We start from the raw sequence: 62,112 nt of genomic DNA on the forward strand, positions 1-62,112 counted from the left end.
GGACAATAAACTATCAATCAATCAATCAGGAGGACAATAAACTATCAATAAATCAATCAGGAGGACAATAAACTATCAATCAATCAATCAGGAGGACAATAAACTATCAATCATTCAGGAGGACAATAAACTATCAATAAATCATTCAGGAGGACAATAAACTATCAATCAATTAATCAGGACAATAAACTATCAATCAATCAGGAGGACAATAAACTATCAATCAATTAATCAGGACAATAAACTATCAATCAATCAGGAGGACAATAAACTATCAATCAATCAGGAGGACAATAAACTATCAATCAATCAATCAGGAGGACAATAAACTATCAATCAATTAATCAGGAGGACAATAAACTATCAATCAATTAATCAGGAGGACAATAAACCATCAATCAATTAATCAGGAGGACAATAAACTATCAATCAATTAATCAGGAGGACAATAAACTATCAATCAATTAATCAGGAGGACAATAAACTATCAATCAATCAATCAGGAGGACAATAAACTATCAATAAATCAATCAGGAGGACAATAAACAATCAATCAATCAGGAGGACAATAAACTATCAATCAATCAATCAGGAGGACAATAAACTATCAATAAATCAATCAGGAGGACAATAAACAATCAATCAATCAGGAGGACAATAAACTATCAATCAATCAATCAGGAGGACAATAAACTATCAATCAATCAATCAGGAGGACAATAAACAATCAATCAATCAGGAGGACAATAAACTATCAATCAATCAATCAGGAGGACAATAAACTATCAATCAATCAATCAGGAGGACAATAAACAATCAATCAATCAGGAGGACAATAAGCAATCAACCAATCAATCAGGAGGACAATAAACAATCAACCAATCAGGAGGACAATAAACTATCAATCAATCAATCAGGAGGACAATAAACAATCAACCAATCAATCAGGAGGACAATAAACTATCTATCAATCAATCAGGAGGACAATAAACTATCAATCAATTAATCAGGAGGACAATAAACTATCAATCAATCAATCAGGAGGACAATAAACTATCAATCAATCAATCAGGAGGACAATAAACTATCAATCATTTAATCAGGAGGACAATAAACTATCAATCAATCAATCAGGAGGACAATAAACTATCAATCAATCAATCAGGAGAACAATAAACTATCAATGAATCAGGAGGACAATAAACTATCAATCAATCAGGAGGACAATAAACTATCAATGAATCAATCAGGAGGACAATAAACAATCAATCAATCAGGAGGACAATAAACTATCAATGAATCAGGAGGACAATAAACTATCAATCAATCAGGAGGACAATAAACTATCAATGAATCAATCAGGAGGACAATAAACAATCAATCAATCAGGAGGACAATAAACTATCAATCAATCAATCAGGAGAACAATAAACTATCAATGAATCAGGAGGACAATAAACTATCAATCAATCAGGAGGACAATAAACTATCAATGAATCAATCAGGAGGACAATAAACAATCAATCAATCAGGAGGACAATAAACTATCAATGAATCAATCAGGAGGACAATAAACAATCAATCAATCAGGAGGACAATAAACTATCAATGAATCAATCAGGAGGACAATAAACAATCAATCAATCAGGAGGACAATAAACTATCAATGAATCAATCAGGAGGACAATAAACTATCAATGAATCAATCAGGAGGACAATAAACAATCAATCAATCAGGAGGACAATAAACTATCAATGAATCAATCAGGAGGACAATAAACTATCAATCAATCAATCAGGAGGACAATAAACTATCAATCAATTAATCAGGAGGACAATAAACTATCAATCAATCAATCAGGAGGACAATAAACTATCAATAAATCAATCAGGAGGACAATAAACTATCAATCAATCAATCAGGAGGACAATAAACTATCAATCAATTAATCAGGAGGACAATAAACTATCAATCAATCAATCAGGAGGACAATAAACTATCAATCAATCAATCAGGAGGACAATAAACTATCAATCAATCAATCAGGAGGACAATAAACTATCAATCAATCAATCAGGAGGACAATAAACTATCAATCAATCAATCAGGAGGACAATAAACTATCAATCAATCAATCAGGAGGACAATAAACTATCAATCAATCAATCAGGAGGGCAATAAACTATCAATCAATCAATCAGGAGGGCAATAAGCTATCAGTCAATCAATCAGGAGGACAATAAACAATCAATCAATCAATCAGGAGGACAATAAACAATCAATCAGGAGGACAATAAACTATCAATCAATCAATCAGGAGGACAATAAACAATCAATCAGGAGGACAATAAACTATCAATGAATCAATCAGGAGGACAATAAACTATCAATCAATCAGTCAGGAGGACAATAAACTATCAATCAGGAGGACAATAAACTATCAATCAATCAATCAGGAGGACAATAAACTATCAATCAATCAATCAGGAGGACAATAAACTATCAATCAATCAATCAGGAGGGGTGCCGTTGCAAAGGCGATACCCCAAAACGTCATGGCGTGCACTCTATCACATAGCTCTGGGATCAGCTGACTGCGGCCGCACGTGACGCCGCCCACCTGCCTGATTTGATTCGGTAAAGTACAAATATATAGTTGTGTACAGTTTACCGAGTGTAACACATGAAAGCACATTCTGTTTTTCAGTGTGAGTCTCTTATCATATTAAGAAAGCGTGTACATAAATTGAATTCCAGGTAATATATTAGAATAATCGTGAAACAGCTATATTTGTCCAAGGTAAATATCTATGAATATGACCCAAAAAATAACGTTAAAACATCCGTCTCTATCAAGTTCTCGCTGTCGGACACAGAACCACCCTCAACCATCATCATAAGGTCACAAGCAGCATACATGATGTTAAAGATGGGTATTATTGTAGGAGTACACCAGTCTAGAGATGGCTTTTCTTACCCTGACCATTAGAAAGAGCTCCGCATTCTGAGTAAATTCATCCCCATAAACACCCCTCGGAAATCATTTATAACGGAGGGAGGGAGGCCGTTAGGTTAGGTTAGTTTTAGGTTAGGTTAGTGTTAGGTTAGGTTAGTTTTAGGTTAGGTTAGGTTAGGTTAGGTTAGGTTAGTTTTAGGTTAGGTTAGGTTAGGTTAGTTTTAGGTTAGGTTAGGTTAGGTTAGGTTAGGTTAGGTTAGGTTAGTGTTAGGTTAGGTTAGTTTTAGGTTAGGTTATGTTTAGTTTAAATGCACCTGTGTGGACGAAACTAGTTTTTTCTGGTAGATTTCGGTCTGTTTTGAATGAATGTGCTCTAAATTTTTTATCGCAAATCATTAGTCTCTTGGTTGGAAGGGGGGGGGGGGGTAAAAAAAACCACGTGATTTGCGATAGAAATGACACGCATATTTATTCAAAACAGGCCGAAAACTACCGAAAAAAACTAGTTTCGTTCGGAAATGCGAGACTGGTGAAGTGCTACAAATTTACCTAAAGATGATTATATATGGAGTAAAGTTTTTGCTTAGGATATCTTGGGGAGGAGTTTTGCCCAGCCCTGATTACTTAAGTAGATTTAGGCATTTATCCAGAATAACACCCAACTCATGATTGACAACCTCTTCATTCATAAGTTTCTTGTTTCTGAAATCTGATTGACTAAATTGTGACGGATATTTTGCTAGTTATTAATAACAATTTTAGCAGTAATAGAATGCTGCCCTTAGTGGTAATAGGTTGTTCTTTCAGCAGCGATGAGTTTGTTTTACCATGATAGGCTACTGACTTTCGTGGCGATGGGATACTGTTTTACGAAATTACGGTGATAGGTTACTATCATTGGTAACTATAGTATTTATTTCTTAAAGAACAAGTGGTAAATTTGCAGTTTAGGACAATATACTGTACTTTTTTTTCTCTTCCCCAATGCCCAACAAACTTGGGGACCTGTGGGAATATGTTTTTTTTGGGGTGGGGGAAGTGAAACTGAGTGACATATGATTCTCCTAAGATGTAGGGAATTCCCTATAATCAAAGAAAATTCCCCCTATCCCTAAATTTGACCAACTTAACGACCGCACATTACTTTAATCTAACCCAGGGGTGAGCAACCTTCTGCTTGTGGGCGATATCCAGCCCATGAAGGGGCCTAGCGTCCAGCTCGCCACCCTGCTAGTCATTGACATCGCAATCCAGCATGTGAAACCCCAGAAAAAAATATGCCAAACAGCATCTGCTGGCAAATACTGTTTGGCAATCTTGTGCTCCTCACCTCACTCTGTGAGAGTTGCCAGGTCTGTCCTTTTAAAGACAGTGTCCTTTTTGAGATCTGGTTGTCCTATTTAATTTAAACTAAATAGGACAGGCAGAAACTGTCTCATCATGGGGCCAGGCTGTTCTGTATGTGTGACTTGCAGCAGGAGATCGCCACTTTCCTCTGTCAGAAGAATCTTCACCACGCTCATCACTTTGAGCCGCAATGGCTCGCTTGCCTGTTCCTACTCACAAACATCACTGCACATCTGAACACCCCCAATGTGAAACAAGCTACAAGGCAAAGACATTCCCTCACAGACATGCATGCACACATCAATGCCTTCAAGGTTGAGGATTAGATGTACATTCATACCTCGGTTTACGAATTTAATTCGTTCCGGAATTTTGCTCGCAAACCAAAACACTCATAAACCAAAACAAAATTCCCCATTCAAATTAATGGAAATCCCATTAATGCCTCCCATATCCCCCAAAAATATTAACAAAAATCATTTTACAAGTTTTTTTATACAGATAAAAGTAAGTTTACTAACAAATAGCAATGATAAGTAATATATATATATAATAAATATATATATATATATATATATATAGATATATATATATATATATATATATATATATATATATATATATATATATATATATATATAATAAAGTATAATAATATAAATTTAAATAATAAAAATAATATAGTATATATAATAAATAAATAATATAGTGTTAGTATAGTGCTGAAAACGTAAAGATCATACACTAGAGCACAAATGTAAGCGGACATGAGTGCACGGGTACTACCTTTGCGAGTGTACAACGCAAACTGAAGGCCGTGTCACACTGGGCGTTTTCCTTCAACCGTTGAAGTAAACACTCCTGTCCTCCTGTCTTTGAAGCCATTATTGTACCCACAACTGCTTCTTCATTCCATATAACTGTAGCAATAAGTCCATACTTCGAATAACAGTGGCACAAGCCACAACAGCCTTTACTTTTGCAAACGACATCATGTAGATACAGGGCGACTGGTTTGTTTATGTTCTTGATATGGGCAACTGACCTTGGTCGTGTGACGCACATCCAGAAAAGTTGAAGTTGCCGCTTACGCCTACCACCAATGTGGTTGGAGAAAAAAGGCCCAGTGTGACACCAGTTCAAGACCCCATTCCCATTATTTTTTGCTCTGAGCGTCTTGCGGCAAACAAAGGGAAACCCATGCTCGCATCTTCGACTTGTACAAACAGGATGCTTATACACCAAGGCACTGCTCGTAAACCAAGACATTTTTGTAATTTTTTTTGTTCGTAAATCAAAACACTCAAAGTAAGGCACTCGTAAACCGAGATATTACTGCATTCAGTTAGTTGACTGATGATAAGTTTGCATATTTTCCTTGCTCTGCTGTATCTACTGTTGTGAGCTGCTCTTCTCCAAAATGAAAGACATGAAGTCTCGACTGCTCCCAACTCTCGGACCTCTACCTCAATGACATTATTCTGTTGAATACCTCACCCATCGAGTCAGACATTGAAACACTTCTTCATGGTAAACAACATTGTCTCGCTAATCTGTATGTTTTTAACTTTTTCACTTTTTTTTTATTTTGGGTTTCTGAAAGTCTCATCTGGCCCTCTCTCTGAAAAGGTTGCCCGCCCCTGATCAAAGTGAATCTAATGGGGAGTGGGGCTTTGCCCCCCTTTGCCCCCTCATTATTATAACCTAACTTTACGTAAGCATATCTAACAGGGCCAGCCGTACTCCCCTCAACCCCCCCCCCCCCCCTTTTATTGTAACCTAACCTAACCTTACATGCGTGTAGCTAACGGAGGGACTTTGTCCCACCCTCAACCCCCCTATCACTGTAATCTAACCTTATGTGAGCGTAGCTAATGGGTGGGGGGGCTTTCCTCCCCCTTGATGCATTCACTATTGTAATATAACCTAACCCTACCTAACCTTGCCTTACGTCAGTGTAGGTAATGGGAGACTTCACTCCCCTTCCCTATTTTTAGGGATATATGCATTTTTCTACTTTAATATCAAATATAGTGAATGTCCTATGGACAACCAAAAAGTCATCATGGACCACCAGAGGTCTGTGGGCGACCATGCAGTTGAGAACCTCTGCTTTACATGTTGTGTTCTATTATTGATTTTATGATTTTATCCATATTGCAGAAATTCAGTGTTGAAACAAGTCCATCACACTATAAGGAGAGCAAGAACAAAAGGAAAGAAAAGATTGGGTAAATTCTCACCTCTGTTCCACAAAACTGCCAAAAATGTCTGTAGAACCAGACCTAAGTGACCTGCCCTTACCAAAGGTGAGTTGTTATGTTTAGATCAGGGTTGCTGATCTTTTCTTTTTTTAATATATATATTTTTTTACTTAGATCAGATTTTTTATTTAAATCAGATTTATTTTTATTTTTATTTTTTTATTAAAGAAGGCGTTCGACAAAGTTCCACATACAAGACTGCTATGGAAACTAGAAAAATAAAGGAGGATTGAAAGGGAAAATGAAGAATTGGATGGAAAGCTACCTAAGGGGAAGGGAGATGAGAACAGTGGTTAAAAACATAAAATCGGAATGGAGAACTGTAGAAAGCGGAGTGCCCCAGGGATCAGTATTGGCACCAATATTTTTCCTAGTATATATTAATGATATGCCAGAGGGAGTTAACAGTTATATGAGCCTGTTTGCAAACGATGCAAAACTGCTAAGACATAATTATAAGAAACAGTAAAGACTGTGAAATTCTGAAAGAAGACCTAAACAAGATTTGGAAATGGAGTATGGAATGGGAGATGAAATTCAATGTGAAGAAAGGTCATGTTTTGGAAATGGGAAAAAGTGAAGCAAGACCAAAATGGACATATAAAATGGGAGATGGTGAAATATTAAAGAAAGTACTCAAAGAAAGAGATCTGGGAGTAATAATGCAAGATAATAACCAGCCAGAGAGTTATATAAATCGGATATTCGGTGATACGTATAACATAGTGAGAAATATAGGAATAGCATTCCACTACATGGATAAGGATATGATGAAAAAATTACTTACCACTATGATAGTCCAAAATTGGAATATGCAGAGGCAGTGTGGTCTCCCCATAAGAAGAAACACATAAAGAAACTATAAAGAATACAAAGGATGGCAACAAAAATGGTTCCAGAGCTGGAGGGATTAACATATGAGGAAAGACTTATGGAAATGGACTTACTAACACTAGAGCAAAGAAGAGAAAGGGGAGACCCAATTCAAATATATAAATTCTTGAACAAAATAAATGAAGTAGACAACAGGGAGTTACTACTAAAAGAAGGAATTACCACCAGGAACACAAGAGGACATAGTAAAAAATTGAGAAAGGGAAGATGCTTGAGAGACATAAAGAAATATAGCTTCCCGCAAATAAATATAGAGGTTTGGAACAGACTAAGTGAGAATGTAGTATCGGCGAGGAGTGTGCAAAGCTTTAAAGAAAAGTTGGATAAATGCAGATACGGAGACGGGACCACACGACCATAAAGCCCAGGGCCTGAAAAACGACAACTAGGTAAACACACACACACACACACACACACACACACACACACACACAAGGAAGATGCTTGAGAGACATAAAGAAATATAGAGGTTTGGAACAGACTAAGTGAGGATGTAGTATCGGCGAAGAGTGTGCAAAGCTTTAAGGAAAAATTAGACAAATACAGATACGGAGACGGGATCACACGAGCGTAAGCACAGGGCCTGTAAAACTACAATTAGGTAAATACGACTAGGTAAGCTAGGTAAATACACAGAAGGGGAAATGGGAAGGGTGTGGGGAGGGAGGGGCAGAAGTGAGAGTCTGGTCGTGTCCTGACCGAAGCCCTGACCTGACGTAACAGACATAAGTACCTATATGTCTGGAAAGAATTAGTTTTCAACTCCTATTGGTTATTTTTTAATGAATTAATAAAAAAAATGACAAGTGTTGCATCGCGTCCCCCCTCATCATGGCAACATTTCATTGTGGTGAAGCAAGTGTCACCAAAGTCGATGAGCATCGAGACATAAGTGTTAGACAGTTGGATTATTTTGTATCATTTAGAAAATAAATTGAGTGATGCCTTTTAAACACTGTAATGTGGATTTTGTGGGTATGGTGTTTGATGCTGATGATAGTCCCTTTGAATATTTGATATCATCATCATAACGGAGGATTTTTTTTTCATGTGTTGCCTCTAGCACCAATAGACTTTCTTGAGGGATCTAGTGGATGGCCCCAGCCTGTTTGTGTCGCAGGTAAATTTATTTTGAGTGGCTGCCATGATGTGTGATGCTTGCATGTTAGTTTTGACCTGATTATGGACTTCCTGGGAATGTGAGTGACATACAATGGATCAAACATCAGAGATGCCCCATTAATGTATTTTTCTCACTTATTACAAGCACACTGTCCATGTTTACCAGGGCAAGCCTTTGTGGTGAAGCACACAGCTTTTAATTACACAATTTGTTTTGAAGAGAATGGATCATCTATCTACATCTTCGACTTCTGTTCCCTCAGAGGAGCATCCCTCCTGGGGGTGGCTGTGGCAAAAGTGTTTCCATCTCCCTGTTCTGGCACTCCCTCTCAGCACACTCAATCCTCCTACTTTCAACTCTCTTGCTCCAATACTCCCTCACCCTATTGATCCACTTCACAGGTGGTCTTCCCCTGACACCCCTCCCTCAATCCTTTCCTCATGTCATTTTTATGATTTTCTTGTGAATCAACATCACTTCTACATTACCAATCACCCTTTCATGTCCTCCTCCTTCCCTCTGTCGTCCCTTCTTGTCACTATCTTCTGGTACACTGAGTCAAAGGTGGCACACACACTTGGAACTTTCAATCCAGCTCACAGCATAAGGAATATAAAGAGTGTATTTCTAGAGAAGATTTTCTACTGTGATGTTCTTCATGTTTGACAATACATTACACACCTCATGTTACACCCTCCATACAATAAAGAGGGAATGTTTAACACAGGCAAGTCTGGATGGTCTGAACAACATGTGCATTGCCAGCTGCATAATCCACCTGTCAGCTGTGGTTTGCTCTCCCTGTCCCTCACATCCTCTATTTCATTTCAGCTTCTTCCTCCTGTCTCAACTTTATCATTAAAATCCATTGACACAAGAGGTGGGAATAAGACTCAGCTGACATCTGCTCTCCAGCTAGTGGCAAAACAACATTCCTCCTCCCTCTCCTTTCTTGTCACGCAGACAGATTCATCAGTACATAAGATAGGAGTGATAGGAAGCCCAGGAAGCTCAGGAACAACACTACATACATATTTTATTTTGATATTTGCTATATAGGCAGAGGGAACTATAAAAAATTAAAGGTCACACCATTTTACTATTCTTACATGTCCTACCATCCAATAGTAAAGCATCTCTGTTAATCTGTCACAAGGCCGGTCACCTGCAAACCACATTAATGAAATTTTAATGGACATATTCTATGGAGAGCATGCACTTTCAAAGCCCTTTATTTATATTTGTACTTTGGGGGAGGCTACACTTTGATACAGCTTTTAAAAAAGTTTTCTTTGTAAAATTTATGGTAGAATAAATTCAGTGTTACCATATTTTTAAACATGTGAATATGAACTCTTTTTCCCTAGAACAGATTAATTTATTTTTCCTAAGTTTTAAAGTTTCAAGGAAATTTTGACTTCAACTTTTCACTTATTTTCATAAATTTAATTTTTTTTCAATATTTCATAGACTGATAGCCTTTTATCACAGATCCCAGCTTGTCTGCAGCTTCGCTCAGTCACAAAAGGACTAATGCAATATTCTGAAGCAATGAAGTTTGAAAACTACAGACATGCTGCACATGTGTGTCTGTGGGCACCGCAGGAAGGTAGTTCAAGATTTGGACAACTGCGGGCAGCTGTCATGGTGAGTTCCACTATAATTATGGTTATTCATCTCCTGCTGTTGCTGCTACTAATTAAATATATTTCAGAATACATGACGGCTTCGCCACAGGAAACCGCGTCATAGGAATAACTAAACCTATGGAGAAAATTCAATTTGGTTCTGGCCTTTGCCATTTTGCCCAACCCACACCTTTTTTTTTTTTTTTTTTTTTCTGTTTGTTCTAGCCCGTGCACCGGTAGGCATTATCTTCCTTTTGATGTTGTTCAGTCCGACCCTATGCTCACCACCTTATCCACTCGGCCACCGCCAACACCCACATTTTCACTCAGTACGTTTGGGGAAAATACAATTTGGTACTGGCTAGCCACCATTTTATCCTACATACGTGGGCGAATCTTGTCCCTGGGTTTCCCAGCAGGCTTGCTGGGACCGCCCAGGGTGCTCTCAAACGGGTGACGCTGCAGCACGAGTTGCCAACTCGGAGTGCCCGCTCCAGCCCAGTTTGGAGAGGTGGAGTGCCTCCGTGCTGTGATGACGTCATCAGCAAATATGGCTGCCCAAACAAACACATATAAGTGCTTCCATTGCATTTCACCTCTCTGTGCCACCATGACCACTGCAGCTTCCTTTTCATCCTCTGTTGCAAGGAGCTTGTCGGCCAGAACAGCTAGTGATGCATGTTTAAACGTCGTCAGGAAGATCAGCGAAAGCCATTTTGCTGCCAGAACAGTTGGTAAACATTGTCAGGAAGATCAGTGGATGCAATTTTGCTGCCAATGAGATGCCGTTACCATAGCAATGAAGAGGCTTAACTGAGGGGTGCACAAAAGCATTTGATAAAGGGTTCCAGAAGGGCTGGGTGCCCGGGGCGGCCTGAGTTGCTCTTTCAAACGCACCCCAGGGGAGACCACGAACCGCGTCATAGATGGTTTTACCCGCGTGATCTGAACATACGGATCTGAAACCATACCGCATCATAGGAAATTGTGCCTTATGAATCCGCGTCATACACGACTTGAGTGTATGTATATATATATATATATATATATATATATATATATATATATATATATATATATATATATATATATATATATATATATATATATATATATATATATATATCCAGATCCACAGGGGAAGATGGAGAGAGGTGAGATAGAGGAAGCAATGAAGTTAAAAATAAGAAAGGCCCGTGGAGCTGATGGCATAACAGCAGAAATGCTAAAGTATGGAGGAGGTGTATTTGTTGAGTGGATGTTATGGATATGTAACCTAGCATGGGAACAGGGTGAGGTACCAGAGGACTGGAGAAGGGCTATTGTTGTGCTGTTGTACAAGGGGAAAGGAAGCAGAGGTGATTGTAATAGTTACAAGGGAATAAGTCTACTCAGTGTGGCAGGACAAGAGAATGGAAGGGTTTTAAATGAGAGAATGAAGAAATAACTGAGAAAAGTGTAGGTGATGAACAAGAGGGTTTTAGGAAAGGGAGGGATTGTGTAGACCAAATATTTGCACTGAAAATGTTAGTTGAAAAATATCTAGAGAAGGATAGGAAGCTGTTTGCTGCTTTCAATGTCCTAGAGATTTTCTACATCAGTCATAGTGAAGTTCAAGGTAAGCTGAATATAATGAGACCAATATAAACCTGATCAGAGTGATGATAACGGAGTAATTGAACTAAAAAATAAACAAGCTAGTGTTTAGCACCTGATGTAACATGTATGGCATGGGAGTCATGGGAAGAAAGACCTGCAGCCCAGGGGTTAAAGCCATATATTTACAATGTAACCTTACATATAAAAAAATCCCTTAAAAATGGCTTTTTAAGGCACCATCAAACAGGTGATGCCAAAATTTCCCAGGCTGCTTTCAGAGCCAAAATCCTATCTCCATCATGTTTATCGTGAGCGTTTACATTATCTGACCAAGTTTCATTACTGTTGGGTTATAAATAGTATTTTTTTTATGGTGTCATATGAAAATCTACTTGAAATTGAAAAATTCTTTGTTTGATGAGATATTTAGCTTAGGGTATTCTGTAAATTCAACAATAAAGTTACACAGGAAAAATTCTCCTATCACTCCGAAAAAGGTTGAAAATGCCACTCTGAAAATAATGTAACAATCCATCTAGATTCTAGAATAAGAAAAATTCCAGAAATTCCGCCAAAAGAACAATTTTAGCACAAAAATGAAAAATGTCAAAATTGAGCAATTCTGGTCACTCAGATGTGTGGTGGCCCTTTAAAGCCAGGATTTATGTAGCATATTCAGCCTTATGTTTACAAAGTATATCAATGAGACGGTAAAGAATTACTTGTTAAAAGTGAAACTTGATTGTCTCATTGCCATAGCCTTAAACATGATTTAGGCTTATTCAGGTAGTTGCTTGCTGGGTATACACTCATAACTCGGATTACAAGCTTGATTCGTTCTATAATTTTGATCACAAACAAAAAAAACTCATAAACCAAAACAAACTTCCCCCTCAAAACGACAGCAAAAATATGGGGCTCGAATTTACGAAAAATCCTTTTATTTTATTTATTTTTTATTATTTACTTATTTTTCTTACTTGCTGCCTGTAGGTCATTCCTGTCAGGCACGTTTCATACGAATAGTTCTCATGCAGTGGATCAGTAAATTTACTGAGTACTGAGCTGTCAGTGAGTTGAGCAGACTCGGCACAGCCAGTTGATACGTGTCTAACACACATACCGTCCACACACTGTGTAACCTCACCCTGTAACTTGGGGGAAGGAGGTGGCTGAGTGGATAGCGTGATGGTGCTGCGTCCAGGATGACGCTGGTTCATGCCCTGCCAGGTGACACAAGCTGGGATTTTTCAGTCGCCGCCAAATGGCCTAAGAATACCCACATGCTGTCCTGAAGACCACCTATCAGCCCTGACTCTAGATTCTAGGATCAAAGATGAGTTCCAGGGGGTAGCATGAGCCAATGCAAGATGGCACCACTATGTATGAACAGTTGCCTGTGCCACAGTGGGCTTGGGCTGACCATCTGGCCCCATCAAGAGAGCCTACTGGCACCACAGGCTGTAACGGAGTTGCCAGCTGTGCCTACCGCCAACATGGTTGGATGAAAAAGATTCACTGTGACACCAGCTTCATGAACCCCATTCCCATTGTTTTCTGCTCTGATCGCTCGTCTTGCGGTGAATGAAGGGAACCAACGCTCGCGTCTGCAACTTGAACAAACAGGATGCTTTACACCAAGTCACCATTTGTAAACCAAGGCATTTTTAGTGAATTTCTTTTGCTCATAAATCAAAATATTTGTGAAGTAAGGCACCCGTAAACTGAGGTATTACTGTACTGTGGTTTACAGGTTACAGTCTTTTCTAAATACTAGCCATTTCTTCTTAATTTACCATAGTTGAGCTACATAGCATTTCACTGGGCACTTAGTAGTAAGCACATGTATCACATTTATTCCACATTCACTCCCACATAGCAAGTATTTACCTCAGGTATATTTCATTGCAGATGCAGTTAAGGTTTGATGGAACATTTGGGTTTCCTGGTGGCTTGATGAACAAAGGAGAGGATGTAGTAACAGGTCTCAACCGAGAGGTGAGTGAAGAGATTGGATGGGACTCGACTGCCCACCCCATCACCTTGAAGGACTACTTCAGTACTCAGGTAAAGATAACTATATACTGCAGCACTTGGGGCTTCTCCTTGTGGAACCATTATTGCAACTGGAACATTTACCTTAACAGATTTAATATTTAAATGGACTTGCAAACATGAGTGAAAGGGTCTCTTAACGTATCTTTCCTTTCCCATTCATATTTTTTCCAGTAATCATGTCTGGAAATACATCTCAATTTCACTCGTGCTATATCTATATGCTTTAGCTGTGCATGGCCTAGGTGCTCATATCTGTCACTTTGGCCCTTGAGCCTGTGGTGGGTTGGAACTCATTACCACGGGACACAATGCCGTGTTTGCAGTGCAGTGATAGCAAGATGCTGAGCCAAGGAATTGATCTATACTCTCAGGAGCAGGAGGCTAAGATGATTGGAAAATGTAAAGAGAAGAAAAGTGATGGGTGAAGAAATTGAGTTTTTGAGGCATCGAAGGACACCTTGTTCATGTTCCTTCTGCCCCGTTCAGAAATTATAGCAATCTGAGGATCAGCATTATGTAGTGTCCAGTCTTGAGTCCTGTAATTCCTGTTGGGGGGATCATGTGTTAAAAGATGTTGAGTAATGCAGAATAATGCATGTGCACATGTTATTTATCTTCTGTTGTTTTACAGGTAATTGATGGGCGAAACCTAGTGCTGCACTTCTTCATCAAGCAACTGACACTTGAACAGTTCTCAGCTGTAGAGAAAGGCTGTCCTCTGAGTAAAGACTATGGTGATGAGGTTAGTGGCTTTACCTTTACCTGTTTGCTTTTTCTTGCCTGCAGCTTTGGTATATGCAACTGGGTACATCCTCACACGTATTCTCTCCATTTCATCTAAAACAATAAAGAGATAATATCTTTTTCTCATGATATCCTTCAGTGCTTTGCTGATAAACGGGAAATCGCAGTATTATTTTTTCATTCTACCTCTAACTCTAACACTTCCCAGTGGTTACTTCTTCTTAACTGACAGCTAACAGTTTCCAGTCTTTTACATATTTGTATGACATGATAGCTCATCCGTAAAGGATATCGTTCTTCCAATTTTTCATTCATATGCATCCCTGTGCTTGCAGCATTTTTGGAAATAATAATATTAATGATGATAATTATAATAATGATAATAATAATTATTATACAGAAAGATCTCCCATCTATCGAGTTCACATTGAATGACTTTGCATCTACCAACACTACTGTACCCGCTTCCCATATTATTATCTAACAAGAAAGTTTTGAACCTTATGAAAAAAATCCTGGGCATGGTTCAAATTAGCCACCACCTTGGTCGAGTGCATGATGTCATTGTTGTCCACCTTCCCCTCACCCTGCCTCTCCCCAGTTCCTTAACTCAGTCTTTGCCTCAAACCTTGCCATACATATGTATTGTGGTGTTGTATAGGTGTCTCTTTCTGCCTCAAGGAGACACTCATTCAGAAAAAATTACCAACAACTCTCCAATCATTCCTTCATACCCTGTGAAAGTGTCAGGTGTCCACGACAAAATCTTCCCTGTCAAAAAAAAAAACAAAAAAAAAAAAAAAAAAAAACATCATGGGGTATCTTTGAATAATCCTCTCTTTGCATACCCTAGTTTTCTATTTTACAGCATTGTTTATACCATTTCACACTATAGAAGCTCGTTTTTGGCTTAGTTTTTGTGATATTTCCGTAAAAATATATCACTACTGATATGGCATCAGCCCTTGATGAGAGCTCTTGGCTTGTGTGCTGCTCCCCCCGAGGGCTGTGTCTGAGCAAAACAGAAGTTTTCCCAGAACGTAAGTTTTGGGTACTTGAAGCGACACTCCTCCCTTATATATATATTTTTTTGTTTAACACATTTTCGATATCTCCTTTAGCCATGATTTGACTGGCGGTGCTACTGTCACAATCAAGAGGAGATTGCGTTTTTCCCAAAGAGAGAGCCAGTCTTGATCCTCTCCTCAAACTGGGGGGCATGCACTGAGTGTTTCCTCTTGACATGTGACTTCAAGTTGTAAAGGCTCGCCGTCCATCCGTCAGTGATGGTCTCCTTGGGGTGGCACATGATACACCAGAAGTGCAAGACATTGGCATTCGTCATATCTCTTGATTTAAGGACAAAGTACTTCTCCAGGTTAGGCCACGGGTTCTGGAACTTCTGGCACTCCTGGCTGTCAGCTTGAGTGTCCTCCACCTAACCTACAGCTGCTGCCGGCTCTCTAACAGGGTCAGCATCCAAAAATGGAAACCATGGAATTATTGCACCATGCAGCTCAACTGGTGCTGTCTGCTCACAACGGACAAAAACAAACCTGTATGAATTTTTTAGTGGACTTAAAGTTAGCGGAGGAGGAACTACATTTAGTAGAAGCTAATTGGTCTGCTAACTGTTTCCAAAGTTAGCGAAAATGCTAATCAGCTGACGAAAAAGTTAGCTTCGATAATTAGCGGTTAGTGGATTAGCGGAAATGTGCCCACCAGCGATGGATCAAATACTGATTTTTTATAAGTCAAATACAAATACATTTGTTAGGGATTCCAAAAATACAAATACAAATACAAATAATTTTATTCCTGAATCTAAAAATACAAATACAAGTACAGGTAATTTTGAGTAGCATGGCAGCGTATTGTTGTTCAAGTGGCGCGCAGGAAGAACTGAGCTCAGCTGTGTGGCCGCAGCGCTGTGTGAGTCCAGTTGCATGAGACATCTGGTGGCCACTCCATAAAATATTGCATATAAGTGAAAAAAACGTGTAAATTAAACATTTATTTGGATTTTGGACCCCGCGTTATTTAAAAAACGCATAAACCAAACTTGCAGAAATCGAGAGTTACCTGTACTGGTTCAAAAAATACAAACAAAAATACAAATACTCTTATTCCAGATTCCAAAGATATAAATAAAAATACCTGAAATTATGCAAAAAATATAAACATACTTTTTTCACACGTTTACACTTTACATATCATAATTGCATTTTATTATCATTAATGCCCGGAAGGTTTCTGGGCCGAGTCTTGCTCACTCAGGAGTGTAAAAACTGGCAGCCTTGCTAAACACCCTTTCAGATGGTGCTGATGTTGCACGGCACCCTAGAATATTCTTGGCAAAGTGCTTAAAAATTTTGAAGCTTTTTGTACCACACCAGTACCTCAGTGGGTTGACATCAAAAGGCAGAACACCTTCTTCTAGGTATGTTTCAAGTTCTGCCTTCACCACTGTAGAGTCGTTTGTTGATGCACTTGCCATCATTTGCCCAGCTGGAGGCATGTAGGCAAAAAGACGTGGTCATTGTCTCTGTCTCTCTCTCTGTCTCTCTGTCTCTGTCTCTCTGTCTCTGTCTCTGACCTGTTTTATATTTTCAGTACCAAAATTTATTGAAAAAAAACATCCATTAATATGCAAATTGCAATAGTGTGATATGTTTAAGAACTCGGATAATGAAAAACAAAAATGGTACACCCTTCTCAATGCTGCCCATGCCTCAAATACTTTGTTTACATTCACAAGCTGATCAGCTGCCTGTAGTCATGTTCAGTACCTGTTTTATATTTGCATTATTAGTATTTATTGAAAAGAAACATGCATCAGTAAATAATTTGCAGTAGTGTGATACATTTAACCTGTAAGAGGTCAACCACGTATAGATACATGAAGCCGATGTTTAAAGTTTAAAGTTTAAAGTGTGGGGCAGATTTGAAGCTGGTGCTAAGAAAAGGGCAGCACTTACCGGTCCCTATGTTATTTCATCTATCTGCTTCCACAGAAAGGCAATAACTTCTTGAAAGACTAGCCTTCTTGTCATTCCTGAAAACTTCCATATTCACAAGAAACATCAGGAAGGGGAATGACCTTGTCCTCGCTTGGATGCTTCCCTGCATGTCCCCTTACTCACTCACTGAAATTACTACTACATTCTGCAGCACTGTGTTTATAATAGTTGATGCAGCACTGTGTTCATAATAGTTGATGCAGCACTGTGTTCATAATAGTTGATGCAGCACCGTGTTCATAATAGTTGATGCAGCACCGTGTTCATAATAGATGATGCAGCACTGTGTTCATAATAGTTGATGCAACACCGTGTTCATAATAGTTGATGCAGCACTGTGTTCATAATAGTTGATGCAGCACTGTGTTCATAATAGATGATGCAGCACCGTGTTCATAATAGTTGATGCAGCACTGTGTTCATAGTAGTTGATGCAGCACTGTGTTCATAATAGTTGATGCAGCACTGTGTTCATAATAGTTGATGCAGCACCGTGTTCATAATAGTTGATGCAGCACCGTGTTCATAATAGTTGATGCAGCACTGTGTTCATAATAGTTGATGCAGCACTGTGTTCATAATAGTTGATGCAGCACTGTGTTCATAATAGATGATGCAGCACCGTGTTCATAATAGTTGATGCAGCACTGTGTTCATAGTAGTTGATGCAGCACTGTGTTCATAATAGTTGATGCAGCACTGTGTTCATAATAGTTGATGCAGCACCGTGTTCATAATAGTTGATGCAGCACCGTGTTCATAATAGTTGATGCAGCACTGTGTTCATAATAGTTGATGCAGCACCGTGTTCATAATAGTTGATGCAGCACTGTGTTCATAATAGTTGATGCAGCACTGTGTTCATAATAGTTGATGCAGCACTGTGTTCATAATAGTTGATGCAGCACTGTGTTCATAATAGTTGATGCAGCACCGTGTTTATAATAGTTGATGCAGCACCGTGTTCATAATAGTTGATGCAGCACTGTGTTCATAATAGTTGATGCAGCACTGTGTTCATAATAGTTGATGCAGCACCGTGTTCATAATAGTTGATGCAGCACCGTGTTCATAATAGTTGATGCAGCACCGTGTTCATAATAGTTGATGCAGCACCGTGTTCATAATAGTTGATGCAGCACCGTGTTCATAATAGTTGATGCAGCACCGTGTTCATAATAGTTGATGCAGCACCGTGTTCATAATAGTTGATGCAGCACCGTGTTCATAATAGTTGATGCAGCACCGTGTTCATAATAGTTGATGCAGCACCGTGTTTATAATAGTTGATGCAGCACCGTGTTCATAATAGTTGATGTGTATTCTCTGTACAGCATGATGTTCACTTATGTCACAAATAAGTAAATTTATATTGTTTAACAATATAGTTTAGACATTACAGCCTATGGTTCATTGTTACAGGTGATGGGCAGTGTACGGGTGCCTCTCTATACTATGGCCAACATGTATAATGGGCTGCCAGCTTTCATAAATAACAAGTTTGTTGGTTCAGCCAAGCAACAGCTACTACTTGCACTCCACCATGTTAAGTTATTCACTGAGGAAGAAATCAATGAAGTGATTCTTAAAAGCCAGAATCTAAAACTGAGTTCCAAACAGTTTTAAAGTGTTGAATGTACTGTTTTTTTTTAAATTTATTTATGCAACAAGGTATGATATATGGGCATGACCGCCCATATGTATTTTTCCCCATAGGTTATTAAGTTCGCCATTTGCGCATTCGCCAATTGCGCACCTTCAGACCGCCCATATGTGCGCAAATGGTGAGGTTATACTGACAATGCAAGAACAATCTATATATCTATCTGTATCGCCGACACCCTGTTCCCTCAGGAACTTCCCTCCATGGGCAGCCATGGCAGAAGTTTCTCCATCTCTCCCTGTACTGGCACTCTCTCAGCAAACTCAGTCTTGTTACTTCCAACTCTCACTCCAATATTTACTCACCCTATTGATCCACTTCACAGGTGGTCTTTTCCTGACACACCCTTCCTCAATCCTTTCCTCACACACTCTTCACAAATTAATTTTCATACATTCTCATCACGTGTCCAAATCATCTCAGTGTACCACGCTTCACCCATTCGACCACTCCACAATTCACTCCCTTTGCTGTCATACCCATACCAAACCTCTCATAGAAGCTCTCATTACTTTCTCCATCCCATCCTGAAACACCACATTCACCTCTTATATAACTCATTTCCACTGCACATATTCTTGATTGAAGTGCTGCATTCCATGTCCTCAGCTTTGATGCACATGACAGAGTTGGCAGGATAATATTATTCCCTAAGCCCCTCTTTACCTTCATGCTCACACTTCCTCCACTCAACTTTTTCCAATTCACTTACTACCACGGCCTGATCACATGTTGGACTTGTAATTGCCAGCAGGTACCCTCCCGACATGAGCAAGTGCAGTTTATCGTCAATCTATGGGTACTGCCAGGACCTCACACACCACACACCCCATCCCCCTCAGTCAGTGGAAAAAATCCAGCCTGAGCGGGCTTGAACCGCCGCCCCGTCAGGCCGTGAAGCCTGGCAGTGCAGCGCTCTAACCATCTGCGCTCTTTCCTCTTTCCTTCACCTCACCTTCCATACTTCCATGCTTACACAAAACCACCCCCAAATATTTAAACTCAGTCACCTCCTCCATTCTCTCTTCCCCCACCCATATCCTTCACTTCATTGTGCTCTTTGCTCTAATTCTATTCAGCTTTGCAAAATCAATGGTCTACTTTCTTGTCCTCTAAATACCATAACCTTACTCTTTCCAATATTCACTTTAAGTTTTCTTCTCTTACTCACCCTGTCAAACTCATCCACTATCCTCTGTAGCATTCTCTCATTCTCTGCAAACAAGACTATTGTCTGCAAACAGGACTGACATCAATGACTCCCCTGTACCTTTCACTTTCAGTCTTGGACCTAGCTCCCCCACTCTGTCCTTCATTTTTCTCAACAACCAACAAGCCTTCAGCTTCGTTCCTCTGGTTTGTTATCTTACTATCAAGTGTGCTTCTTAGTTGTTGGGGTTAAGCATCACAAAGGTTAAATTATGAAATATATTATCTTAGTGATTGGTGTTAAGCAGCACAAAGGTTAAATTATCATGAAGTTTATTCACATTCACTTTAGTAATTCTGTTGGTAATGGTAGCGAGCTTTACTGAAGTTAATTAACAACATTATTTACAACTCATCGTTCTGTTGGTAGCATGTAACCGAGCTTAACTGGAGTTAGTTAACAATACTAATTACAACTCACCATTTTGTTTACCATGTAAGGGCATACTCATCACAGATCATGTCATTATAAAAATATATATATAGTGCACTGGCCATAGCTATGTTATTTTATTTGTGGTCATGTGTTAGTGTTTGTAGTCATGTAAGTGCAATTTAGTTGAGCTGGTAAAGCCTTCACACAAATTTCAAATGTCGCTATTGAATATAACATGTTTTCATCAACTCAACATAATCATCACATATTATATGGCCGGGTGAAAACAGCACCCTGCGCCGTATCCGAGATTGCTGCGCGCGCCAAATTTCAAATGTCGCTATTGAATATAACAAGTTTTCAGCCATAAACTCAACATAATCATCATGTATTATATATGAAAACATGCATAATTAAATGATGCACATAAAGAAGCATAAATTAATTCATAATTTTGAGATGTAAGTATAAATATAGAGATGAAATAACTCGTATATTGGCTAAAGCGAGCCAGGACGCAGTATGCGCGTCCTCGGATATGGTACGGGGCATGCAAGGACGCAGTATACGCATTCTCGTGTTGAAGGGGTTAAAGAAGTTTTACTGTAATTTGATAAGATAATGTAAAAAATGTGGGGCAGATTTGAAGCTGGTGCTAAGAAAAGGGCAGCACTTACCGGTCCCTATGTTATTTCATCTATCTGCTTCCACAGAAAGGCAATAACTTCTTGAAAGACTAGCCTTCTTGTCATTCCTGAAAACCTCCATATTCACAAGAAACATCAGGAAGGGGAATGACCTTCTCCTCGCTTGGATGCTTCCCTGCATGTCCCCTTACTCACTCACTGAAATTACTACTACATTCTGCAGTTGATGTGTATTCTCTGTACAGCATGATGTTCACTAATGTCACAAATAAGTAAATTTATATTGTTTAACAATATAGTTTAGACATTACAGCCTATGGTTCATTGTTACAGGTGATGGGCAGTGTACGGGTGCCTCTCTATACTATGGCCAACATGTATAATGGGCTGCCAGCTTTCATAAATAACAAGTTTGCTGGCTCAGCCAAGCAGCAGCTACTACTTGCACTCCACCATGTTAAGTTATTCACTGAGGAAGAAATCAGTGAAGTGATTCTTAAAAGCCAGAATCTAAAACTGAGTTCCAAACAATTTTAAGGTGTTGAATGTACTGTTTTTTTTTATATTTATTTATACAACAACGTATGATGTTTTATATATATATATATATATATATATATATATATATATATATATATATATATATATATATATATATATATATATATATATATATATATATATATATATATATACATACAACTTTGATGATTAATTGGTACTGTAAAAAGTATCTATAAAAATTAAATTACTGAAATGGTGACATTACAGGTAAAAAGGTCTCAGTTGGTTCTGATCCAACAACATTTGTCCTTGTTTAGGGGCATATGTAACTGTTTTAGAGATCATATTTAATTTATATTCTTTACTTCAGTTCTTTTATTGCAAGTTATTAAATGTGAATTGTGTGTGTGTGTGTGTGCATGTGTGTGTATTTATCTAGTTGTATTTACCTAGTAGTGACATACGGGAAAAGAGCTACGCTCGCGCTGTCCCGTCTCCATATCCACTCTTGTCCAACTTTTCCCTAAAATCATGAATGTTTCTTGCACAAACCACCTCTTCCTCTAGCCTATTCCTTAGCTCAATGCTTCTGTTTGGGAAGCTAAACTTTTTCACATCTCGCCTACACGTGGTCGCCCTCAATTTCTTTCCATGTCCTCTCATCTCTCTCTCGTTCCACACACACAGGTCCTCTCTGTCCAAATGCTCCACTCCGCTCGCCACCCTGTATACCGCTATTTGGTCTCCTCTTTCTCTTCTTCTCTCCAGGGTTGTGAGCCCCATGCTATTGAGTCTCTCCTCATAAGTCCGATCTCTAAGTTCTGGTACCATCTTAGTTGCCACTCTCTGTACTCTTTCCAGCTTTCTTATATTCTTCTTTTTGTGAGGAGACCAGACCGCTGCTGCATACTCCAACCTTGGCCTTATCATTGTAACTTATTTTCTTCATCATCTCCTTGTCCAAATACACAAATGCCGTCCTTATGTTCCTCAGCAAATTCATAGTTTGTCCCGTTATCCTGTTGATGTGTTTGTCTGGTTACATGTTCTCTGAGACAGTCACTCTCAAATCTTTTTCTTCCACTACTCTGCATATTATCTCACTTCCCATCTTATAATCATATTCACGTCTACTTCCTCTCCTACCACACTCTATTTTTTTTACATTTCCCAAGGTTGAACTCCATCTGCCATGTACCACTCCACTCCCATATTTTATCCAGGTCCCTTTGCAATGCCTCACAGTCCTTCACATCTTTCACTCGTCTCAATAGCTTTGCATCATCTGCAAACAAACTCACATAGCTGGTCACTCCGTCCACCATATCATTTATATAAACAGCAAACATTATTGGCGCCAACACCGAACCTTGTGGGACCCCACTCATCACAGGGCACCAGTTGAAAACCTTGTCCCTGATTATCGTCCTCATTTCCCTTTTAGTTAGGAAGTCCTCCAGCCACTTAATCAGTCCATCACCCACTCCACCCCTATTTTTAATTTTCCAAATTAGTCTTCCGTGTGGCACTTTGTCGAATGCCTTTTTCAAATCCAGGCAACTCTACCCCCCCAGCCTTCTCTCTCTTGTATTAAATGTCACCCTTGAGTAATAACACAACAAGTTGGTGACACAAGATCTCCCTCTCCTAAATCCAAACTGGCAATCCGAGATCATTTTCTCACTTTCTAAGAAATCCGACCACCTGTTTTTAACCAGCCTCTTGCATATCTTCGCAACCACACTAGTGAGTGATACCGGTCTGTAATTTAATGGGTCCTCTCTCTTTCCTCCCTTAAAAATTGGTACTATGTTCGCTCTCTTCCAATCTTGTGGTAACTTTTCTTCACTCAGGGAGGCACTCATTATGGAGTGCAGTTTCTCTGCAAGTTGCTCACTACATTCTTTCAAGATCTACCTTGATACTCCATCCTGCCCCGTCGCCTTTCTAACATCCAGCTTGTTCAAGCTTTCCTTGACCTCCTGCATAACCCTTCCTCTTTCCTGGCCCGGTGGTTGTACAGATTCTTCTTTTGTGAAAACTCTATGGAAGCTGTTGTTCATCACTTCTGCCATCACTGCTGGGTCCTCAGATGTAGTTCCATCCATTTTCAGTTTATCGATTGTTTCTCTATTCTTTAATTTGCCGTTCACATGTCTATAGAATAGTTTGGGTTGGTCTTTGCACTTGTCGATTATATCTTTTTCATATTTCCATTTTTCTTCTCTTCTAATCTTTGTATATTCATTCCTTGCTTGTTTGTAATTGTTCCACGAGTTGATTCTTCTTCGTCTCCTCCATCCCTTCCAAGCTTCCTCCTTTCTCTTTCTAGCTGCCTCTCATCAACCACTCCTTTTTACCAACATCCTTTTTGGTTACCTTAGGGTGTGTGTGTGTGTGTGTGTGTGTGTGTGTGTGTGTGTGTGTGTGTGTGTATTTACCTATTTGTATATACCTATTTGTAGTCTACAGGGCCCGAGCTAAACTCTAATAGTCCCGTCTTCATATCTACTTTCATCCAGCCTTTCCTTCATTTGATCGACACTGCTCGCCTTCACCACCTCTTCCTGCAAGCTGTTCAAGGTGTTAATATTTCTTCAGTAAAACCTCACCGTTTATGCCCATATGGGCGGTCTGAAGGTGCGTAAATGGCGAAGGCGCAAATGGCGAACTTAATAACTTATGGGGAAAAATACATATGGTCACGGCCCCAAAACCCCCCTACCAGCAAAAAAAAAAAAAAAAATAAATAAATAAAAAAAAAGCCATGATGGTGGTGGGAAGGTGAGGCAGAAAACATCGAGTAATCGCAGTCACCACGAGACCAGGAGAGGCGATCGGGCAATGGCGGGAAACGACATGTTGTGTACGTTGGCAGTGTTCTTCACTAGCGGCTAGCCAGCTGGTTTCAAGGTCGGTAGTGGTGATGAAGGTGGTGCTGATGGTGGTGGTGAGGAAAGAGGTGGTGGTGGTGATGATGAAGGCGAGGTGGTGATGAATGTTGTGTAGTGATGAAAGTTGTGATGGTGATGGAAGAAGTGGTGGTGATGAATGTTGTGTAGTGATGAAAGTTGTGATGGTGATGAAAGAAGTGGTGGTGATGAATGTGGGGTAGTGATGAAAGAAGTGGTGGTGATGAATGTGGGGTAGTGATGAAAGAAGTGATGGTGATGAATGTGGGGTAGTGATGAAAGAAGTGGTGGTGATGAATGTGGGGTAGTGATGAAAGTTGTGATGGTGATGAAAGAAGTGGTGGTGATGAATGTGGGGTAGTGATGAAAGTTGTGATGGTGATGAAAGAAGTGGTGGTGATGAATGTGGAGTTGTGATGAATGTGGGGTAGTGATGAAAGTTGTGGTGGTGAGGGAAGAAGTGGTGGTGATGAATGTGGGGTAGTGATGAAAGTTGTGGTGGTGAGGGAAGAAGTGGTGGTGATGAATGTGGGGTAGTGATGAAAGTTGTGGTGGTGATGAATGTGGGGTTGTGATGAATGTGGGGTAGTGATGAAAGTTGTGGTGGTGATGAAAGAAGTGGTGGTGATGAATGTGGGGTAGTGATGAAAGTTGTGGTGGTGATGAAAGAAGTGGTGGTGATGAATGTGGGGTAGTGATGAAAGTTGTGGTGATGAAAGAAGTGGTGGTGATGAATGTGGGGTAGTGATGAAAGTTGTGATGGTGATGAAAGAAGTGGTGGTGATGAATGTTGTGTAGTGATGAAAGTTGTGGTGGTGATGAAAGAAGTGGTGGTGATGAATGTTGTGTAGTGATGAAAGTTGTGGTGGTGATGAAAGAAGTGGTGGTGATGAATGTGGGGTAGTGATGAAAGTTGTGTGATGAAAGAAGTGGTGGTGATGAATGTGGGGTTGTGATGAAAGTTGTGGTGGTGATGAATGTGGGGTAGTGATGAAAGTTGTGGTGGTGATGAAAGAAGTGGTGGTGATGAATGTGGGGTAGTGATGAAAGTTGTGATGGTGATGAAAGAAGTGGTGGTGATGAATGTGGGGTAGTGATGAAAGTTGTGGTGGTGATGAAAGAAGTGGTGGTGATGAATGTGGGGTAGTGATGAAAGTTGTGATGGTGATGAAAGAAGTGGTGGTGATGAATGTGGGGTAGTGATGAAAGTTGTGGTGGTGATGGAAGAAGTGATGGTGATGAATGTGGGGTAGTGATGAAAGTTGTGATGGTGATGGAAGAAGTGGTGGTGATGAATGTGGGGTAGTGATGAAAGTTGTGATGGTGATGGAAGAAGTGATGGTGATGAATGTGGGGTAGTGATGAAAGTTGTGGTGGTGATGGAAGAAGTGGTGGTGATGAATGTTGTGTAGTGATGAAAGTTGTGATGGTGATGGAAGAAGTGATGGTGATGAATGTGGGGTAGTGATGAAAGTTGTGGTGGTGATGGAAGAAGTGGTGGTGATGAATGTTGTGTAGTGATGGAAGAAGTGATGGTGATGAATGTGGGGTAGTGATGAAAGTTGTGATGGTGATGGAAGAAGTGGTGGTGATGAATGTGGGGTAGTGATGAAAGTTGTGATGGTGATGGAAGAAGTGATGGTGATGAATGTGGGGTAGTGATGAAAGTTGTGATGGTGATGGAAGAAGTGGTGGTGATGAATGTTGTGTAGTGATGAAAGTTGTGATGGTGATGAAAGAAGTGGTGGTGATGAATGTGGGGTAGTGATGAAAGTTGTGGTGATGATAGTGGTAGTGGTGATGAAAATGCATGGTGGTGGTGGTAGTGAAAGTAGAGGGGATGGTGACTTCATCACCGTATACCACCACCTTCGTCACAACTACCACTGTCACCACCACCACCACCACCTGCATCACCACCATCGCCACCTTCATCACCACAACCACCTTAACCACCACCACTGTCTTCATCATCACTACCACTATTATCACCACCACCATCACCTTCATCACTGCCACCACCTTCATCACCACCACCACCACCTTCACCACCAACACTTCTTGCATCACCACCACAACCTTGATCACCACCACCACATTCATAACCCCCAACACCTTTATCACCGCCACCACCTTCATCTCCACTACCACCACCTTTATCACCTTCGTCACCACCACCACCTTCATCACCACCGCCAACTTCATCACCACCATGGACATGTTTACCAATACTACGTAGAAATCTAAATTTACGCGGGAGACGGCACTAAGTGGTGGGGGGGGCGAGGTGCGCAATTGGCAAGACCACCTGCGCAAATTGGTGGGACGATGGCCGCAAATCAAGGCTGCGCAAATGGTGATATATATATATATATATATATATATATATATATATATATATATATATATATATATATATATATATATATATATATATATTACTCATTTCTTATCATTTTCATATGAATAATCACAAGAAAAGTAATTGAATTTCAATTGTGCTGTTGTATCTGAGAGTGTCTGCTGAAAACCGATTAGATCTTCGTACACTTGAGGTAATGTCACCACTTTTTACAGTAGCTATTAATCATTAAAATCAGCATCCCACTGCACTGTTATTATTGTGATCCTTCTGTACATATCTCCATTATATATATATATATATATATATATATATATATATATATATATATATATATATATATATATATATATATATATATATATATATATATATATATATATATATATATATATATATATATATATATATATATATATATATATATATATATATATATATATATATATATATATATATATATATATATATATATATATTTGTTATTTATATTGAGTTTATGATTCCTGTGTTTTGGGCTGGTCAATAAAATGTTGAAAATACAGCTATGAATATCAATATCATTTAACTTTAGTTAAACCTACAGCTATGAATATCAGTATCACTTAAGTTTAGTAAAATGGTTCTGATATAATTGCCAATGCATTATTCCATTCAAAATATGACTAGCTCAGAATTTTCCACCAATTGGCTTAGACTTAATTACCATTCTATTGCTAAATATGTCTGTGCTGTTTATCTCTCACCTAACTCTTACCAACTATGTAAAATTCTTTGACTAGTTGAATTCTAGAGTGGAACACATCTTGACTCAGTCTCTCCTGGGAGAAATCTCCATTTTAGGAGATTTCAGAACTCGCCACCAACTTTTCTTTCATCCTCTCACAGACCAGCTTGGTGAATATGCTCACAACTTTACTCTCCTCAGTGATCTAGAGCAGCTGGTACAGCCTCCTACGTTTATCCTCAACTGCCCTGGAGACACACTCAATACTGTAGACCTCTTCCTAACCTCTAATCGTTCAGCTTATTCTATTAAACTTTTGTCTTCATTGGCCTTCTCCAATTACGTATAATCTTATTACCACATTCAGTCCTATCACTCCTGTATAGCTTCTGGACCCACCAAAAAGGCAGTGATCCTGGCATTATGTTTCAGCTCGGTCAGATGACCTAAGGATGTACTTTTCTGATTTCCCATGGAATAATTGCTGCTCCCAAATCAGAGACCCTTCTCTGTATGCCCAGTGCATCACTGAGGTGACTCTCTTTGGGATGGAGGCACACATTCCACATACTTTCTCTACTCCTCATACTAAAACATGCTGGTTCAATCATGCTTTTTCTCATGCTATAAAAGACAGAGAGGTAGCTCACAAATAGTACCTGAACCTTCAATCTCCTGCTAATCATGGTCTTAAAATTTCTGCTCAGAATCACTCCAAATATATTCTTTGACTTACCAAAAACTCCTCCATCAATAGAAAATGACAACACATTTTCAAATTCCACCAGAGACTTATGGCACATATCCAGACATATCAAACAATTTTACCTCTTCATCTTTTCCACCTCTCCTTAGTTCTGATGGCAACACTGCCGTCACATCTGTCTTCCTGTTGAAAGTATGCCTATATATATATAGCCTCTGCCTAAGAGGGGTGACCCTCTGATCCTTCAAACTACCATCCTATAGCTTTACTTTCTTGTCTCTACAGCTGTTGAAACAATCCTTAACAGGAAAGTTCTTAACCCTCTCGCACACCGTAAGTTTCCAATAAGTTCTGTTCCACTCATCATGCATTTCTCAGGTCCGACCGGCCTTTTTTTGCCGCCGCGATACTCCACATTCCCGGACGTATCTTACCCTCACAGATATATCGTACCCCAATAAATTTGGTATCAATGGCTTCATAAAGACATATAGAGGAAAATATATATATATATATATATATATATATATATATATATATATATGTTATATATATATATATATATATATATATATATATAAACAATACAAACTTGTTTCAAGTCTCCGTATAGAGTATTGTAGACAATAAATCCTAAGTACCAACTCTTCCCCACTCGCTAGCTCGAAATTTTGTGGGCCAATTTTTTAGCCGAATATATGTTTCGAAGCGAAATTTAGTGAGGATTCTTATGGTATCCTCAAAATCCTCATACGCCTATTAGTTTCCGAGTTACACCGAGAAAACTTCATTTTTTTCCTCTCCCGTCAGAGTAGGCTAACAACTAAAAATCGCTCAAAGCTCCTCATCTACGCTCCTTAGAAAGGTTGCCATATGTTACCATTAAGAAACTTATCCCAACAAATGACGCTCCCAGATTTGACGCACTCACCGAAAACTTAATTTTTAATATTTTTATTACTTCTATGGAGCGTTTCGCGTCATCTTGCGCCAGGACCTCTTCCCCTTTGATGACGCTAAACACGTCATCGTGCGCGAGAAGGTTAACTGTCTATCAACTTAAGACCTGTGATCACCAGTATGGGTTCCACTAGTGATCTTACTTTTCTAACTGACTCCTGATCATTCTCTTCCAGCTGTTGAAGTGAAACTTTTGCTGTTTCCTTAAGTATCTTGAAAGCTTTTGACAATCTAGCACAAATATTAGCTTTCCTAACTACCCTCCTACGGGTTCTATCCGTCTCTCTGTACTTTTATCTCCAGTTTCCTTTCCGGCCTATCTATCTCTGCTGTGGTTGACAGTCACTGTTCTTCCCCTAAACCTATCAAGAGTGGCGTCCCCCCAGGACTCTGTCCTGTCTCTCACTCTCTGTATAGTTCATTTATGATCTTCCCAAAACAAATTGTCCTATTCACATATCTGCCACATCTCTGCATTATTCAATATATTTTCATTGAAGATCCTTGCCTCAGGATTTACAAGATTCATGTCTGTACACTGCAGAACCATTAACCTCAGAGAGAGAGAGAGAGAGAGAGAGAGAGAGAGAGAGAGAGAGAGAGAGAGAGAGAGAGAGAGAGAGAGAGAGAGAGAGAGAGAGAGAGAGAGAGAGAGATTATTTCAACTATTATTCAAGGACTCAGTAAAACACAAAGTCATGTACACATACATATATTAATTACATGACGAAATTTGACGCTTGGCCTCATGTTCGCAGGTCATGTATATATATTTTGTAGATTAATGTGCATGTATCACATTACTGGGGAGTAAAGTAAGAAAAGGGATGAAGACTGCATATAGCAGTAAACAGTGGTGGTCCCATATTTGATTTTATGCTAGGAACTGTATGTTGCCGGTGGGACACACCTTGCCGGACGGCCCGCTCACACAGCCCGCGGCATCCACGCCATAAGCCGCCTGCACGGCGGGTGCCGCCTAGGAATAGAGCAGTAGGTAGCATATTTAGCATATAGTTATAATAATAATAATAATAATAATAATAATAATAATAATAATAATAATATAACAACAATAATAATGATAATATTAATACATAATAATAATAATAATAATAATAATATAATAATAATAATAATAATAATAATAATAATAATAATAATATATTTATAATAATATATTAATAATAATAATAGTTAGTGGAAGCTTTAATTGATATATGTAAAGATGTGTGTGTGTGTGTGTGTGTGTGTGTGTGTGTGTGCGTGTGTGCGTGCGCACACACACACACACACACACACACTAAAAAAATGTGGGTAGGTGGGTGTGGGCGCACGTTCTAATAATGCATTCCTACCTGGTAAATGAGGGGGCGGGCGGCGGCGGGGGCGCGTACGGCATTGAGGGCGGCGAGGTGGGCGTGGGCAGCGTTTCCGAAGAAGGCCCAGGCGGGAGTGTTAAACTGGACGGGGCCGGAAGGACCAACCAAGCCTGACGGTCCAATGGAGCCTGAGGGTCCGACTATCCCAGAAGTGGGCATGGCCGAGCAAGCCGCCGCCAGACACAGCACCGCCTGTGGGAGTCATTACGCAGGTCAAGTTTGACCGCATATGGAAGAACGCTGCCTCACCTCAGTGGTGGACGGACCCTTGAAAGTCACAAAGATATTGTAGATTGATAACTGATCATTTTTAGATACTTTCAATTGATAAATAAGGCTAACACAGCGTCGTGAGTGCTAACTGAAAATCGCTCCTAAGTTGGATTTAAGACTTACCAGAACCTTCATGTTGTCTGTTGGAGTTGAGATTATCTCTGTGCGTGCGTGTGGTTGTCCTCTTATATACGCCTAGTTGTGACGTCACTAGGGATTATAGCCAATCAAGACCCACCATATATATACTTTTTTCTATATTCTGAGGGTCACCAAGTCTGGCTGACGCTCAGGGCAAGGGGCGGGGAAGGACACTACCGCCTTGTAAGCAAACGCTGCTTATATGCGCAGGTGGTAGACTGCGGAACAACTAATACCTTTATTTTAGTGAGTATCTCTGTCTAAATTTACTCACAAAAATGCGTGATAGAAAAAGAGGGCATTCCTGATTCATCTTCTACGTATGTGCATGCATCATAGGTTTCGAAAAGAGAGCGCGGACAAAATAACGGGGTGATTGGCAAACTGGTGTGTGTTGAATAACGCAAAAAAGTCTTGGTGTTAGAGAGAGAGAGAGAGAGAGAGAGAGAGAGAGAGAGAGAGAGAGCAGAGGTATGACAAGTGGGGCAGTCCCGTTGCTAGTCTGTCCTTGTGCAGGGAAAAAAAAGTGTTGTCCTTTGATATTTAGTCGGTGTAGGTGGCAACAGCTGAATTCTACCGGGTAATGCAACCTCAAGCAAACTTCAAATAAGCAAGTAAGTCAATGAATACGTAGAGAAATACAGATACAGACAAATACGTTGGCAGATTTAACACAAGCGGATGTAGATGAATAGATAAATAGGTATATTGAAGTAAATTGAATTTTCTGTTTGGCCACTCTATTTAGGAGCAGTAAGTAGCGGGCTTTTTTTTTTTTTTTCATTGTTTTCTTTTTTTTACGCCCATGTACTGTCTCCTCTGCTGCAAAAAATAAATAAATAAGTAAATAAATGGAGGCGACAGAATGTATTGATTAAAGCGATTACCCAATCCCAGTGGGCAAAACTCGGATAAATCTGATCAGATTCACGTGAATATGACACGTGAATATCACGAGAACAACTGATCTAAAACGCAAAATGGAATTCACGTGTTTTTGACACGTGAAATTTACGAGAAATTTTCACGCGAGTTTTACGTGTCGCGAACACGAGTGTTTCACGTGACCAAAACACTTGAATTACTCGTGTAATTTCCAAGGTAATTTCTGTATTAATACGATAATTTCCTAGCTTATCGGCAATGCATGTCCTGTATTATTTAAATATATAAGTTCCAAGGTAGGATTTGTATATCTGGATTTTTAAAATCTCGTATTGAATAGAAATATATACATCCACGTACTGCAGGATATTTGTATGTATTCCTTATAAGTACTACAACGCATAATATAGTATGGCACTATACTATGATGGTAGTACAAGGAATACATACATGAATATCTTGAAGTGAATGTATATATCTCTATACAATGCACAGAATTTTAGGAATACAAACACACACATCCTACAATGACATTTACATCTTTAAACAATATAGGATATGCATTGCTGATAAACAAGGAAATAATCAATACAGAAAATTCACATAAGTCACTACAGCATTGCAGTATGTATTGCAATGAGACATAATATGTGTGCGATTTTCCTTGGCATCTTGTTTCAGCAAATTTGCTTCCACAGTCTCCAACCCACAAAACCTCCTTTCCAACCCCATCAGTCTCCTCTCCTTGACATTCAGAACCTACTCTGTGACCTTCAAGACCTCCTTGGCTTCCACAACCTCTACATTGATCTTGCATGGCTGAACTGTGGGTGCGAATGTGTGTGTGTGTGTGTGTGTGTGTGTGTGTGTGTGTATCATCAGCCATAATATCACTTCACTGCAGGACTCCATCTCTCCCAAGCGTTTTCATTCGTTTCTGTTCTGTACCTCGATCTAGTTTCCAAAGTCGGTGTTAACGTTCCGTAACCTTTTTTTTTTTTTTTCAGTCTACTGAATGGCCTCCCCTTGTTTCTTGTTTTTATATCAGTTATTCCCTAGTCTATCACCTCTCTTGTCGATTTGCAGCTTTTTTTTTTTATCTATTATAGTGAGACCCAGCATGGATTAGACACTTCTCAGTTTCCATTCCAGAGACTTGGCCAGTGTCCATGCCTCTGACCCATGTCATGACAGGGAGGAATGAAAACCCTTCGCTGCAGCAGGAGAGTCCTTCGATATGTTATTTTGTTCTCCAAAAGCACTCAAGCCCAGTCTTATCCGTTTTTCTATTTCCGGTTTTAGTGAGGGATTTCTTTGTATATCTCCAAATTATTATGTTTTCTCGAAAATTGTCGTGTTTTATGTAAGATATGGGTAACTAAAGATTTTGTTGTTGTTATTGAACAATGTGATATATGTTTTCAAGTATGTTTAGTTTTCGTTTGAAAGGACACACACACACACACACACACACACACACACACACACACACACACACACACACACACACACACACACACCACTGATAGCTCAGTCGGTTAAAGCACTGCGCTGCCAGGCTTCGCGGCCTGACAGATGGAGGCTCGAGCCCTGCTCAGGCCGGGATTATTCCGCGGACTAGAAGTGGTTTCTGTCCCCCCTCGTGCAGGGGGATGGAGTGTGGGGTGTGCGAGATCCCAGCAGTACCCAGAGATCGACTATAATGAGTTTTTTTCTAATCGGGTGGGTACTTGCTGGCAATGACGAGTCCAGCTTGTGATCAGGCTGGTGTGAATTACACACACACACACACACACACACACACACACACACACACACACACACACACACACGTGTGCTCCGGTGCCTCAATCGGTAGAGCGCTGCGCTGCGAGGCATAACGGCCAAACAGGCGGTGGTTCGAGCCCCGCTCAGGCCGGATTCTTTCGGTTGACTAGGAATGGTTACTGTCCCTCCTGAGCAAGGGGGAAGGGGTGTGTGGTGTGTGAGGTCCTGGCAGTACCCAGAGATCGACGATAATGAGCACTTGCTCTCGTCGGGAGGGTACCTGCTGGCGAAAGCGAGTCCAACTCGTGATCAGGCCGTGGTGAATTACACACACACACACACACACACACACACACACACACACACACACACACACACACACACACACACACACACATCAGTCTATAGGATCCTGCCACTCTATTATAATTCCAGCTCACTTTTTGTCGCCCATCCTTCGCCCACCTTCCCACCAGGTTCAGTCAGCCTTGCCTACCTCGCCCCGCCCCACACCTACCTACCTACCTTTTCTTTTTACTCTACACTTATTCTTCTCTCCCGGTTTCTTCGTGTGCTGTCTCTGGATCCTCTGGTGGAGATTTTTCCTAAAGTTTCCATAAAGTTTTCCTCTTTATGGTCATTGTTCGGTAATGCAGTTTTGGATCATCTTGCATGATCATATACAATGTTCCAAGTCACACTTACACGAGACAGAAGACCCCTGATGAAAGCTGTTGCTGGCACAATCTCAGAATTTTTCGTATTTTGGCTGTAGTGGCTCCTGCGATTAATAAGATTAAGATTAATATTTTGTCTAACTCCTAACGTAATGGATATGTTAATATGTACTCGCAGAAGACCCACAATATTTATGCACAAGAGAACAATACCTTCTCACGTGTAATTCAGTACTATTGACATATAAAGATGAGGTGAAGATGATGTAGGGAGAAGCAAAGCACATAAAGCTTCTCGAAAGTACCGGAGGTGAATCTGGAGGGCGTGGGCACAGCACGATCGCTAAATGTCAAAGGTTAGCCGGCGGAGTATGGTTGTGGCCTTCACTAAAGAAAGAAAAAACCCGTATAGATGGACAGTCCTGGATGAAGGGCGCCAACATTATGTAAGAATGGAACACGCGTCGCGGGTGCCGGTTTGGGTTCGTGGAGTGGCGAACTAGAGCAGAATGCATGAGCTTCACCATTGATTATTTTTTAGTATCATTAAAAAATGTACACATGGTTAAGCAGGTGCCAGTTCAAGAACCTCAAACTTTTATTAAAAGAGAATCATTACTAGAAAAGAAGATAAAGAAGAAAAAGATGCTGCTGCTGATGATGATGATGATAAAGATGATGATGATGATGATGATGATAAAAATGGCAATGATGATGATGATGATGATGAAGATAATAGTGAAGTTTTTGATGATGATGATAACAGTGAAGAAGAAGTAGAAGCTGCTGATGACGATAATGATGATAAAGATGATGATGATGATGATAATAATAGAGACGACGATAATGAAGAAGTAGATGATGATGATGATGATGAAAAAGAAGGTAGAAAAGGAGATAAGAATAATGATGGAAAAAAGCGAAATAAAAAGAAATCAATGATAATAAAATGATAATGCATCATATTAGAAAGCACATTTGGTAGGGCTGAAGTATTTGTTAACTAATTTTTTTTTTAAATTCTCAAAAAATGAGTGGGTTTAAAGGTTGGAAACTCAAAAATAGTTTTTTCAGAGCCGTTTTTGGCGAATTTATTCGATTTTTTACCCCTTCGAGTCGGTTTTTGAGCCCGGTCGCTTATTAAAGTTTTGGCGATTCGCACCAAAGCGGTTGATTTTCCAAAATTCGAGGCTTAATGACCGAGCTGGGGCAAGTTTCCGGTCCATAGTGGAGGGTTCACTGTATATATATATATATATATATATATATATATATATATATATATATATATATATATATATATATATATATATATATATAGATAGATAGATAGATAGATAGATAGATAGATAGATAGATAGATAGATAGATAGATAGATAGATAGATAGATAGATAGATAGATATAAGTATATACACACACACACACACACACACACATACACACACACACACACACACACATATATATATATATATATATATATATATATATATATATATATATATATATATATATATATATATATATATATATATATATATATTATTTTACGGTAATGCGAAAAAGCCGCTGCAGTATCTAATAATCAGGCTGCAGTGCTGCAGCCTGATCAGTATTAATGCTGAGCTCTTCCTTCGTTGACCGGATTCAGTGGTGATTTTTTCCGTATATTTTCGATGCTCTAGGATTAATTCCTTCTTAATGAACTCCTCGATTTTTTATATTGCACAGTGAGTTATATTTATGCGTTCTTTCCATTTTTTTTTTTTTTTGCATTAACCCAGATTTAGGAAATGGTAATTTCACAACACATTTATATGTTTCTTGACAGCGATGAGAGCTGTGTACCCCGTCATTTGTTAGTTATCTATTTGCGAAGAGATGGCGACCCAAATAGGCTGTCTCAAGCCAGCACTGAGGCGTGATCCATACTCTCATGAGACTTTTTTTTTCCCCTCCGCAGGTCGATGCCTCGTCCACATCAGCTTTGATAACATGACATCCCCAGAGGCACACGTTTGCAGCTTGGAGGCGCTAATGCTGAGAACGTGGATGGCCAGGTATGTTGGTATATAGGTTAGCGACGCCAGTATCTTTTTTTTTATCAGTCTCGCCACAACTCGATATATGTGTATCCTAAGGAAGATATAAATTGAAAGATTTTTTTCTAAATAGCTGTTCCCTGATGAGAGTGCTTTACAAGGGTGGACGATTCATCAGCACCCACATTTTACGCAGACCTTTCATTCATTATTCCGCTGTATGTATCACGTTTAGCTAACACTAGACCTGTTTCCGGTTATCTTTCTTTGTATGATTCTTCAGACAGATATTCAGGGGACGACACAAGAATTTAAAGTCGGTGTATTCTGGTTTTTGCTCCAAGCCACACCCTGAGTGTTTTTTAGCTGAAGACCTTACTTTGGTGGCCGGGGCCGCCTCTCCTGCTGAGCCCCGCCCCGAGCACGCCCATGTGAAACCCGCGTGGAGGGTGTGGTCTGACGGGCTCGCAGGGCAGGGTAGCAACCAGCTGCTGGAGTATGGTGTATAGTGTGACAGCATCGGCCTAGCAACTATAGTAATTTGTAAAGTTGGACATTCATACCTGCGTTGTTTAGTGAATCAGAGGGCGTAGGAGAGACAGCGGTGTTCAAGAGAGCATGGCGGCGAGTGAGGTGTTGGGTATGGAGGTAGAATCTTAGTATTGGAAGTTAAGTGATTCTATGGAGGCAAGGGGGCGGGGTTCCCTAAGACGTAGAGGTGTTGCACTGTGTAGTGAGGTGTGTGTATGATGAGTGTATGGCGGGGGAAGGTTACAAGTAGGCGGGTCCCCTGAATCGTAGAGATGTTTAGTGAGCTGTGTGTGTGGTGGATGCTCTGTATGGTGGGAGAGGGTAATTCTGGGGAAGGTTACAGTAAATGCCCCCAGGCCTATGATGCGCCAAGGTCAACACCGGGTGAATCCACTCACACACAAAAAAAGATGTCTGAACGAACGAAGATGCTGCCAAGGTCAGGGTTTCCGTTGTTGTGTAGGCTAGCAACCTGAACTCATCCTCTTCTTTTTCTTCCCTAACCCTCTTACCCTGCTTGATACATTGACAAAGTTAACATGCCAGACTGCATGGGACTCATCACCAGACTGACATTGATGGTTGTCCGGTGATTGCTCTTTGTCTGTTCCTTGTATGGGCAGTTTTCTATAGTGATATTTCTCAAGAACTGTATTTCCTCCTGCCTACGACTTTAACTCATTCAAGAGGAAGGTATCAGGACACCTCTTCTCACGTAATTGACTGCTCTTTCGGCCACCTCTTCGGATTCTTTACAGGAGCAGCGAGTAGTGGGCTTTTTTTTTTATTGTTTCCTTTTTTTGTGTGCCCTTGTGCTGTCTCCTTTGCTGTAAAAAAAAAAGTATAACAAAAAGTAGAGAGGTAGAAGATGCATATTATTGGGAGTATGAAGACGAATGGGAGAAAGTACTTAAAATGGAATTGAAAGGCAAACGGAAAAGAGGGAGCTCAAAATGGATATGACGAGACTGCACTGAAAAGGCAGAGAAAATAGGCCTCACGGAAGGGTAAGCAAAGGACCCAGCGATATAGAAAACTTAGAGATGACAGGTTGACAACCTCACTTGCAAATGGGGAAGAGTTTGAATTAAAGTTGCTCTTCCTCTTCTTCCCGGTGCTCCAGATATCCAAAACAGTATTTGAATGTACAGTTGATGGGCAGCGTTCTCCACCTCACCACAACAATAAAAACTAGTCAATTAACAAGATTCAGGAGTTAGAATGGACCATAATTAACCAATCAATAGGATTTTATTTTTGTTTTTTACGTCGTGGCCTATTGCGCCGGTAGGCTTCTTCCCGGTGGATCCTGATGGTCGGCCCAAGGCTTCCTCCCGGTGGGGCCTGATGGTCGGCCCAGCCCGTCCTGGCGCAGGCGAGTGTTTAAAGTGGCGCCATCTTGCATTGGCTCATGCTGCCCTCCCGGAGCTCATCTTTAATCCCAGAATCTAGAGTCCGGGTTGATAGGTGGTGGGAGCGTCGCCTAGCCCACCCTACGACGCCAACACTGGAGGTCCTTCCCAGGAAGTCTCCCCATCATTCTAAGCACCCCATGGCAAAATTCCGTCGACTTCCTCAAATCACGAACACCGTTGTTTTGCACTACGCCACCAAGGCTTGTGAAATTTTCCAAGATGTCAGGGTCGTGTTCTTAAACATTTCGGCGCCCAAGCTCACACATTTGACAAGGCTTTCGTAGGAGTTGTGAGCACTTGCAGGGGTAGTCTTATGACCTTGGTGGTAGTTTGACCATTCCTCTGTCCCATAAACCTAACACAACACTCGAGAGAACCCGATTGATCTCCTTTTCGCCCTTTGGAAATAGTTGATGTGGGAGGCGGAAGCGTTTGAGAATACCGCCCTCGGTGTCCTCGCCACACCAAAACGGCGCCATTCTGAGGACCGCTTGGCAGGATCCACCGTTGTTCTGTACTACGCTACCAAGTCCTGTGAAACTTTCCAAGATATCAATGTCCTCACCTCACCATAACTAAGCGTAAATAAAAACTGCATGATTCGTCGCCTCTTAGCGGTAAGCAGGCAATGTTGTGGTCGAATACATTAATTCATTAGTATATTTACGATGGTTTCATCTCACATAATGCAGATGTTGCTGTCATAACTCATTTTTCATGTATTTTTAATGTACTTTTAAGGCGTATTTTTAAGCAAGGAGTCAGGCGTTCTTAATTTTTTTTAACTGTTCTACTTTTCATGTTGGATTTTATATATTTACTTATGTTTAAGTGGCATCGTAAATCCTGTCTTTGGTGTTTTACTGAAATAATAATAATTATTATTATTATTATTATTATTATTATTATTATTATAAATTAAGCTGCATACCAGAAATAACGACCCTGCCCTTTTCCTCCTTGCCAGCAACGCGGCACGAGCCACGAATCGCTGCAGTTATCAGTGGGCCCATATACGCATTTTTGTTTAGTCTCATTCTCGCTTTCTCCTTTCTGGGAGGTGAATATTATGAAAAGAAACAAAAACAGTGTCAGTTGTTCATCTTCCCTTTCGGATTGGTCGATTAATTGATACCGAGGGAAACCTGGAGAAGGTATGTAGATGTTACCCTTGCCGTGTCCCGATGTGTCCCGGGCTCAAGGGCTAAGTCAGTGGTATTCACTAATTTTAGCAAGAGAACCAATTTAGTAGACTACATTCACTTTGAGAGCCACACCCAAGAAAACCCATAATTTTCCTACATGATGTTACATAATTACTTACCTCCCTACCGGTACTTTAATGGTGTGATGAGCGGAAATGTGCCAATCCCATTTTTACTTTTTTCATGGTTTTTCATTTTGTTGGTAGGCTGGCCACTCGTTTCCCCGCCATCCGTACTTTTCGCTTAATTATGTAACGATCCATCATGCCAGACCACCACCGCGCACACAGGCAGAGACGCTACTGTTTACACGCGATCTATTCCTGTACGGAGGAACGGTAGCAGCTGATATTTATTCCAATGTCATTACTAACTATTTAAAATATCTTTCGAGACAAAAGGCTTGGAAGTTTTATATTATCATTTTTTTTCTTCAGAATTTATATATAAAAATTTTTCGAGATTAGGATTTTGGTATTAAGTGATTTGTATATTTCCTGGATGGAGAGCCGCCAGTCAAACTCATGAGCCGCGCAATGAATACCAGTGGGCTAAGTGAACACCCAGGCCACGCGTAGCCTAGCCTGAGCGTATACTCCCAACTTTACATTTACATAATAGATAAATTGCACTCAGCTGATGCAGTTCGTTAACCAAGCTATGGAAACAGAGTGTAGGGAGTTTTAGAATGAAATTTTGTACTCTATAGAATGATCGGCAGACAAGTATGCCATTTTTTCCAACGACTATTAGGCCATTTTCCTGTGCCATTTTTTAATTTTTTTTATGTACCGTTGTTTCCATCGTAATTTTTCTCTTTTTCTTGTGTTCTTTTCCTGTGTAATTATTTCCGTGTCATTTCTTCTTTTTTCCTATGGCAGTTTTTTATAGGCCATTCTTTACACATCAGTTCCCATTTTCGTATGTAATTTCTTTACAGTGCTGTATTATTCCTGGGCAGCACTTTTATTTAATTTCGAAGGAGAGCTTGTACAACAGGCTAAAACTTACATGCATTGATTTCGCTGGACTGGACTGGATCTGACGTGGTTGATATTATAGTTGCTTACTACTATCGTTGTGTAGATAAAAAAAGAGATGTTGCTCGTGTTTCAAGGTGACAAGTGCGCGATGAGCAGACTAAGGCAATCAACGACCTTCACTCCGTCGCAAAAGTTTATAAGTTATTCTGCTGCTTTATGACGCAAAACGCGCTCTATTTGTGTCTTGCTGCACCGCCACCGCTGAGAATGTCTTGCAGAACACAGTATTGCTTCGCTCATCGACAACACAACTATAATGAAACAAAACGGGAAGAATGTGAACTTGAATGGAAGGAAGATGCCCTTAGGAAGCGTAGGGACGGGACAGGGCGGCCCAACCAGCACCGACTCATCTGCCGGTCATCACTCTCACAGATCCTGCCGTTGCCTGCACCACTAAAGACGAAGACATGAAGCTCCTGGTGAGTAGTGACGATGATTCAAACACTGCCATCACCTAAAGTTCAACCAACTAAACCTCATGTAGCTTGTCCACATCATCCCCAATTTCTCCATCCTTATTTTCTCTCCCATTTATTTCATCTTTTTCCATCTTTTCTCCACTCATATCTTCATCCGTTTATTTCATCTCTCATCTCTTGTCTAACAGTCTCACCTGAAAGCACCAGTTCCCTACCACCACCACCACCACCACTAACAGTCTAACATTTACCTCAAGCACCAATGCCCACCACCAGCACTACCAAAAACACTGCCCACCGCCACCAGTCTAGTCGCCCCCAATATATATATATATATATATATATATATATATATATATATATATATATATATATATATATAGATATATATATATATATATATATTCATTTTTTCTTTTTTTTCATTATTTGAACTGTGTGTAAATGTTATATACAAAATTGGGGTGCAAATATTCATGTCAATCTCGTCAGCAAACTGAGAGCCTGTGTTGGTATGAAAAAGTGTGTGTGTGTGTGTGTGTGTGTGTGTGTGTGTGTGTGTGTAAAGTGGAGGTTTGATAAAACAATTGATTCGTGGGCGAATCCTTGCAGGTTCTATTTGCCGTGGCGTCCGTCTGTGCGCGGCTCTCTTTATGTTGCAGCCGCTGCCCGTATATCCCCAGCAGCAGCAGCCTACAGCAGCTCCTCCCCACGCGGGCGGTCTCAGACAGGCCTCAGACAGGCCTTCCCCTTCCCTTCCCAGCAACTGGTCCAGCGGCTGGCCCAGCACCCAGCGATCCTCCAGGTAGCCCAGCCCGTCTCCAGCCCCTGTTGCAGTTGCCTCCCCAGTGGTGATAGCGGCTGCCCCTGAGCCCCTGGAAGCTCCGGAGCCTCCTATGCCCTCCCTCGCCACACCCTACGTAGGCGGCCAGTTCCATGCTCAGGATGAGCTGAAGCAGTACTCCTTTTCCCACTGGGGTGGTCCTAACACACGTGTGGAGACCAAGGATGCCCTGGGCCGCACCCGTGGCAGCTTCGCCTATGTAGACCCTGTCGGAGATGTGCAGGTGAGAAAGTACGCCGCCGCTCCCCTCACGGGCTTCAAGGTGGCTGCCTCAGACCTGCCCGTCGACACACCAGAGGTTGCCATCCTCAAGGCCGCGCACGAAAAGAATTACCGAGCCATCAAGGAAGTGATCCTGGGCACATCTGCGTAAACATTACATCGTCTTTTGGTTATGCCACAAGGGAACCACGCGTGAGAACAATAAGTGGGGGTGTTGACACATGGATCGCTAATATGAAGCATTTCAACACTGGATCAATCAATGACACAGGCTACAAAATACCTGTAGCGTACACGATTTGCACGAGTAACAAATGTTCACATCAATGGCTTATGAAAGTCAGGTAAAATGGTGAGCAAATTTACCAAATATTGAATAAAACCTTTTATATATTCAAGATTTCTTATTATCTTTAGTCCTGTTTGGCATACTGTTCAGGGAAACAATTCTACCAGATTTGTCCAACGAGATATCAGAGTCCTCGTGACCACCGAGGTGCTGGAGAACCGCCGCCGAGTGCGGCATTATGGGAGCTCTTGAGTGTAACTGCAGGGCAGACAGCCGAGGGACGCAGTGACTGAATACTTTGCACTGTATTGTTATGTCTATGGTATCTTGTTTCTTTGAATGTTTTTTTCGTTGCCTAATTTATATCATGGACAAGATTTTTTGTCCAATGTAGTTTTTTTGTTGCATTTTTCTCGATTTTCATTGTAATGTACATAAGGATACACCATGATATTAGGAGACTACAAGAGGGCAGACAACATACACATAGCGACTCCTTAGAGTGGGCTGTTCACCAACCTTCCTCCCCGCCTATAAATTTATCTAATCTCCAATTAAAACTCTCAATCTTGTTTGCATTAACTGTACATATCTGTTCAGTTCGTTTCTTTCATCTACTACCCTGTTCATGAACCAGTTCTTGGCCATTCCCTTCCTGAACCCGAAGTTCTCCACTTCATGCCCGTTACTGCGTGTTCCTACGTCTGTTGTTAATGTTAGTTCGTCATCTGAAGTGACTTACTTAATTTCCCTAACTTTTTAAAATCTTCAGTTAAATCACCTCGCAATCAATTTTTTTTCTGAAGAAATAATATTGAATGTTTTATTTTTGTCTTTCTCTGTACTGCAAGATTATAAGTCTTGGATTGTTTTAGTAATTCTTCTTCTTGGTGCTGATTGAAGGGAAGGTATATATTTTCTGTACTAGGGATACCAAAGCTAAGTAGCACAATCTTGCTGAGGCCTAACCAGTGCCAGATACATATTAAGGATAACTTCTGCGCTCTGGTTATTAATGTATATGTAAATAAACCCGAAGGCTGTTTGCGCGGTTTCTGGCGGTAATTCAGTGATTTCTGCGTCGAAGATCTGAGTTCACGCGCACATCCATATCCCTTTCGCAGCAAACGTGACCAAGAACTGTGTTGTTTAACGGGTAATTTCTCAAGGGGGTATTTTTCACTCAGGACGCTGGATTTATCGATGCTGAATTGCATGATCCACTTACTGGAGCACTCGTTCAGGCCATTTAGTTACTCGTGTAATACCACAGGCAGAGTCGTTGTCATAAGAAATCATGTATTCGCTTAGAGATTCACTTACTACATAAAACAATTCTTTGAGCCCCGTTACGGGAGCCATGATCGGGTCAGCACAGACAGCACGAGCGCAGCGTTTATATCTCCAGGCGGAGCTTTCGTAGCCATGCCGTTTTGGCGTGTAAATTATACGATATTAGGGGAGCTTATAGTATAGGGTAAGCAAAGAAAGATTGTGCATATAAAGATAATGTTAGGTTGAGCAAATATGTAGCAAATATTGTTGTGTATGAAGAAACAAAAGCAATGTACAGATTAGGAAATTAGAAGCAAACTGTGTGACGAAGGAAACTAGAGTCAAACAAAGATTATAATGTCACTAGTCCTCTGTATTATATACACATAACTGGCATTCAGGATGAGAAAAACGAATGCATGTGTGAAATTTGGTAATTACAAGAAATATATGTTGTTATATGCAGATGACATGATAGCTATGAATGGGCCAGCAGAAGAGCTCCAAACACTATTAAATGTAGTAAGTGGGTGTGGGAGAGACTTTGCAGTGAAATCAAGCAGTGAGAAAAGCAGTTATGATAGTAAATAAGTCTGAAGATGAGAAAACAATAGAGGGAGACGGAAAGACTGATTGCATGGATGCATGGAACATGTGAAGACAAGTCAGGGCTTGTGGATAGCCTGAATGGTTGTCAGAAAGTTGAAAAATGAAAGATCAGCCTGATGGATCAGTTGGTTGACTGGCAAGGTGCGAAGCACGGATAGGAGCTGGCAAGAAGTACCTACCGGTACCTTAATGGTGTGATGAGCGGAAATGTGCCAATCCCATTTTTACTTATTTCATGGTTTTTCATTTTGTTGGTAGGCTGGCCACTCGTTTCCCCGCCATCCGTACTTTTCGCTTAATTATGTAACGATGCATCATGCCAGACCACCACCGCGCACACAGGCAGAGACGCTACTGTTTACACGCGATCTATTCCTGTACGGAGGAACGGTAGCAGCTGATATTTATTCCAATGTCATTACTAACTATTTAAAATATCTTTCGAGACAAAAGGCTTGGAAGTTTTATATTATCTTTTTTTTTCAGAATTTATATATAAAAAAAATTTCGAGATTAGGATTTTGGTATTAAGTGATTTGTATATTTCCTGGATGGAGAGCCGCCAGTCAAACTCATGAGCCGCGCAATGAATACCAGTGGGCTAAGTGAACACCCAGGCCACGCGTAGCCTAGCCTGAGCGTATACTCCCAACTTTACATTTACATAATAGATAAATTGCACTCAGCTGATGCAGTTCGTTAACCAAGCTATGGAAACAGAGTGTAGGGAGTTTTAGAATGAAATTTTGTACTCTATAGAATGATCGGCAGACAAGTATGCCATTTTTTCCAACGACTATTAGGCCATTTTCCTGTGCCATTTTTTTTTTTTTTTTTTTTTTTTTTATGTACCGTTGTTTCCATCGTAATTTTTCTCTTTCTTGTGTTCTTTTCCTGTGTAATTATTTCCGTGTCATTTCTTCACTCGTCAATTTCGTCATGCTCACGTTGTTTCCTCTTTTTTTTCCTATGGCAGTTTTTCCAGTGCATTTCTTTTTTTATAGGCCATTCTTTACACATCAGTTTTCCCATTTTTCGTATGTAATTTCTTTACAGTGCTGTATTATTCCTGGGCCAGTTTTTCCTATGTCACTTCTACCTCTCCCACTTTTATTTAATTTCGGGAAGGGAGAGCTTGTACGACGAGGCTAAAACTTACTGCATTCCTATGATTTCGCTGGACTGGACTGGATCTGACGTGGTTGGTATTATAGTTGCTTACTACTATCGTTGTGTAGATAAAAAAAATGTTGCTCGTGTTTCAAGGTGACAAGTGAGCGATGATCAGACTAATGCAATCAACGACCTTCACTCCGTCGCAAAAGTTTATAAGTTATTCCTGCTTTAATGACGCAAAACGCGCTCTATTTGTGTCTTGCTGCACCGCCACCGCTGAGAATGTCTTGCAGAACACAGTATTGCTTCGCTCATCGACAACACAACTATAATGAAACAAAACGGGAAGAATGTGAACTTGAATGGAAGGCCGCGTTGGTGAAGATGCCCCTTGGGAAGCGTAGGGACGGGACAGGGCGTGGCCCACCGCCTGTTGCTATATAACCAGCACCGACTCATCTGCCGGTCATCACTCTCACAGATCCTGCCGTTGCCTGCACCACTAAAGACGAAGACATGAAGCTCCTGGTGAGTAGTGACGATGAGCAGCACTTCAAACACTGCCATCACCTAAAGTTCAACCAGCTAAACCTCTAGTAGCTTGTCCTTACCATCACTAATTTGCTCTCCCATTTATTTTCATCTTTTCTCCATCTCATTTCCTTTCGCCTCTCCTCATATCTTCATCCGTTTATTTCATCTCCACTTCCCTTACTTCTTTATCTCTCATTCCCTCACTCGCCTCCTCTACTTTTGTTTTCTCTTTAACCTTCTTCCTCCTAGACTTTTTCTGTACGTCTCTCACACTCTTGTCTAATAGTCTCACCTCAAGCACCAGTTCCCACCACCACCACTCTGCTAAACACGGCCACCACTAACAGTCTAACATTTACCTCAAGCACCAATGCCCACCACCAGCACTACCAAAACACTGCCACCGCCACCAGTCTAATAGTCACCTAAACCACCAGTCCCCACCACCATCACTGTACCTAGCCACTGCCACCACCAACTCACCCACACCAGCAGTGCCCATCACCAACACTGCCTCAACACCACCGCCACCAGTCATATACTCACCTAAACCACCACTCAGCACAACTTCTCCTTCACAGAGCTCCTCCCTCAGTCACTGTTGTATTTTCCGTCTCTCTTATTAACATTTCTTTATGTTCCACACCGCCACCAAAACGCCACTCACCAATGCCCGTCACCACCACCAATACTTCACGCACAAAACGTTCCTCTTCCAATCACTGCTTTAGAGTTCTTCCATCAAGCTCATTGCGGCGCCAGGTTTGTATAACCTCCACCCAATCAATCTTAACGCTTTCTGATTTTCCTCAAATTGATTTTTTAAATGATTTTTAACTTCATTCACGTTATTAATATTCTTTGATTTGAGGTGCAATAAGTTTCCTTTCTCTACAGTACTGTATTCTATAATATATATATATATATATATATCTATATATATATATATATATATATATATATATATATATATATATATATATATATATATTCATTTTTCTCTTTTTTTCATTACATTTGAACTGTAAGTAATGTTATATACAAATTGGGTGCAAATATTCGAAGCCTACCGTCAATCTGTGGGCAAACTGAGAGCCTGTGTTGTAGGGCATTGCTATTATTTTTTTGTGTACGTAGGGAGATAAAAAATAAAGGGAACTTTTAATGAAATTGGTATGAAAAAGTGTGTGTGTGTGTGTGTGTGTGTGTGTGTGTGTGTGTGTGTGTAAAGTGGAGGGTTTGATAAAACAATTGATTCGTGGGCGAGCAAGTGTGATTGACAAGTAATCCTTGCAGGTTCTATTTGCCGTGGCGTCCGTCTGTGCCGGCGCTCCTTATATGTTGCAGCCGCTGCCGTATATCCCAAGCCCAGCAATAGCCTACAGCAGCTCCCTCACGCCGGCGGTCTCCAGACTACCTCAGACAGGCATCAAGCTCCCCTTCCCAGCAACCGTCCAGTTCGTGGCCCCGGCACCAGCGATCCAAGCCGTCCAGGTAGCCCAGCCCGTCCAAGTAGCCCAGCCCGTCCAGGTTGCCACCACGTACCAGGCCGCTCCAGCCCCTGTTGCAGTTGCCTCCCCAGTGGTGATAGCGGCTGCCCCTGAGCCCCTGGAAGCTCCGGAGCCTCCTATGCCCTCCCTCGCCACACCCTACGTAGGCGGCCAGTTCCATGCTCAGGATGAGCTGAAGCAGTACTCCTTTGCCCACTGGGGTGGTCCTAACACACGTGTGGAGACCAAGGATGCCCTGGGCCGCACCCGTGGCAGCTTCGCCTATGTAGACCCTGTCGGAGATGTGCAGGTGAGAAAGTACGCCGCCGCTCCCCTCACGGGCTTCAAGGTGGCTGCCTCAGACCTGCCCGTCGACACACCAGAGGTTGCCACCCTCAAGGCCGCGCACGAAAAGAGTTACCGAGCCATCAAGGAAGTGATCCTGGGCACATCTGCGTAAACATTACATCGTCTTTTGGTTATGCCACAAGGGAACCACGCGTGAGAACAATAAGTGGGGGTGTTGACACATGGATCGCTAATATGAAGCATTTCAACACTGGATCAATCAATGACACAGGCTACAAAATACCTGTAGCGTACACGATTTGCACGAGTAACAGATGTTCACATCAATGGCTTATGAAAGTCAGGTAAAATGGTGAGCAAATTTACCAAATATTGAATAAAACCTTTTATATATTCAAGATTTCTTATTATCTTTAGTCCTGTTTGGCATACTGTTCAGGGAAACAATTCTACCAGATTTGTCCAACGAGATATCAGAGTCCTCGTGACCACCGAGGTGCTGGAGAACCGCCGCCGAGTGCGGCATTATGGGAGCTCTTGAGTGTAACTGCAGGGCAGACAGCCGAGGGACGCAGTGACTGAATACTTTGCACTGTATTGTTATGTCTATGGTATCTTGCTTCTTTGAATGTTTTTTTCGTTGCCTAATTTATATCATGGACAAGATTTTTTGTCCAATGTAGTTTTTTTGTTGCATTTTTCTCGATTTTCATTGTAATGTACATAAGGATACACCATGATATTAGGAGACTACAAGAGGGCAGACAACATACACATAGCGACTCCTTAGAGTGGGCTGTTCACCAACCTTCCTCCCCGCCTATAAATTTATCTAATCTCCAATTAAAACTCTCAATCTTGTTTGCATTAACTGTACATATCTGTTCAGTTCGTTTCTTTCATCTACTACCCTGTTCATGAACCAGTTCTTGGCCATTCCCTTCCTGAACCCGAAGTTCTCCACTTCATGCCCGTTACTGCGTGTTCCTACGTCTGTTGTTAATGTAAGTACGTCATCTGAAGTGACTTACTTAATTTCCCTAACTTTTTAAAATCTTCAATTAAATCACCTCGCAATCAATTTTTTTTATTATTATTATTATTATTATTATTATTATTTTTTTTTTTTTGTCTTTCTCTGTACTGCAAGATTATAAGTCTTGGATTGTTTTAGTAATTCTTCTTCTTGGTGCTGATTGAAGGGAAGCTATATATTTTCTGTACTAGGGATACCAAAGCTAAGTAGCACAATCTTGCTGAGGCCTAACCAGTGCCAGATACATATTAAGGATAACTTCTGCGCTCTGGTTATTAATGTATATGTAAATAAACCCGAAGGCTGTTTGCGCGGTTTCTGGCGGTAATTCAGTGATTTCTGCGTCGAAGATCTGAGTTCACGCGCACATCCATATCCCCTTCGCAGCAAACGTGACCAAGAACTGTGTTGTTTAACGGGTAATTTCTCAAGGGGGTATTTTTCACTCAGGACGCTGGATTTATCGATGCTGAATTGCATGATCCACTTATTGGAGCACTCGTTCAGGCCATTTAGTTACTCGTGTAATACCACAGGCAGAGTCGTTGTCATAAGAAATCATGTATTCGCTTAGAGATTCACTTACTACATAAAACAATTCTTTGAGCCCCGTTACGGGAGCCATGATCGGGTCAGCACAGACAGCACGAGCGCAGCGTTTATATCTCCAGGCGGAGCTTTCGTAGCCATGCCGTTTTGGCGTGTAAATTATACGATATTAGGGGAGCTTATAGTATAGGGTAAGCAAAGAAAGATTGTGCATATAAAGATAATGTTAGGTTGAGCAAATATGTAGCAAATATTGTTGTGTATGAAGAAACAAAAGCAATGTACAGATTAGGAAATTAGAAGCAAACTGTGTGACGAAGGAAACTAGAGTCAAACAAAGATTATAATGTCACTAGTCCTCTGTATTATATACACATAACTGGCATTCAGGATGAGAAAAACGAATGCATGTGTGAAATTTGGTAATTACAAGAAATATATGTTGTTATATGCAGATGACATGATAGCTATGAATGGGCCAGCAGAAGAGCTCCAAACACTATTAAATGTAGTAAGTGGGTGTGGGAGAGACTTTGCAGTGAAATCAAGCAGTGAGAAAAGCAGTTATGATAGTAAATAAGTCTGAAGATGAGAAAACAATAGAGGGAGACGGAAAGACTGATTGCATGGATGCATGGAACATGTGAAGACAAGTCAGGGCTTGTGGATAGCCTGAATGGTTGTCAGAAAGTTGAAAAATGAAAGATCAGCCTGATGGATCAGTTGGTTGACTGGCAAGGTGCGAAGCACGGATAGGACCTGGCAAGAAGTACCTACCGGTACTTTAATGGTGTGATGAGCGGAAATGTGCCAATCCCATTTTTACTTTTTTCATGGTTTTTCATTTTGTTGGTAGGCTGGCCACTCGTTTCCCCGCCATCCGTACTTTTCGCTTAATTATGTAACGATCCATCATGCCAGACCACCACCGCGCACACAGGCAGAGACGCTACTGTTTACACGCGATCTATTCCTGTACGGAGGAACGGTAGCAGCTGATATTTATTCCAATGTCATTACTAACTATTTAAAATATCTTTCGAGACAAAAGGCTTGGAAGTTTTATATTATCTTTTTTTTTTCTTCAGAATTTATATATATAAAAATTTCGAGATTAGGATTTTGGTATTAAGTGATTTGTATATTTCCTGGATGGAGAGCCGCCAGTCAAACTCATGAGCCGCGCAATGAATACCAGTGGGCTAAGTGAACACCCAGGCCACGCGTAGCCTAGCCTGAGCGTATACTCCCAACTTTACATTTACATAATAGATAAATTGCACTCAGCTGATGCAGTTCGTTAACCAAGCTATGGAAACAGAGTGTAGGGAGTTTTAGAATGAAATTTTGTACTCTATAGAATGATCGGCAGACAAGTATGCCATTTTTTCCAACGACTATTAGGCCATTTTCCTGTGCCATTTATTTTTATTTTTATGTACCGTTGTTTCCATCGTAATTTTTCTCTTTTTCTTGTGTTCTTTTCCTGTGTAATTATTTCCGTGTCATTTCTTCACTCGTCAATTTCGTCATGCTCACGTTGTTTCCTCTTTTTTTTCCTATGGCAGTTTTTCCAGTGCATTTCTTTTTTTATAGGCCATTCTTTACACATCAGTTTTCCCATTTTTCGTATGTAATTTCTTTACAGTGCTGTATTATTCCTGGGCCAGTTTTTCCTATGTCACTTCTACCTCTCCCACTTTTATTTAATTTCGGGAAGGGAGAGCTTGTACGACGAGGCTAAAACTTACTGCATTCCTATGATTTCGCTGGACTGGACTGGATCTGACGTGGTTGATATTATAGTTGCTTACTACTATCGTTGTGTAGATAAAAAAAGAGATGTTGCTCGTGTTTCAAGGTGACAAGTGAGCGATGATCAGACTAATGCAATCAACGACCTTCACTCCGTCGCAAAAGTTTATAAGTTATTCCTGCTTTAATGACGCAAAACGCGCTCTATTTGTGTCTTGCTGCACCGCCACCGCTGAGAATGTCTTGCAGAACACAGTATTGCTTCGCTCATCGACAACACAACTATAATGAAACAAAACGGGAAGAATGTGAACTTGAATGGAAGGCCGCGTTGGTGAAGATGCCCCTTGGGAAGCGTAGGGACGGGACAGGGCGTGGCCCACCGGCTGTTGCTATATAACCAGCACCGACTCATCTGCCGGTCATCACTCTCACAGATCCTGCCGTTGCCTGCACCACTAAAGACGAAGACATGAAGCTCCTGGTGAGTAGTGACGATGATTCAAACACTGCCATCACCTAAAGTTCAACCAACTAAACCTCATGTAGCTTGTCCACATCATCCCTAATTTGCTCTCCCATTTATTTTCATCTTTTCTCCATCTCATTTCCTTTCGCCTCTCCTCATATCTTCATCCGTTTATTTCATCTCCACTTCCCTTACTTCTTTATCTCTCATTCCCTCACTCGCCTCCTCTACTTTTGTTTTCTCTTTAACCTTCTTCCTCCTAGACTTTTTCTGTACGTCTCTCACACTCTTGTCTAACAGTCTCACCTCAAGCACCAGTTCCCACCACCACCACCACCACCACCACCACTAACAGTCTAACATTTACCTCAAGCACCAATGCCCACCACCAGCACTACCAAAACACTGCCACCGCCACCAGTCTAATAGTCACCTAAACCACCAGTCCCCACCACCATCACTGTAGCTAGCCACTGCCACCACCAACTCACCCACACCAGCAGTGCCCATCACCAACACTGCCTCAACACCACCGCCACCAGGCATATACTCACCTAAACCACCACTCAGCACAACTTCTCCTTCACAGAGCTCCTCCCTCAGTCACTGTTGTATTTTCCGTCTCTCTTATTAACATTTCTTTATGTTCCACACCGCCACCAAAACGCCACTCACCAATGCCCGTCACCACCACCAATACTTCACGCACACAACGTTCCTCTTCCAATCACTGCTTTAGAGTTCTTCCATCAAGCTCATTGCGGCGCCAGGTTTGTATAACCTCCACCCAATCAATCTTAACGCTTTCTGATTTTCCTCAAATTGATTTTTTAAATGATTTTTAACTTCATTCACGTTATTAATATTCTTTGATTTGAGGTGCAATAAGTTTCCTTTCTCTACAGTACTGTATTCTATAATATATATATATATATATATATATATATATATATATATATATATATATATATATATATATATATATATATATATATATATTCATTTTTCTCTTTCTTTTCATTACATTTGAACTGTTAGTAATGTTATACACAAATTGGGTGCAAATATTCGATGCCTACCGTCAATCTGTGGGCAAACTGAGAGCCTGTGTTGTAGGGCATTGCTATTATTTTTTTGTGTACGTAGGGAGATAAAAAATAAAGGGAACTTTTAATGAAATTGGTATGAAAAAGTGTGTGTGTGTGTGTGTGTGTGTGTGTGTGTGTGTGTGTGTAAAGTGGAGGGTTTGATAAAACAATTGATTCGTGGGCGAGCAAGTGTGATTGACAAGTAATCCTTGCAGGTTCTATTTGCCGTGGCGTCCGTCTGTGCCGGCGCTCCTTATATGTTGCAGCCGCTGCCGTATATCCCAAGCCCAGCAATAGCCTACAGCAGCTCCCTCACGCCGGCGGTCTCCAGACTACCTCAGACAGGCATCAAGCTCCCCTTCCCAGCAACCGTCCAGTTCGTGGCCCCGGCACCAGCGATCCAAGCTGTCCAGGTAGCCCAGCCCGTCCAAGTAGCCCAGCCCGTCCAAGTAGCCCAGCCCGTCCAGGTTGCCACCACGTACCAGGCCGCTCCAGCCCCTGTTGCAGTTGCCTCCCCAGTGGTGATAGCGGCTGCCCCTGAGCCCCTGGAAGCTCCGGAGCCTCCTATGCCCTCCCTCGCCACACCCTACGTAGGCGGCCAGTTCCATGCTCAGGATGAGCTGAAGCAGTACTCCTTTGCCCACTGGGGTGGTCCTAACACACGTGTGGAGACCAAGGATGCCCTGGGCCGCACCCGTGGCAGCTTCGCCTATGTAGACCCTGTCGGAGATGTGCAGGTGAGAAAGTACGCCGCCGCTCCCCTCACGGGCTTCAAGGTGGCTGCCTCAGACCTGCCCGTCGACACACCAGAGGTTGCCACCCTCAAGGCCGCGCACGAAAAGAGTTACCGAGCCATCAAGGAAGTGATCCTGGGCACATCTGCGTAAACATTACATCGTCTTTTGGTTATGCCACAAGGGAACCACGCGTGAGAACAATAAGTGGGGGTGTTGACACATGGATCGCTAATATGAAGCATTTCAACACTGGATCAATCAATGACACAGGCTACAAAATACCTGTAGCGTACACGATTTGCACGAGTAACAGATGTTCACATCAATGGCTTATGAAAGTCAGGTAAAATGGTGAGCAAATTTACCAAATATTGAATAAAACCTTTTATATATTCAAGATTTCTTATTATCTTTAGTCCTGTTTGGCATACTGTTCAGGCAACAATTCTACCAGATTTGTTCAACGAGATATCAGAGTCCTCGTGACCACCGAGGTGCTGGAGAACCGCCGCCGAGTGCGGCATTATGGGAGCTCTTGAGTGTAACTGCAGGGCAGACAGCCGAGGGACGCAGTGACTGAATACTTTGCACTGTATTGTTATGTCTATGGTATCTTGCTTTTTTGAATGTTTTTTTCGTTGCCTAATTTATATCATGGACAAGATTTTTTGTCCAATGTAGTTTTTTTGTTGCATTTTTCTCGATTTTCATTGTAATGTACATAAGGATACACCATGATATTAGGAGACTACAAGAGGGCAGACAACATACACATAGCGACTGCTTAGAGTGGGCTGTTCACCAACCTTCCTCCCCGCCTATAAATTTAACTAATCTCCAATTAAAACTCTCAATCTTGTTTGCATTAACTGTACATATCTGTTCAGTTCGTTTCTTTCATCTACTACCCTGTTCATGAACCAGTTCTTGGCCATTCCCTTCCTGAACCCGAAGTTTTCCACTTCATGCCCGTTACTGCGTGTTCCTACGTCTGTTGTTAATGTAAGTACGTCATCTGAAGTGACTTACTTAATTTCCCTAACTTTTTAAAATCTTCAATTAAATCACCTCGCAATCACTTTTTTTTATTATTATTATTATTATTATTTTTTTTTTTTTGTCTTTCTCTGTACTGCAAGATTATAAGTCTTGGATTGTTTTAGTAATTCTTCTTCTTGGTGCTGATTGAAGGGAAGCTATATATTTTCTGTACTAGGGATACCAAAGCTAAGTAGCACAATCTTGCTGAGGCCTAACCAGTGCCAGATACATATTAAGGATAACTTCTGCGCTCTGGTTATTAATGTATATGTAAATAAACCCGAAGGCTGTTTGCGCGGTTTCTGGCGATAATTCAGTGATTTCTGCGTCGAAGATCTGAGTTCACGCGCACATCCATATCCCTTTCGCAGCAAACGTGACCAAGAACTGTGTTGTTTAACGGGTAATTTCTCAAGGGGGTATTTTTCACTCAGGACGCTGGATTTATCGATGCTGAATTGCATGATCCACTTATTGGAGCACTCGTTCAGGCCATTTAGTTACTCGTGTAATACCACAGGCAGAGTCGTTGTCATAAGAAATCATGTATTCGCTTAGAGATTCACTTACTACATAAAACAATTCTTTGAGCCCCGTTACGGGAGCCATGATCGGGTCAGCACAGACAGCACGAGCGCAGCGTTTATATCTCCAGGCGGAGCTTTCGTAGCCATGCCGTTTTGGCGTGTAAATTATACGATATTAGGGGAGCTTATAGTATAGGGTAAGCAAAGAAAGATTGTGCATATAAAGATAATGTTAAGTTGAGCAAATATGTAGCAAATATTGTTGTGTATGAAGAAACAAAAGCAATGTACAGATTAGGAAATTAGAAGCAAACTGTGTGACGAAGGAAACTAGAGTCAAACAAAGATTATAATGTCACTAGTCCTCTGTATTATATACACATAACTGGCATTCAGGATGAGAAAAACGAATGCATGTGTGAAATTTGGTAATTACAAGAAATATATGTTGTTATATGCAGATGACATGATAGCTATGAATGGGCCAGCAGAAGAGCTCCAAACACTATTAAATGTAGTAAGTGGGTGTGGGAGAGACTTTGCAGTGAAATCAAGCAGTGAGAAAAGCAGTTATGATAGTAAATAAGTCTGAAGATGAGAAAACAATAGAGGGAGACGGAAAGACTGATTGCATGGATGCATGGAACATGTGAAGACAAGTCAGGGCTTGTGGATAGCCTGAATGGTTGTCAGAAAGTTGAAAAATGAAAGATCAGCCTGATGGATCAGTTGGTTGACTGGCAAGGTGCGAAGCACGGATAGGAGCTGGCAAGAATGATTCTCTCTCTCTCTCTCTCTCTCTCTCTCTCTCTCTCTCTCTCTCTCTCTCTCTCTCTCTCTCTCTCTCTCTCTCTCTCTCTCTCTCTCTCTCTCTCTCTCTCTCTCTCTCTCTCTCTCTCTCTCTCTCTCTCTCTCTTTTTGCTGTGTGTGCCGTAAAATTAAGTGAAATTTAAAGATTAAAAGTAAAAGGATAAGGGAAAATATTTCATATTTTGTTGATTTTAATGCAAAAAATTGTTTATTATTATTATTTTGTCAGCCTTGTGGGCGGCAGGTCCAGGCTAGAATTGCCGCCCCCCTAAAAGTGCCGCCCCTGGGCATATGCCCCCCCCCCCCTGCCCCCCCATGTGAGGGCCCTGGTGATCTTCTTGGTACTCAGTTTTTGTGTAGAAATGTGCTGGAGACTTATTTTGTGAGGGAAATATGACGGACGGTGTGTAGGAAATGTGGCAGTGCTCCAACAACTGTAGTTTTGTAGATATGACTCCGCCCCTGTGCGACATTCACACATATTACACCCACTGAGTTTAATGTCAGGTTCCAGTCGTACCCAAAGACCCGTCACCTGCTGACTTCCAAGCTCATTCGGGTAGAGAAATGAGACCATGGTGAATCACACACACACACACACACACACACACACACACACGGAGCTCCGTATAGTGTAATGGTTAGCGAGCTATAACAATAGCCTTACAACTGGATCGTCCTGAGTTCGATTCCCAGGCGAAATGGAGATGGATGGGCAGACCCTTTTAATCCGTACCACTGTCCACTTGACAGCGGATGGGTACTGGGTGTCAGCCGGAGCCTCGGAGGCTGTATGCTGCCTGCAATGCGGGCTTATTTTTTATTATAGGTTTTTTTCTTCCTTGAGCTGTTTCCTTTACTGTAAAAAAAAATATATATTCTTGAACTCAATTATTTTTCAGCACTTGGCGATTTTAGAACCAATCAACGCTCGCAGTGAGTGCGGGGGTGCTGGGGGGCTGCTCGTGGATGTGCGCCTTGGCAGGAGGAGGTTCAAACCCGTCAAGATGGGTATACTGCCTCCTGCAACAGTAACCTCTCTAGGCAATGGCAAGTACAGAGTCCAAAGCCAATCTACATCCTCTGTACAGTACAAGGTTGACACAAACACAAGATTTTGTGAGTGCACCACACAAGAACATGGCTCAGTGTGCAAGCACCAAGTTGCCTGTGCTATAATTATCATTGTATTTATTTTCTTGATTATTATATTATTATTATTATTACTTTGTCCAAAGCTGCCTAAACCCTGCTGTGGATCATCATCATCATCACCATCATCATCATCTACAGCAGGTTTAGGCAACAACAAATTTTCCTGCATGTTTTTGCCTTCAGCCAATATGTCTTTGTCTGGCTGAAATAAACACCTGAAGAAACTTTCTTCAGGAACACTTTCCTCACATTACAATGGTCGCGAGCCATCGTCAGTTTGCAGGATTGGAGGCGAATTGTCATGCTCAGTTCAGCACAGGCAGTCATTTAATTTTTCCTGTGGTGCACCTACAAAATCCTGTGTTTTTGTCAACCTCGTACTGTACAGAGGATGAAGATTGACTTTGGACTCTGTAGCCTACTTGCCATAATTTCCTAGAGAGGTTACTGCTTCAGGGGGCAGTGTGCCCATCTTGACGGAAATGACCCTCCGCCTACCAAGAGGCGCATGCACGAGCATAATACCCCCCAGCACCCCTACACTCACTGTGAACGTTGACTGGTTCGCCCGGTGCTGAACAATAATAGGGTTCGGGAACATGCGTCCCGCTTCCCTGGTGTGTGTGAGTGTGAGCCAGCAGGGGGTGCGAGGTTTCAGCTATACCATGAGATCCGCCACTTGTGAGCTCCACACTCATCCGGAGAGTACTCTGGCTGGCGATTGCGAGTTTATCGAGTGGTCAGACTATGGTGAATTACACACACAATACGGTCACCGTCATCATTATTCCTTCCCTCTTTTGCTGTGTATTTTACCTACAATAACTAATTTGATGCAATCATGTTACAAGGAATTAAGAAAACTCTGCCCAGTTTTAATTCATAAAATAATAAAATTACACAATCATACAAAATGTAACACCTGAGATAAAATGTCTGGTCATGAAAGACTGAGTATATTATCATCAACCTAAGGAGACTGAACTAAAGCCGGAAGGCCTTGTGGAACCCGTCACGTGCCATTGTACGAACACTGAACTGCACCCGTCACTCCAGCATCCAAGTCCGTTCAACCCAAGACGTAACCACACTCACCCTCTTCATCGCCTACCATAAACAGTTTTAAAGGAATATTCTGCTTGTCTGGGGAGTTCGGGCGAGACGCTTTCTGGTGAGGGGGTCTCAGCTGGCTCGACCAAGTTTTCATCTTGTGTAGACTTCTCGTTGTCACTGTGAGGGGCACGGGCGGAAGGAGCGGCATTCTGTGGCTCGTATATATAGTCTTGTTCTTCATAGAATTCATAGTAAGGGAATTCATATGCTGGAGCCTTGGTGATAGGGACCTCAGGCTTTTGTTCATTAGGGATTAATACGTCAGGAACTGATATATCGGGAGCAGATGCGTCGGAATGCGGGACCTCGGGAATGATAACTGGAGCAGGATCATCGGCAATAACATCTGGAACAGGAACCTCGAGAGTGGAAAAGTCAACATGTGAATTATCGATAGGCTGGACATTGTGCTCCGGTGTTCCAGGCACAGGAGTTTCAGGGGCAGCAGTGGTCTGGGGGCTGGGTGAGGTGGTGGCAGGCGTGCGCCGCTCGCCGGCCACAGGGTTCCAGCGTGGTGCCGTGAATCTTCTCCTGCTGGGCCAAGTTGCTGCGGCAGCGGTGTGAGTGTTGCCGGTGTGAGATATAGAGAAGCTATATGAAGCTTGTACTGGGCTGCGGGGAGGACCAGGGAGCCGCAGTGCTGAGCAATCCAAAAGACAACAGGCCCAGCATCCCGCCAGCAGGAGTGCAGTCACCTATAAAAAAATATAAACCGAAGAGAATCATTGGAAAGTGAAATAAATATACATAGGTAGTATAGAGCACAACGGCAATTGTTATACAAATATAATCATATCGAAAGTTATATTACAATCTCGTTAGGGCTCTGAACTTGAATTTACTGGCAATCGGTACTGTCATGTTGAATACACAATACAAAATTTCATCAGATATGGAATCGTGTGTCTGAGTCATTCTGATGGCCACGCAATTGTGACGCAAAGTCAGGTAATTTCCCATTGGGATTTGGGGGCGTGGAGGGGAACGATGGTTATGTTACTGTGGTGCACTTTAGGCAGAAAAACAAATGCCCACGCAGCGTATGAATTCAAGGAGCGAAAAAGACAGAACAACCCACCCGAGTGTTCATGGTGTGGTGAGGACGGCGGCTGGAGAGGTGGAGAGAACGCTGCCGCTATATATACTGGCCCCTCCCATGGCTGCCTCCCACCATGCCCTCCTTCCCTCGCCCTACCTTCCCATTTGGCTCACTGACAACGATCACAACAGTTATTATATTTTAGATTTATGTGCATCGTGTTGGATAAGTTTTGTTGTTTTCAGCGAACACTCTCTCTCTCTCTCTCTCTCTCTCTCTCTCTCTCTCTCTCTCTCTCTCTCTCTCTCTCTCTCTCTCTCTCTCTCTCTCTCTCTCAGCTATTTAAAAACAATACCTACAATGTTTTTAAGTTTTCAGGGGAAGAATTTACTGGCTTGGGTATTATTAGGAGTACCAACTATCATAACATTCAACATCCAATATTTATAAAGGTGCTTCATAGTTCATTTCACACTAATATTTATGCCATTACCTAACCGTATAATTACCTAAAGAATCTCATTTCAAGGAGTCAAAGTCTCCTACGCCACCCATGCATCACTATACTCTCTCCTCATTTTTTGGTGTTCCATGCATTCCAGTCGTCTCCCTCTCTTGGCCTCCCTCCCTCCCTTCCTCCATCGCGCTGCCCCTCCCTTTCCTCGGCGTGACCTTCACCTTACGTCAGACCAGTTTCTCAGCGGCCTTGCGACTATCAGGCCCGGCAGGATCTTCAACCACGGCGAAGGTTTAAAATTAACATTCTTGGGTTTCTCGTTTCTCGACGTTTCAGATGGAAGCAAATTTAATGCATATCCAAGACCGAATTTATGAAACGGATTTCAGGTAGAACATTATCAGAAGCAGAACTAAACCATATATATAGTGGTGTGGCTAAGAACATGGGGTCTCTCTCTCTCTCTCTCTCTCTCTCTCTCTCTCTCTCTCTCTCTCTCTCTCTCTCTCTCTCTCTCTCTCTCTCTCTCTCTCTCTCTCTCTCTCTCTCTCTCTCTCTCTCTCTCTCTCTCTCTCGAGAGAGAGAGAGAGAGAGAGTATAAATCAATGATTCTAGCTTTCCCCCACATACGACGTTTGCTTCACCTGATCTTTTTGTGAGCGTCTTCAATACAAGGAGAACCCGACTCGCACCTTAGAGTGGCGGCAAGTTCCCAGCCACGGGAATCTTCTGGCGTAGTTTTCTCGGTCTTCCAAAACGAGAACTATCAGCTGCTGGCCAACAAGGTTTCTAATACAATGTAAAGAATAACGTTATCGCGCCACTCATTCAGGGCCGCCTGTCTGCTAGAATGACTTTGTGTCACTGTCACGTCTTACCATTACAGGATTAAAGGTGTTGTGGGAGGCCGCGCAAGTTGCACAGAAAGAATATGAGAATACGAAGTGCGTTGTTCGCCCGCTGCCAGCCACAGATTCCCACGATATGGCGAAGCATTAGGTTTGGTGTCGTCTGACGCATTTTTAACAACGACCTTGCCGGCCTCCCACCAGCGGGGTTTGGCAGGTTATGAGGAACAGGTATTACCCCGTGATCCTGAACAGTGGTGTGTGTGTGTGTGTGTGTGTGTGTGTGTGTAGTGCAGTGTATATGCATATATGGTCTTCATTAAGCAACAGTTTGGTTCCAGTTTCAGGCCTTCAGTACCAACAATGAATCAGAGCAGTGTCACACAATGGGAAAGAGCGGGGCATCTTGTTGAACATATCACTTTCCACATCTGTGTTGCTCCATAATGACACTCCTCATGCATGCTAAACGACTGTTCTCTGAGGATGTGCTCAAGATGGGCAGGGACCTTGCAGGCAGGATGGGAAGAAGGGTAGGGTGTGGTTTTGGCTGGATCGTAACCCTGAACAGGGGCAGTTTTTGCCTCCTTCGTCGCCCATCCTGTCCTTGGGAGGGGCCGGGCGTGGCTGCTGTTAAACTTCCCCACCAGCTTTTTATTTATTTTTTGCCCGTCTTAAGGGGTGGGCTATGGGAAGGAGGAAAAATATGTTACGAAATGGTCACTCTTATTCTACACTTCACCTCGCCACCAAGCTGGCCGCCTCCCCATACACTGGCACCCACGACATCCGCCACCGAAAACAAAAAAGTAACGGCGGTACAACAACAACAATAACCGTATCACCACACCTAAAAGCACCTACCCATGCCACCACCTCCATCACTCATCACCACTGCCCGCATCAAAGCATCAAATTACTCTCTTCAACCTGCCACTAATGGAAAACAAAACTACCATTGTTGTGGATCATCATTACTCACCGGTTATCGCTTTGTTTTGCTCCGTCAGTAAGTAAGCAAAGGTAAAGTTGGAGGGATACGCTATAGCCTAGCCTCGGTGCTCATCTCCGTCGCATTAGCCCTTAAGCCTGTGGTGGATGAGTGATGGATAGAAAAAAAATAGAGGTAAACGCTATTTCACAATTACTGAAGTCCTGAAACGAATGACGTACCTCGCCATCACTTATGCCCTTTTGCTAATCTGTAACCGTGCTGAGACAAACATTTATTGACCTAAACGCGATAAAGAGTCTGAACTCAACTTACTTCACACAGGGTACAGAGAACAAACAACTGAAATAACGCTTGACAATG

The 62,112-nt window shown here is 41.4% G+C and overlaps 5 protein-coding genes and 1 long non-coding RNA gene across 11 annotated transcripts; 3 read left to right on the forward strand and 3 right to left on the reverse strand.

Annotated features, from left to right (window-relative positions):
• Positions 1-2,537: 2,537 nt before the first annotated feature.
• On the forward strand, positions 2,538-21,005 carry LOC126984212 (U8 snoRNA-decapping enzyme-like). 4 transcript variants are annotated; one of them, XM_050837745.1, is made up of 7 exons: positions 2,625-2,709; positions 6,468-6,613; positions 8,526-8,582; positions 10,077-10,232; positions 13,724-13,879; positions 14,502-14,612; positions 19,057-21,005. In XM_050837745.1, the coding sequence occupies exons 4-7, from the start codon at positions 10,119-10,121 to the stop codon at positions 19,258-19,260; spliced, it is 585 nt and encodes a 194-aa protein (XP_050693702.1). In that variant the 5' UTR covers positions 2,625-2,709; positions 6,468-6,613; positions 8,526-8,582; positions 10,077-10,118; the 3' UTR covers positions 19,261-21,005. The 4 variants fall into 4 exon arrangements, with proteins under 4 accessions (XP_050693699.1, XP_050693702.1, XP_050693700.1 ...); XM_050837742.1 differs by lacking the exon at positions 8,526-8,582 and having other exon boundaries at positions 2,538-2,638; XM_050837743.1 differs by lacking the exon at positions 8,526-8,582.
• A 3,206-nt stretch (positions 21,006-24,211) lies between these two features.
• On the reverse strand, positions 24,212-27,627 carry LOC126984209 (mucin-6-like). Of its 3 annotated transcripts, none has more exons than XM_050837737.1 (2): positions 26,929-27,627; positions 24,212-26,892 (listed from the first exon to the last, which is right to left on the reverse strand). In XM_050837737.1, exon 2 carries the CDS (start codon positions 26,796-26,798, stop codon positions 24,942-24,944), a length of 1,857 nt encoding a protein of 618 aa, XP_050693694.1. In that variant the 5' UTR covers positions 26,799-26,892; positions 26,929-27,627; the 3' UTR covers positions 24,212-24,941. The 3 variants fall into 3 exon arrangements, with proteins under 3 accessions (XP_050693694.1, XP_050693695.1, XP_050693693.1); XM_050837738.1 differs by having other exon boundaries at positions 24,212-25,022; positions 25,058-27,625; XM_050837736.1 differs by having other exon boundaries at positions 24,212-26,967; positions 27,124-27,140.
• Positions 27,628-30,396: 2,769 nt separating this feature from the next.
• On the reverse strand, positions 30,397-31,615 carry LOC126984213 (uncharacterized). The gene is made up of 3 exons (XM_050837746.1): positions 31,479-31,615; positions 31,059-31,274; positions 30,397-30,679 (listed from the first exon to the last, which is right to left on the reverse strand). The coding sequence occupies exons 1-3, from the start codon at positions 31,488-31,490 to the stop codon at positions 30,575-30,577; spliced, it is 333 nt and encodes a 110-aa protein (XP_050693703.1). The 5' UTR covers positions 31,491-31,615; the 3' UTR covers positions 30,397-30,574.
• A 9,858-nt stretch (positions 31,616-41,473) lies between these two features.
• On the forward strand, positions 41,474-42,944 carry LOC126984119 (cuticle protein 7-like). The gene is made up of 2 exons (XM_050837504.1): positions 41,474-41,485; positions 42,295-42,944. The coding sequence occupies exons 1-2, from the start codon at positions 41,474-41,476 to the stop codon at positions 42,700-42,702; spliced, it is 420 nt and encodes a 139-aa protein (XP_050693461.1). The 3' UTR covers positions 42,703-42,944.
• Positions 42,945-46,200: 3,256 nt separating this feature from the next.
• On the forward strand, positions 46,201-54,199 carry LOC126984120 (calphotin-like). Its single transcript, XM_050837505.1, has 4 exons — positions 46,201-46,368; positions 47,671-48,320; positions 52,572-52,584; positions 53,286-54,199. Exons 1-4 carry the CDS (start codon positions 46,357-46,359, stop codon positions 53,955-53,957), a joined length of 1,347 nt encoding a protein of 448 aa, XP_050693462.1. The 5' UTR covers positions 46,201-46,356; the 3' UTR covers positions 53,958-54,199.
• A 4,011-nt stretch (positions 54,200-58,210) lies between these two features.
• LOC126984214 (uncharacterized) lies at positions 58,211-59,729 on the reverse strand. Its single transcript, XR_007736490.1, has 2 exons — positions 59,532-59,729; positions 58,211-59,148 (listed from the first exon to the last, which is right to left on the reverse strand). It is a non-coding gene; the product is annotated as an uncharacterized LOC126984214 (long non-coding RNA).
• Between the last annotated feature and the right edge of the window lie 2,383 nt (positions 59,730-62,112).

Source organism: Eriocheir sinensis, chromosome 56 (assembly GCF_024679095.1).
Source record: "Eriocheir sinensis breed Jianghai 21 chromosome 56, ASM2467909v1, whole genome shotgun sequence".
NCBI lineage: Eukaryota > Metazoa > Arthropoda > Malacostraca > Decapoda > Varunidae > Eriocheir > Eriocheir sinensis.

Bases quoted from the DNA above. Each gene is read 5' to 3' on its own strand.
- LOC126984212 (XM_050837742.1), top strand. From the start codon at position 6,572: ATGTCTGTAGAACCAGACCTAAGTGACCTGCCCTTACCAAAG. The intron at 6,614-10,076 runs GTGAGTTGTTAT...CTTTTATCACAG, and splicing joins GTGACCTGCCCTTACCAAAG to ATCCCAGCTTGTCTGCAGCT. The intron at 13,880-14,501 runs GTAAAGATAACT...GTTGTTTTACAG, and splicing joins AGGACTACTTCAGTACTCAG to GTAATTGATGGGCGAAACCT.
- LOC126984209 (XM_050837737.1), bottom strand. From the start codon at position 26,798: ATGAAGTCACCATCCCCTCTACTTTCACTACCACCACCACCATGCATT.
- LOC126984213 (XM_050837746.1), bottom strand. The intron at 30,680-31,058 runs GTAGGAATGCAT...CTCTATTCCTAG, and splicing joins CCCGCCCCCTCATTTACCAG to GCGGCACCCGCCGTGCAGGC.